The 70,838-nt window shown below is 46.5% G+C and overlaps 6 protein-coding genes across 6 annotated transcripts in view; 3 read left to right on the top strand and 3 right to left on the bottom strand.

Annotated features, from left to right (window-relative positions):
* LOC120711367 (phospholipase A1-Ibeta2, chloroplastic-like) overlaps positions 1–1,152 on the bottom strand; it is a 2,186-nt gene extending 1,034 nt beyond the window's left edge. The window contains exon 1 of the mRNA XM_039996858.1: positions 1–1,152. This exon is cut by the window's left edge and continues 1,034 nt beyond it. Within this exon, the coding sequence (XP_039852792.1) occupies positions 1–1,075 (1,075 nt within the window). The 5' untranslated portion in view covers positions 1,076–1,152.
* A 12,520-nt stretch (positions 1,153–13,672) lies between these two features.
* Positions 13,673–17,844, bottom strand: LOC120711366 (beta-glucuronosyltransferase GlcAT14B-like). Its single transcript, XM_039996857.1, has 4 exons — positions 16,700–17,844; positions 15,834–15,909; positions 15,613–15,728; positions 13,673–14,802 (listed from the first exon to the last, which is right to left on the bottom strand). The coding sequence occupies exons 1-4, from the start codon at positions 17,361–17,363 to the stop codon at positions 14,237–14,239; spliced, it is 1,422 nt and encodes a 473-aa protein (XP_039852791.1). The 5' UTR covers positions 17,364–17,844; the 3' UTR covers positions 13,673–14,236.
* A 304-nt stretch (positions 17,845–18,148) lies between these two features.
* Positions 18,149–22,490, top strand: LOC120711365 (lysine-specific histone demethylase 1 homolog 2-like). Its single transcript, XM_039996856.1, has 2 exons — positions 18,149–19,781; positions 21,392–22,490. Exons 1-2 carry the CDS (start codon positions 18,233–18,235, stop codon positions 22,147–22,149), a joined length of 2,307 nt encoding a protein of 768 aa, XP_039852790.1. The 5' UTR covers positions 18,149–18,232; the 3' UTR covers positions 22,150–22,490.
* Positions 22,491–24,101: 1,611 nt separating this feature from the next.
* Positions 24,102–28,967, top strand: LOC120713154 (cytochrome P450 89A2-like). Its single transcript, XM_039999160.1, has 4 exons — positions 24,102–24,181; positions 24,297–24,545; positions 27,966–28,464; positions 28,536–28,967. The coding sequence occupies exons 1-4, from the start codon at positions 24,102–24,104 to the stop codon at positions 28,965–28,967; spliced, it is 1,260 nt and encodes a 419-aa protein (XP_039855094.1).
* A 1,870-nt stretch (positions 28,968–30,837) lies between these two features.
* LOC120713869 lies at positions 30,838–31,542 on the top strand. The gene has a single exon (XM_039999843.1). The coding sequence runs from the start codon at positions 30,838–30,840 to the stop codon at positions 31,426–31,428; it is 591 nt and encodes a 196-aa protein (XP_039855777.1). The 3' UTR covers positions 31,429–31,542.
* A 25,412-nt stretch (positions 31,543–56,954) lies between these two features.
* LOC120639333 lies at positions 56,955–65,349 on the bottom strand. Its single transcript, XM_039915298.1, has 5 exons — positions 65,006–65,349; positions 64,640–64,773; positions 62,466–63,991; positions 61,866–62,255; positions 56,955–57,386 (listed from the first exon to the last, which is right to left on the bottom strand). Exons 1-5 carry the CDS (start codon positions 65,347–65,349, stop codon positions 56,955–56,957), a joined length of 2,826 nt encoding a protein of 941 aa, XP_039771232.1.
* Between the last annotated feature and the right edge of the window lie 5,489 nt (positions 65,350–70,838).

Below are 70,838 nucleotides of genomic sequence, written 5' to 3'. Positions count from 1 at the left end.
ACGCGCGGTTGCCCACCCGCGGCCCGCCGAAGGAGAACACCGCCACCGGCGCCCCGGCGCGCCGGGCGGCGCCGCCCGCGAGCTCGTCGGCGATGAGCACCGCCAGTGCCGCGCCCAGGCTGTGCCCAGTCACCGTGATGCTCACCTCCTCGCCCCTGTACTGGTCGAGCAGCCGGCGAACCTCGGACACGACCATCTCCGACAAGCTCGGCGAGCGCTCGCCGGCGGTCTTGTAGATGTTCCAGAACCCGCATTCGACCTTCGCCTTGGACGCCTCCGGAGAGGCGTCGGCGTGGCCGTCGGTGGCCGGGACGAGCCCGGCGCGGACATTCTCGGCCCACTCGAGCACGGTGCAGGTGCCGCGGAGCGCGATGACGATATCGCGGCGGCCCATGCGGCGGACCTCGGCGGCGCTGTCGCAGACGGCGACGTACCCGACGAGGCTCGTCCGCTGCGCGGCGCAGGGCGCGGCGGCGGCGAGCCAGGCCGGGAGGCCGACGGAGGAGGTGGCGAAGAGCGGCGCCGTGACGCGGTAGGCGGCGTCCGGGAGCGGCACGCGAACGCGGTGGCCCGGCTCGGCGTCGGGGCGGGAGAGGAAGGCGCCGTACGCGGCGTCGACGAGCTCCCCGTAGCGCACGATCTCGCGGCGGAGGTCCGGGTGCAGCGGGTCGAGCAGGCCGCGCCAGCCGTCCTCGCCGTGCAGCCGCCGCCACGCCGCCGCGATGTTCCCGCGCGGAGAGGGCCCGTCGGGCGCCACGGGCTGGAGCAGCCGCTCCAGCCGCCGCGGCGACATGGCCGGCGCCGCCGGGTCCTCCCTCAGGGCCTCGCCCCTGGCACGCGCGAGGAACGACGGCAGCCGCAGCAGCGGATGCTGCCTCCTCCGTGCCCCGGCGACCGCCGGCTCCACAGCCGCCGGCGCCGCGCAACTCTCTACGGCGGCGCCGCGGTTGCGGAAGAGCTTGTCGAGGTTGGAGAGGTGCGTGGCGTTGCCCGGCGCCGCGGCGGAGACTCTGGCGGTGGCGGGCACCGCCGGGCGGTGCAGCGTCAGCGACGGCGGCGCCGCGGCGGTGGACATGCAAGGCAAAAGTGGTAGTGGTCGCGACGGCAGGGGAGCGGCATACAAGTCGCGGCAACGGCGGCGAGAGGCCGGCAGCGCAGGTGACCGGACAGTTGCGAGCTCGATCAGGAGAGGCCCTTTTATAGGCGAGCGCGGCGGTGGAATGAAGCTTGAGCGGATCAAGTCAACTCAGCACCTTCCTAGGGGCTTCTGTGTATACCGAGAGACTCTCTCTCTCTCTCATCTAGTCAAAAAAATCCTCTTTTTTCTTTTTGGCGCGAAAGCAACTATACTGCAACAATATTCGAATATTCGAACACATTTATAGAGCATTAAATGCAGTTGAAAAAATAACAAATTACACAGTCTAACTGATTAGCACGAGATGAATCTTTTAAACCTAATTAGTCCATGACTGGACATTATTTGTCAAGTAATAACGAAATGTGTTACAGTACCAAAATCAATAACTTTTCACCAACTAAATAGGACTAATTTTTATTGTTAAGTTTGTGACGTGACAACCTATTTATTTTTCTACGATGATGATTTTTATGTGGTTTAAGTATTTTCTGGTTGGAGAGCATGGGGTTTTTAGGTGGTTGGGCATGTACGGATTAGATGCTGACAGTTGCTTGATGAGTCAAGACACGTATCCATGTGTTTTTTTTTTGTGTGTGTTGCGTTTGTCTCGACAGAAGATGTGAATGCTGTCATCGGTTAATGACACTGAATCTGTTGATTCTAATCAATATATTTATTTTAGGTTTCTTAAGTGGAGGGTTATTTTTGAGACGAGCAGCCACCTGACTATTCTAATAATAAGATGTGATGCTGCACCTTTCCTTCATTCTTATGTCATTTTATGACGTGTTACGTCTACGTTACAAATATGCAAAGTTAATTTTATTATGCAAAAAATACTAGTCTATGGGAGAATATATACTTTTTTTCTATACTTGTGAGAATATATACTTGAAAATTCTTATTCCATTAATGACCTCGTCAGCATGCCCTTCTTGTTTTTTATATTGACTTATTTTCTTTAGGCGACCATGCAAGATTCTTTGTGGCTTCTGAACCAGAGCAGCAGCAGCCACACCTTGTTTAAGGCTGCTAAGAATGGCTTCATTTGTTCTAACAATTTGCATAAATGTTCTGCGTATGTATACACTGACCGAGTTTTAGTTCCTCTTCAGAAAAAGGCAGCAGCTACCTGATCCGTTATGGGGAAAAAATACAGTTAGTTGGTTAATTCTTTAAAAATACCACCGGCAGCTAGCAGATCTTTTAAAAAAGGCAGTTAGTCGAAGACAGCTGATTCAAAAATACGTTACTAATTCGTAGCCCTATATATCTGTTACTTTTTTTTCCTACACCAACAACTTTTGCTGTGATCTTGACTAATGACTAGATTGAGTAAGCAGTTGTGGTTGTTGCATGTTGACCAAATGACCACACTTACGTGACCTGCAAAAACTTGGCTTTATAATTTGCCAAAGCTAAGGTTCACTCCTTCTGAAGTCAAAGGATTCATTCTACTACACCAATATAGATGAATTGGTTTGCCGAAGCTCACCAGTATAGTACTACTTTTCAAAAGGGTCTCCGACATCCGGAGGTGACCAGAAGCTGAGATGAATTGGTTTGCCGAAGCTGGCTTGCAAGCATCCTATTCTTGTATCGCCAGCAGCCAGCTCCACTTCCTTTCGGTCCCTGTCGTCAGAATTCTTCGCCTACACGCACGTCCATGCCACCCTTTTCGGTAATTTCCAGCAAACTGCTGCAAGATATGTGATGCTAGCTTCTTCATTTTTCACTTTTCTAGACAGATCAAGGTTGATTGATAAACTTTAGTCAAAATCATCCTTGAAAATGTCAACATCATGAACCTTGTGAATTTGGGTTTCCCTTCTTTGAATTCTAGTAATAACCATTTTCTTTTGCAAAATACATATATATATATATATATATATATATATATATATATATATACACACACACACACACACACACACACACACACGAACTTTTATGATTCTGTTTTCATACATGACCTTGTGAAGAACCAACATTTCTCCTTAAATTGAAACCTTTTATTTGTACAAAAAACCAGATTCTTTTACTATCTGATCATGTTATTATTAACTATACTTACTTTGTAAAAAAATGCATGTCGTATCAGAAAATTTAAGCTTTGTATCTTTTGACCAACGCTCAGTACAATATTAATATAAAAATGGAACTGCAGATTCATTTTTAAAATGCTTTTGGACTATATTGGTTTTGCAGCTATAAATAATACATCTTGTGGTAAAATAGTGGTCAAAATCTAGCTTGAAGACTGAGCCAAAAATGAATATAATACACACCTTGCGTTGTTGAATGGAAGGGTTGATTTGTATTGTAGGACTTCACACTGGTCTTGATAATGACCGTTCATATGGATAGATAGGTCGGTCTACGGAAAGACTAACCTTGTCAACGCAATGAGACATACACATTTCTTGTCAAGTTAATTTCAACACCAGTAGTTACGTGTTCCTCTTCGAGTGCCAAGAAAATGCTATAAAGTTTACTTGTTCCAAGAAAATGGTGTGTATATAAAAGTTTAATGGTGCATCTCTTGTACTTGTTAATTTATTGATATGCAAGCGCTCATCTAATTGTTTTACTAGATAGTTTAGTCGATCAAATTGCCCCTGCAAGAATGGTTCAAGTCCATGGCGATAAATTCAATTCCACGGGTTAGAAACTACTTGGCCTAGCGTAAAAAAAAAAAAGTTCCTGATCTTTTTAAGGAAAGCTATAGCATCATGGAAATATGGAATCATTCATATCATGCATCCAAGAGCAAATTTGTACAGTTGAATTTAAGAATCTGTACTTGACTTTTTAACTTTTGAGCCTTCTTTACATTGCAAAAGTCCACCTTCACAAGACAGGAAGCTAGGCTCGTTCTTCTGTTCACTTATCCTTTTACATGTCACCGGTACAATGCCCGTGCGTTGCTGCATGTAATATAAATTTTACCCATACTTACATGGGACCACTAATTTTTTTTATGGAAACTCCACGTACAACTCATGCCGTGATCGCGCGAGGTATTAATTGTTCAGTTTTCGATTGAGATTCAGATTGATTTGTTCGGGTTCCGATTAGAATTCCGATTGATTTATTTGGATTTCGATTAGAATTTCGATTGACGGACCTTGAAATCATTGCTTGGTTTAAAAATAGTAGAGATAGGACCAAACTTGTAGAACCAAACTACTTCACATTGGTCTTGATGACTGTTCATATGGATCGTTGGGTCCTACAAAAATGATTTTTTTAATTTTAACCCTTTTTAATCTAAAATTTTAATAATAACCTGTCTTGATCTAAATTTCCAAAAACTAGCTCTTTTGGTCACGCCAAAACTCGTGGCGCGACTCACTGAAGGGTCGCGCCACATGCTTTGGCGCGACCAACCTGCCACGCTGGCAGCTCAGCTGACCTGGCAAGGCTGAGTCGCGCCACATGCTTTGGCATGACTCTTCAGCGAGTCGTGCCATGCGGCGTGGCGCGACTCTTGAAGGAGTCGTATCGTCTGGCGTGGCATGACTCTTCAGGGAGTTGCGCCATGCGGCGTGGCGCGACTCAACTAATGGTCAGTGACGATTCGCCCACCCGTACTGAATGCAGATTAGGTTGCAAACAGTAGATACTGTTACAGGCAATACATCACGGGCCATACCAGCTAGAATTGGATATTTTGGTGCATGCATCTTCTACCAGTGTAACATGTTAAAGCTATCATTATCACACAGGAATAAATTGTCATACGAGTGAATTTTTTCTCAACTTGCAATCTCACCTTCTTGAGCAGAAGAATTAAAAGGCTCTCCCATTTCAAATGAGATGAGTATCCATTGTACAAACTTCTTATAGTTGTACCTACTTAATCAATATGAAAACTAGCTATGTCTCCAAAAGTCTTGTTTAATCGAAACTCAACAAATCCAAACTTGAATCGAGGATCTAGTATAACTAGTATGCAATTTGAGTATGAGATTTTCCAATATTTCTCAAACTTCGTCTTCATTTCGGTGTATTGCTTAGTGTGCATTTTAGTTCATGTCTCGTACGCAGGGTAGATTTTCTTGACATCGAGAACTGCTTTGTACATTCAATTTTTGTCCATGGTTTGATCTGCACAGATTACATGTATAGATTTAGTGGTAAGAATGTTAGCAAACTGCTCTACAGAAGCCAGTACGAGTGGGCAAAATATGTGGACTTAAAATTTTTATTATCTTTAAATCCGTCTAACAACAATCGCTTTCTCCATGTCTCAGTTACCAATGGAGGCGAAGGTTCAAATGACCACGATGGCCTGCTAACTCAGTCGGTAATGTAACATTACGACATCTCCAATAAGCGAAAAGCATATTACGCATTCAATATTTTTCAAGATAATGTAACTCAGTCGGTAATGTAACATTCAATCTTCTTTATGTTGAAAAGTTTATGATGCCAATGTTCGTGCCATGGAGGTGGAGGATAGAGTGGATTTAGAGGGGGGAGGGCCGATGCCATGGAGAAGTTGGGTGAGAGGGCCGGGGGAAGAAAAACGGAGGAGGAAGAAGATGTGATCGTTTATTAAGTTGAGTCGCGCCACGCCAGATGGCACGACTCCTTTAAGAGTCGCGCCATGCCACACGACACGACTTGCTGAAGAGTCATGCCAAAGCATGTGGCGCGACTAAGTCTTACCAGATCAGCTGAGTTGCCAGCGTGGTAGGTTGGTCGCGCCAAAGCATGTGGCGCGACCCTTCAGTGAGTCGCGCCACGAGTTTTGGCGTGACCAAAAGGGCTAGTTTTTGGAAATTTAGATCCACATAGATTATTATTAAAATTTTAGATTAAAAAGGATTAAAATTAAAAAAATTCTACAAAACACTATCCTCTATTTTTTTCTTTTCTTTGTAATACACAACCACCTGTAAAACTGTAAGACTTATTCTCCTCCTTCTTATATGACCAGCAGCCAGTGCTCATGCTTTCTTTCAAACAAAAAAAAATCCTCTTGCTTGTCTTGGCGCAGCGAAGGGAATGAAGAGGCATACGCGTGTAGATACGTACGCCAGTTCACTAAAGAAATTAACGGCTTGGTCAAGTAATAAAAAAGGGGGTTCATGGTCTGTTCAAGTTCGTTTCAAAACCTACCAGCACTTTGTTGCATAGCCGCCGTTTTTCAAAATTTGAAGTAGCTAGTATACGTGTTCCGTTGGGAATGTCCAAGGCGACGACTTCTTCCAACTAAATGGCTTAAAAAATCGGTCAATTCTTTTATTTTAAAGAAAAAAAATCTTCTACCAGTATGTCTACTTGACCAGCAGCCTACTACCAACCTACCTAGGTGACCCTACCTCAGCTGGATTCTGATTCCTCCCATTGGACTGGAAATTGTTGCCGTCTTGCTTCATTTGCGTCATGGACTTCGTCATGCATGCACTAGGAGTTTACGCAAGATTAGTTAATTACTTGTGCTAATAATCTTTGCACGAAATGAAGCCTCAGCCTAGGTTTACAATGATTGTAAAGTACCAAAGAGTACTTTCAGGTACTTTAACCTTGATTTTTTTTCTAGCCACTGATCTATAAAAAGTATTTATAAAAATAAATTAAATTTTATCTTGATTTTTTTCTAGTCACTTTTTGGTACTTGGTCCCATATTTTGAAAGTATCAGGTACTTTACCCTAGGTACTTCTGGATACTTTCTACCTTCACCACCGTATAATTTTATCAGATGGACGACTCCTATTTTTTCAATCATTGTAAAAATTCTCTTTAAATAATTGCTACTTGCGCTAGTTGCTGTGTGCATGTGTTAAGTTCGTTGTTGCTTTTGCAGTTAAACCTCCAGATGTAGCTAGTAATACCGGATGCTCTCCCGAATCCCGATCGATTCTCGTGGGAACTGAATTTGTACCAAATATGTTCGTTTATAAAATATTGAGTTGTCACTTGTGGAAGCTTGAGTTGTACTGAAATGGTTGTACAAAAGCAAGTACGTAGTACTGAATTGTGGATCTTTCACAAATAGTTTCATAATTTATTATTGTAATTTTGGTATAAAAATAGATGCCGAACTAGAAAACAAACTATGAGAACATTTTCAAAAATTTTGACTTGGCACCGTCTCTATACTGAATTGTGGCTATGAATTTTTCTCTTGAAATGTCGTATAAATATCTAATCAGAAAATGATGACAATAGTAATGAACATTTAAATACAACTCTAGTGATAACACTTTTGCCACTAAAACTATATACTGTTACCCTAATTCTTGGTCAAAACTCAGAGGCTATAAAAACTGAACAATAGTAGATGCATTCGGTAATTAGGTTTAACAGCATCATAACAAATTTAGCAGGCCGGCTTTATGATCTGGTCAAGTGGTCAGTCAATGAATAGCCTTGTTGTGCTTCTGGAGCAAGTATCAGTTCCCTTACGAAAACTCTCTCTGGGAAGATCATTGGTGGATTATTCGAGTCTCTGCTTCGATGCGCGATGCGATTTGCTTGCCATTCTCCGTGGAAAAAAAACAGTGCCTAGCTGCGCACGAATGGAAGACTACTGGACTAATGCTAGTAATTAGCACTCGGCATCATCGAATAATTGATTTTCTTTAACTAGTTCGAAGACTGACTACTACAAACTGCCACCACGCGCTTGTAGCGCAGTGGTGGGCACTCCCGTCGTGGAGGCCACCCGCCCGGGTTCGATCCCAGTCTGGGACGAATAACCGGGTGTGGCACAGTCGCTCCCCACGGGTTCTGCTCGTGGGTAAAAAAATTCTCTCGCTGTGCTCGCCACAAGGTATGGCCCTCTCGGACATGGGCCAGGGTTCGGGGATTTTTCCGCGGCCGGGAGAAGCCGAGTTGCTTCCTCTTAATGAAAAACGGTGGGTCTATTCACCCCTCCGGCCGCGTTTTTTTTAAAAAAATAAAGTGGCAAGCCGTCAGCCAGTAGTCCTCTGCGTGCATGCGTGACAAGTGGAGCTTAACGACGTGCCGACCTCGAAAAGCTTAACTTCTTTCCCCGGTTGGAAATTTAGTGTAGCTGGTAGGCTGTTAGAACAAGACTAATAATTTAGCTAGCTGCTCGTTAAATTCCATTGACATATCATCTTAAACTAATCTAATAACCGGCCATGTAATAGTTGGCTATACACATGTGAATTACATCATTAATATTTGATTCATCTTTCCTTTCTTATTCTCTCGCCAAATTCACTGGAGCCCATGGTGTAGTCGGCTGAAAGCAAGCCGTAAACTTGTAGCGCGTTTTTCTTTACTTCCGGTCCACTTCTCTCTCACCCGACTCACGAGAAGTACGATGTGACACTTTATTTAGCCCGCCTGCATTATCTAGTTCTATTTGCTCGATCTTGCTCTTATGGTGCTATATAGGAGTACATGTATGGTGTCGGTACATCTATGTGTTTTCTTGATGAAAAGATCGATATGATGGACAATATAATGGCAACTATCTAGTGCAAACCACATTCTTTGTGAAAGCCCGTGCAAATCACGGTAAAAAAGTCGTCTAAATTCACCAGAAAAATCACACATGTAGGTGATATGATAATACACAATCTTGTAAAATATCTTGTCCAAACTTGACTTCATTTGTGAGATATAAAAATAACAAATTTCTAACAAATCTTCTGGACAACTTTCTGGCTTGAAATTTATTTTTTATATCTCACAAACGAAGTCCAGTTTGGACAAGATATTTTATAAGATTGTATATCATCTACATATATGATTTTTTAATGAACTTAGAAAACTTTTTACCGTAGTTTGCACGGTTTTTCACGAAATTGTGGTTTGCACCAGATATGTTCCCCAATATAATAGGCTTATACCACTCGCATCTCCTTCAAATTAACCCCATATGTGACAAGCGAATATATAGGAATATGCATGCATCATGCATGTGTTTTGGAAACCGGGCTATATATAAGAGGAAGTCAGTGTACTTGCTCTAAGATTATTCCTGATCTCATCTTTCAAAAAAAAGATTATTAATTCCTGATCTCTCTGTAAGATCAATTACATACGGGCAGACACATGCCTAACTGTAGACTGGAAGCTGTAGCATGCATGATGCCCGTCCAACAAGCTAACCACAAGATGAAGACGCCGTCCTACTTTTCGGAGGAAGGAAGGCGCATGGCAACTGCTCCTACGGCGTCAGCTGCTACTACTGCCGGAATAATCCTTCGGTCCAGCTCAGCTCTGTCGACTGCTTGCAGGTCTAGGTCTAGATTGGGTCACCGGCACCGACCTTTGTATGTCTACCGTTCGTAGCTGGCGTGACACCGGCGAGATGATGCAAATTTTTGAGGTTGATAAAATCACCACATACACCTCACTGTCGATGGGAATGTCAACGACATTAAATTTTAGAATATTCGCTCTGATAAGGAGTCGAACTCAGGATCTGAGAGGTAGTACCGAGACTCCTATAACCACTAGACCTAATTATTTCAGCTGCTAGTAAAAGACTCTCAACTCTGCATCAGGCCGGATCGATGCATGCATAGAATGTCCTTTGTTTGTTGGATTATTTCCAACACAAGCAAGAGCACTCGCAATTTTTATTGTCAATTGTGCTAGATGATCAATCATCGTTGCGTTTGCATGCATGCATGATGCCAAAGTGGGACACGGACTCCAAGAAGAAGAAATTAGGCCGGGCGAGAAACCCAAAGCCTCTAAAAATTCTTATAAAAATAAAAGTCAGCGTGAAGAGAGTCCACGTAGTTTACTCGCATTGTAAGGTATAAAGCGGCATGGTGACATGGACAAGCAGGTTGGCAACCAACGAGTCAAGTTGGCAGTTCCGACTGCAGGTTGCACGAACGTTCCGGACAAGATCTTCTCCGCCTCAGTTTCTTCCAAAACGATCCTCTGATCGATCTCACCTGCTCTCAATGCAAGAAACATCCACACCACACAGTGTGTTTCATGGCACTAGCAAACAAAATAGTGTTCGGATTTGAACTCCTCTTCTGCTGAAAATTCAGCACTTTTAAATAATTACCTGATTATTCGTTGCAGAAAACAAAATGTCGAATTGAGCACCTCCAGCCGTCTCCATTTCCCCATTAAGCTGTCACCAGTGGAAAAAAAAAGTGTTCTATCTAGCAGTCTCCCAAATTTGAAACACAGGAATGAGATGAACAATTTGATGTAAAGTTTATACAAATAAAATTCATGCATTGCATCGTTCAAAGGCTTTTGTCTGGTCTGGTCTCATGCATGGAACAAGTTAATTGGGGCCCTGAAGACCAATTGAATGACGGAATGAAACATTGCTTTCCACGGGGAACAAATTAAAGGCACAGAGCATGTCGGTGAAATGTGAAATCATCTTTAGTTTGCAGCCGTAATATACCTAGATATCATGCAAGCAGTGAAGATCCAAAAAAAATTTAGCCCAAATCAAAGGGTCGAAATCCATGGTCGGATGCCAAACTTGACACGTACGTGTGCTGTTTCATAGCAGCAGCAGCAGCAGCAGCACAGCATCTGTCTTTCCGCAAAGGAACAAATCTCGTTAAGATCGTTTTGACTCGAGCATGATTAATTTGGACGATGATCTACAATATCTACGATCACCGTGTTCAAAAGTTTTAAGTTGTTCATGGAGAACTGATCCCAAATCTAGTGGCCCCGTGCACATAATCTGCCAACCAATTGGTAGGATACGAGGCGAGCTCGATCACTTTTTTACCAGAACAACAAAAAAAGAGTAAAAAAGGGTGAAAAAGAACCCATTTTAAGTCCAAAAGCACGTCAATTCGGCAGCTTTATTTGATGCCTGTGATGGTTGTGAAGTGGAGCTTGCGAGATGTCGCCATCTTCAAATATTAACACATTTCTCGTTGGGAAAATGTGTGGCTAAGAGAGACTTCAAAATTTTTTAAACATAAAAATTAAACATTAGGATCATGATATTAAAAAAAATTCAACATAAATATTTACCTCATTTATGCAGGCTGTCTTCAGGGGAGCGTACTGGCTGCGATTTTGGTCCCTGCTACAGCGTGAGGATACAAGGAAAACTATCTGTTTGGCGAGCAAGGCACTGGAGGTCATCGCCTTGGATATCTTTGCCAAGAATGGATGGAGAAGCAATAATAGAATTTGCTTTTAATTCCTTAAGTCGTTTGTGTACTCTTCAGTCTATTTTATCAGCTTGTGTGCTGAGAATTTTGCAAAAACTTGACGGTGTGCGGCTGCAGAGGCCGGAGATGTTTCCTTTATCTAAAAAAAAGGATGGAGGTAAATATTTGCAAGGCCACATAACCATTTTGGGTAATTTGTAAAATATGGAGTTTGGGCACAAGCACTTTTACTAATAACTACTCTCTCTCTCTCTCTGTTCTTTAGTATATGACGCTTAGGGTAAGCTAGCTAACAACTTCGAAAAAATGACCCTAAATATTTTTAAGAATAGAGAGAGTGTGTATTTCAAAGTTATATATATGGATTTGAGATGACCATATTCAGGATATTGATGTGTAACAATAGTAGTGGAGCTTGCGAGATGTTATATTCTCATTTTGTCAAATTTCTCTTTTGAGAATATGTGGCTCAAGGATTTTTTTTAATATTATATTCTGTTCCAAAATACATAAACCCTGTGTTTTCATAGGTAATGTGTACATTTGTGAGAATGTCTGTGCATCGATCTATACTGTATTTCTTTAAAAAATATTAAAAATACGAGGATGGAAAGAAATATAGAGAACTGCAAGACTATATTTGACATTTTAGCTGATTTGTAAAATTGGGAGTTTGGGCACAACTGATTCATGGCTCATTCCTTTCGCAGAAAATATCTACGCATTTATTTTCACTACCGTTTCGAAGTTTATTATTTGGCATGGGAATATGGGATAACAGTAAAATTAGACCCGTCATCTTGTGTTATACTCCACCTCCCTAGCGGTGCCAAGGATGACATGTCACTTGTCGGTACCTAAATGAAACGCACACGAGCTACTTATTTAACTTGACACTCAGATTTTGCGTGGAAAAAGCGGGCTTACTTTTGAATTAAGACGAGGAGACAGAAAGGGAACAAACGAATAAAAGTAGTATTTCTTTTCGTGCTGATTCTTTATTACAGGTACACAAAGTTGCAGACAAAAAAGCGAGCTCAGCTTTGCTCGTGCGGCAGATTTGTCAAACCAAACGAAAAAAAAAAATCTCTTATTCGTGGAACAAGAAGAGAATCCCCTACTCATCTCTTTTGTCTATTATAAAGGTACCATAACCTCTACCAATGTCCATGCGAATATTATTTGTGGATTTACCATCCAATGTGGTCGTTAAATTGTAGGCCCTGGTCACATAGAAGAACCATGCATGACCTTCTTAAAAAAAATCTGTATAGGCTCTTCGAAAAAAAAGAATGCAATTTTAGATTTGAATTGAGTCAAGCTTCTTTTAAGTTTGACTAGGTTTATAGAAAATATTATTGACGTTTATGACTCCAAATAATTATCTTATGATGATATATTTCATGATGAATTCAATTATAATTATTTGGTATCATAAATAATATTAGTTTTTTATATTTATTTGGTCAAATATAAGACAGATTAACTTGATAGAAAGCTAGAATTGCATTCTTTCTGGTATGTGAGAAAATCAATATAAATGAATATGATCCTTGGGTTCATTATTATCTGTGATTTTTTTCTCCTAAAAACATTGGGCCATCAAACACAGCTCAATCTTCTACTCCCCCGTTTCAAATGATAGGACGTTTGACTTTTTTGACCCTAAGTTTGACCGCTCAATTTATTCAAAAAATTGTGCAAAATATTACTTCTTTTATTGCGGGTTGCTTTATTAATACAAGATCTTCAAGAATAACTTAAATTTTGCAATATTTGCATAAATTTTTAAATAAGACGAGCGGTCAAATTGTGGGTTAAAAAGGTACTAGGCATGGTAGCACATGAAAAAAGATGGAAAACCCCAGTAGGTCATGCCAGTAAGCTAGTGAGTCATGAGATCCAGACATCCAGTAGCTAGTCAGCAGGTAGGCCGACGATGGATCAGAATCAGATCAGTGGCCGTCGAGATCCTCTCTTGACGCCTCCACCCACTGCAAACTAAAGCACACTCTACTCGTCATGACAGCGACGGCTGGCCGGCCGGCGAGATCAGATCATCAGACAGCGTGCATGATCCATGTGTCCCGACGACGCGCCGCGTCTGCAGAGCTTTTCACACGTTGTGCTTGTGCCAAGTGTGACCAACAACAAAAAGGCAGCTCTGTTCTGACAGTGCTGAGCGACGAGATGTTAGATGGTTACGGCCTCCGGTCTGAACTTGAAGTCGGTCGCCCAAGCAGCGGCTACGCGCTCATAGTGATGAATGAGTAACACGACGTACAGATTAATAGTATTGCCCATATTGTGGCTATAGCCCTTGGAAATTCCAAAGAGATTTTGGCGTGACACCGTAACGAAGCCACAATTTTGTAAGAATTCTGTGCACAAGTCAGGGTCCAATCAGCCAACCTTGCCAGAGTTTGTGTTTCGGACAGACAATTTATCCTTCATTCAGAACATTTCAGATTTCAGTCAGACAGACATTGGCAAGCGAATCTCTTCATCTATTTATCATTCCTCATTCTCTACACCTATGGAATACCAATGCTTAGAATCATTGCTACCAACCAGAGGCAGAATTATCACCAGTACGAAAAAAACAGATTATTCTGAATGCATCATGTGATTCGGTCTACAGAGAGAAAAATTCTCGGCAGGCTTTCTTTTTTGCATACTTCAGGTCCAGTCCAAATCGGGGTCTTTCAATTTGATTGTGATCCAGCACAAAAACAGGTTCAAAGTGAGACCTTGACCACAGTTGGGCAGAAGAGAAATGTTATTTTCTAGCTCCACACCAGCGATATTGAACATATGGACGGTCTGAAATTTCCATCAGATAACCAATTCCCTCTTACGGTCACATGTACAAGTACTAGTACTATATCATCAATTTTTCTTGGTCAACAAATTGTGTTCCTTGGTGTTGTTCAATTCCATGGAAGGGGTCAAGTGCTGCATTTACAAGAAAGCATAGCAAGACACCAATATTATCCTTTACTTTTAGGAACATACCAATCTCTTTTTGTCTGATCATAAGCAAGGGACGAACAGCTACCGTTGCGGTAATCCCATGAAAGCACCTTCTTCATCAGGCCTCGCAGCCTCTCGGCGCCAGGGCCAGGCTCAAAAACAGAGTCCTCTCCCCTAGACAAGCATGGATCAGCCCCTCCTTCTGAGCTCCCGTCACACCACGCTCCTGGGGTGAATCGACCCTCCAAGCGGTGCAAAAGTTCATGGTCGATCTTGTCCAAGACTTTGTCGTCCTTGGGAAATTTCCGTGCAAATGGCGCACCACTCTTCACCATCTTGTTGAAGTCCTTCATCGAAAGGATCAGTGGGTGCTGCTTTGGAGGGTAGTCCCAAGCGATGTAGTGCAGATCATGGCTAACTGCGGTGCCCCGAAAATCATTAGAGTTGCAGATGACAGTTTGGAAATAGCCTTCTGGCGAGGAGATGAAGTTGACATAGTACATCAGGAGGTTTCGTGGGAGATTATCCCAACCCCATATACAGTACTCGAGGAAGGATTTTGTGAGCATTATCCAAGCAGAACCTGTCAATAAAACATAGGAGCCCATAATCTTAGCATGGACTAAGAGTGATTAAACATAGCAATCCATATACAAGATCTATGTATATGTTTAAATGCTTGATTTTTACATATATCATTTCAGCATGTGATGAAGAAAGGAAAATGATCCTCTTAATGAAATACGTGCCCAGGTCGCGAAAAAAAAGGAAAATGAGAGTCCCTACCAATGCAGGGTCAATCAGAAGAATCGATCATTTCAAAAATCAAATAAGAAAACCAGCACTGTAACCATATTCTAGGGTCTCAGTCAAAATATCTTGACCACAAAACTCTACACCAATACTTTAATGCAGCAGTGACTATTCATCCCTTATTTCCCAGAAACTCCAAACCTCCATAACTACCGTATAAATTTAGGGGGATAGCCTAACTGATGATAGGCCCATAGCAACTGCCTGAAGAACAGAAATGATTCAAAAAGAACAAAAAAACAAACTGATATTGACTAAAAGTTTGAATTCACAATTATTGGTTCCATATGAATTAACAAATTGCAGCCGTACTGCGGCCAGACAGCAATAATCTGCTAGATTAAGAGGTGCTTGGGATCTGCTACAATCAAATGTGCCCAAACATGCTTTTGTGGTTAACTAGCTAGACGTAAACCAGCAGGTTTGAAGGTTAAGCTATTATGCAAAGTAGTATGCAAAATTGTTAGTGGCTTCAAGCCCACACTCATGCCAATCACCACATGAATGTATAACTACCTTATGGATATATTTGCTTCAGAAAGCCTATGTGATAAATATTGAAGTTGAGAACCAGGCCTACCAGTATATAATTTGAAGGATGTTGGCAATTCCCTCCGCTCAGTAGTCATAGTAAGGTCAAACTTTTTTGATAGATAGAGCCCTGGGTCCAAAACGATTGGTTTTGCCCTTATATTACTGTGACAGAACCAAAAAAGAAAATCAGAAATGATAGACGGTAAAAGGAAATAAAGGGTGTGCTGTACAAAGTGACCAAACTGACAAATGAGTAAGGAAACTTACACTTTCCACCCAGATAACTGAAAGTGCTCTATAAAATTAAGATTTCTTGGCAAAGAAGAGAACACGTGAAGTATATCTGCACATAGACGATCATTTAGGTTTTAACTAATTAACTATACAAGTGCAGTAACTTCCAGAGCTATATAACATGCTTCTGCTCTATGTATGAATATTAAAGCTTCTCCTATAGGGACGTATGCTCAAATGAATGATGAATGCTGATGGTAATTCTGCCTTTAGCCCTTTACATGTGAAAACTATTTCATGAATAGATGCGTCTGAAGATTATATAAAATTATTAAATGTGCCTTTTATCTCACCGATCAATGTGCATTATATAGAATTCAAGATCCTGTTACCTGATCCAAGCTATGACAATTAAAAGGCAACCTATCGAAACTGGACAATCCCAAATTATGCTTAAAGTCTGCTAAAATCTTCATTCTGTATGATTTGAGGATTGGGTTAATTGGACTAAATCCCGTGGAGTTTTGCAAGATGACCCATTACAGAACAAGAAGTTGGCGGATTAGGTTGAATTCAGAGAACCAGTGTAATCTGTTTGTCGACACTTAACAGCCTATCAGGTGTTCATATGCAAAGATAAAGCAAAATAAATCTAGTGAAAACTACTTCTCCAGAGGGGGTGTAATCTATGACTGTAGTGCCTATGCTAAACTTGAATCCTCCGAAACATTTAAATTTATTAATGCTTGCCATTGGTGATGTTATGAACCAGACTACAAAACAAAATTGCAACAGGTAAACCATGTAAGAACTTTAGATTTCACATATAGTAAGTAAATGATTGTGGCCCCTGGAAAATTAAAGATAAGAATTTAGTCATAGCTGAAGAACACTTATACCATCTTGTGTCATGAGCGGATAATCCGAGGCGCTGAGGTTGATGAACCAGTCCCAGTCGAGCCCCTCCTTGAGGAGGATGGCCACGGCGTGCAGCGTGCAGGCGACCATGGTGGGCCCCTTGTAGGTGACGAGGTTGCCCTTGGCGATGACCCTGACGTTCCCGACCTGGCTGAACATGGGGTCGCCCTTGACGTACATGGCGAGGTCGATGCGCTCCCGCGGCGGCGCCTCCAGGTCGAGGTGCAGGATGTACTGGTTGCGCGGGTGGTAGATGGCCCGCAGCGTCCGCCGCATCCGCAGGCCGTCCCCCTTGGTGCCCTCGAGGAGGTACGCGATCCGCGGCGGCTCGGCGTCGGAGTCGTCCGAGTTGACGGCGGCGTCGTCGGGGTTCTCGTCATCGGCGGCGGCGGCGCCCAGCAGCCGGTCCCTGACCCCGGCCTCGACGGGGCGGGCGCCGTCGCCGTCGTCCCAGTCGGCGAGGGAGACGACGTCGAACAGGGCCGGCGCGTCGCCGCCGCTGGGGTAGGGCGGCGAGAAGAGCCCGCAGGCGGCGGCGAGCAGGAGCGTGGCCGTGACGAGCAGGCTCGCGAGGAAGGGGAGCAGCCACCGGCGGTCACCGAACGGCCGCGCGGGGCCGGAGCTGAGCCCCCAATTCTTCCTCATTTCCTAGGCAAGTGCGTGAGGGCGCGCCCCTCGTCCTCTAGCTCAATCGAAGCTCACTGGATCCCATTCTTCAGAGCAAGCAAAGCAATGTCTCGATTGCAGGGGAATTGCTCACCGCGAGGAGCAAGATCTGCACCCAGATGCGCTCGGAAGGGAGCGGAATCCTCGATCGAAGTCTAGAAATTCCGGTGGTGGGGACGACAGGGAAGAAGGCTTCCTAGAGATCCCCAGCTCCCGCTCGCCACAAACGAGTGCCCCGGCGATCGAGGCGGTGCTCCGCACGGGCAGCGAGCAGCCGCGCCTGCCACCGCGACGCGTCGGCGTCGCGCGCGCGCGCTAAGACGGCACGACCCTGCCCCGGCGGCGCCCAAGGAGGTCGAGCTCGCGGGCCGTTCAGCGCGGCATGGCTTGGCTCCGCCCTGGTGAACCGGTTGGCGGCGCGGACCCTCTCCTCGGTTGGCGGTGGCAGCTGAGCTGAAGCTCTCACTCTGTGAGCGAGCACCAGCTGGTTGGTTGCTGTGGGCCTGTGGGCTACCGGGCCACCGAATGGGCTGGGACGAAAATTTCATGGGCCTCATCCATCCCCTCGTGCGAGTTCATACCCTTGTCATTGTCGGCTGGGCCACCGCATGTCAGCATATGGGCCCCACACTCCATTCGTAACACTGACTAGTGGGCCCAAAATTAGCAGGCCCCACGTCTTTCAACGGTGCCCGCGTTCCCTCACTGCCAACCCGGCCCCACCTGTCATCTTCATCAACATCCCCAACTCATTCAGTTCCCACCCACCCTCCCCTCTCCCCCCAAATCAAACCCGACGCCGCGCAGCATCCACACCACACCTAAACCCCCCGCCCGGCGGCGCCTCGATGTCGCCGCCGTCGCCGCCGCGCCGGCCGCAGCGCCGCGCGGCGTCGTCGCGCCCGGCGTCGTACGACGAGTCCCTCCTCGACGCCGAGCTGCAGGCCTACCTCGGCGACGCGCCCTCGCGGCGGGTGCGGCGCCTGCGCCGCCTCTCGGCGGAGGAGCGGCAGCGGGAGACGGAGACGGAGGCGCTCATCGCGCTCTCGCTGGGCTTCCCCATCGACGACCTGCACCCCGACGAGCGGCCCCTCCTGCCCGCCCACGTCGCCGCCGCGCCCAACGACTACATCGTCGTCCGCAACCACATCCTCGCCTCCTGGCGCGCCGACCCGGCCGCGCCGCTGCCCCGCGCGCGCGTCCTCGAGACCGTCGCCGCCTCCTACGACCACCTCGTCGCCGCCGCGCACGGCTTCCTCGCCCGCGAGGGCCACATCAACTTCGGCGTCTCCGCCGCCTTCCCCGCCGCGCTCCAGGGCCCGCCCGCCCCCGCCCCCGCCCCCGCCGCCTCCGTCGTCGTCGTCGGCGCGGGCCTTGCGGGCCTCGCCGCCGCGCGCCAGCTGCTCCGCTTCGGCCTCCGGGTGCTCGTCCTCGAGGGCCGCGCGCGCCCCGGCGGCCGCGTCTACACAGCCCGCCTAGGCGGGGACAAGGCCGCCGTCGAGCTCGGCGGCAGCGTTATCACCGGGATCCACGCCAACCCACTCGGCGTGCTCGCGCGGCAGCTTAGCATCCCGCTGCACAAGGTGCGGGACCGCTGCCCGCTCTACTACCCGGACGGCCGCACCGTGGAGACCAGGCTGGACAGGAGCATCGATCTGGTGTTCAACACGCTTCTCGACCATGCCACCAGGCTCCGGGAGTTTCTGAATGAGGCCGCAGAGAGGATCTCGCTGGGGGAAGGCATCGAGAAGATCAGAAGGCTGTACCATGTGGCCACGACGGACGAGGAGCGGATGGTTTTGGATTGGCATTTGGCGAATCTGGAATTCTCCAATGCTGGTTGCCTGTCAGAGCTCTCGCTCGCACATTGGGACCAAGACGATCCTTATGAGATGGGGGGAGATCATTGCTTCCTAGCTGGAGGGAATTCCCGGCTCATACATGCATTGTGTGATGGTGTGCCTGTGCTGTATGAGAAGACGGTGAAGCGAATTGAGCATGGAGCCGATGGGGTTAGTGTCACAGTGGAAGGAGGGCAGGTTTTCCAGGCTGACTTGGTTTTGTGCACTGTCCCCCTTGGGGTGCTCAAGAGTGGGAGCGTTGTGTTCGACCCAGAGTTGCCTGAGCATAAGCTTGGGGCAATACAGAGGTTGGGGTTTGGGTTGCTGAACAAGGTGGCCATGGTGTTTCCCCACATGTTCTGGGATGAGGATATCGATACATTTGGGTGTCTGAATAAGGAGAGTAGCAAGCGTGGGGAGTACTTTCTGTTCTATAGCTACCACACTGTCTCTGGCGGAGCAGTGCTTATTGCACTTGTGGCTGGAGAGGCTGCTTTGGAGTTTGAAAAGGTCGATCCTGTTGTTGCACTTCACCGAGTACTTGCCATTCTTAGAGGTAAACTCTAAAACTAATACATGGTCACGTATATTTTCATTAGATTTTAATTTCAACTGAAATTCTAATTCAGACCCCAAGCATCATTCAAAATTGAAAGAAATTGCTTTCCAACACAATAGCCACATGTTGTTTGCCTGCTTTGCTTGATAAGTATATGCTAGTACAAGTGCATTGGGATTTTTAAGACAAGCAAATACTTTGTGTTTCTGTGGGAATATGATGACCGATACCCAAGTGGAAATATATAAATGATGTGTCTTACATCTTACTGGATGCCTGATCAGATTATACTTGCTTCTCAATTCATAACTAATTGGAGTTCCATGTGCTGGTTTAGGATTATATTTAAATGATGCCACAACAGTTGAATCTGCTGTATTAATATAAGTAGGTGCTTTTAGCATGCAAATTCACATTTGTATCTACTTGATTCATTCACACTTCACACTCCTTAGTAATTAGCGGCACTTGTGTGCTGATTTAACTTGAAAGTCTATTGGATGAATTCGTGTTTGTATATGTTGAACCATTGACCTTTTTAAGCATTGTATCATCACATTTTCCAAATGCTGCCTAACTGTCTTAAATATTGAGTATCATAACATTTTCCAAATGTGGCCTAACTGTCTTAAATATTGAGTGTTGCCGCACTAGATGTCTGATAATGATCAAGGTGACTAATGAGGTAACTTTTGATGTACTTGCATTATGATATGATCTTGTCTACATAATGAGTTATTATTTATTAGTACAACAAAACATAGGCTCACTAGAGTTATGACTCTCGAATTGGGAGAGCAAGATGACTAATCATCTCTGAGCTTGTAATGTTTGGGCCAAACATTCTTTGTAATCAAAGGCAACAAGACTATCGGACCCCTGAAACTTTAGCATGCTTCCACCTCCGCCCCCCCCCCCCCCCCCCCACCAACTACTAAACCAACCTAAATAGCTCATTGAACTTTAGCAACTGGTGTAAGTACTCCCTAGAAGCTTTTGTGGATAGAGCTGGATTATGCAGATTAAGTCCAATCCCCTTGGATGGGCATCCCTGCCAATTGATTGCAAATTGCTGCCTATCCAAACAGAGCATGTGGTGGTTCAGAAGGTGGCTTTGCCATCGTGGAATAATGCATGACAGGGTTCAACAAATCAAAGTTCCCATCAGACTGGCCTGTGTCTCAGGACCGTTCTTTATCCTCTCTACCCTTCCACAGCTGCTTAGGTCCAACCTTAGTATCCCCATCCTCTGCCCTTTACTGTTCCACGGCATTGGCTACAGTGGGGGATGAATGGGGCTTCTGGACGGGCAGATACTGTGCAGTAAGGGTGGGTGATCAAACATAGACAATCCTTTTGGTGTGTGAGTATAAAAATCAGGACAAGAATATGAACAAAAGAAGGAAGATGGTATTTTTTGGAACATAAATACTTTGCCTATAAAAATCACAAGAGGAATGTTATTTTTAGCTTGTCTTCTGTTACATTTTTTGGGTGCATACCTTGTGCAAGTCCATGAGCATAAAAGCCGAGAATAAGCACACATTGTTTATGATATTTTCTTTCATAGGATAAATAATGAATATATTATTTATGATATTTTCCAGGTATCTATGGTCCAAAAGGTGTTACCGTTCCTGACCCCATTCAGTCGGTTTGCACAAGATGGGGTAGTGATCCTTTTTGCTTGGGTTCATACTCCCACATCAAAGTTGGGTCTTCTGGTGCCGACTATGATATTCTTGCTGAGAGTGTGAATGACCGGCTCTTCTTTGCTGGAGAAGCCACGATTCGTGCTTACCCTGCAACAATGCATGGAGCCTTGTTGAGCGGATTAAGAGAAGCTTCCAAAATTCACCGTGCAGCAGAGAGTATGATGAATTCTGACCAGAAGAAGTATTCCCTGCCTAAAAGCCTGAGACCACCCAATGGTGCCCTTGAAGATCTTTTCTCTGAGCCAGATCTTGCATTCGGGAGATTCTCATTTGTGTTCTCCTCAGTGACACTTGATGATCCTGAGGCTCCGGGATTAGCCCGGATTTCGCTCGACAAAATTTTGCTTCTGCAGCCCAAGAATCATGAACCAAAAGAAGATGAAAAGGTTCAAGACCCTGCAGCTGAGAAAATTTCCCTTCAGACCTTCCATTTATATGCCACCGTCTCCCGAGAGCAGGCCGATTGGCTGCAAAATTCAAGCAACGACGACAAAGGTAGGTTAGAATTGTTATGCAAGGATCTCGGTGTAAAGCTGATGGGCTATGATAGCACGTGTGATGTATGTAGCGATATGATCTCGAGCATCTTGAGCGCTCGGAAAGCCAGGAAACGGCTGCAGCGCCCGAAGAACTTCAACATCTCGCATTGATCTGTATTCTGTACCATCTCCTTCGCCCTCTTGTAGAACAGAAGCATTCTTTTGTTAGATCCGAAGAACTGGCTGGTGGAGCTCAGATTTTTTTCTCTCTCTGCACTCATTGAGCTCTCACTTGTAATTTGTATAGTATCAAGTCATGTGCCTTAAGACTAGAGTTGACTAGTTACAGCTTTGTGAATCAACTTCAGGCGCTGCTGTTTTCCTTATACCTTTCTTTCTGGATGTAGTTGGAAATCTGAGTATGACTGGGGAGTGTGGGTAGGCTCGTTCATCCTGCAGTTCCATTTGGGATACGAGTGGTCAGTGCAATACATACTGAACGATTTATGATACTGATCTCCGAGTTTCTGGGGATATGTACGAATATCACCAAGTTTAATGCATTCGGTGTGTATAATGATATCAAACCGTGTTCCATTTCTCCTAATACTACATACCATTAGGGGTGTAAGGAGACCCTTAGGTGCACCACCAACTCTCTTTAGTTCAAAGTTTTATACTATTTTTTTCAAAATAGGATCTCACTTTGAAGTAGTAGAATAAAATTTTAAACTAAAAAGGGTTAAAGGTATACCTAAGTGACACCAATTTGCACCCCTACATACCATCCATCCTGCGAGCGCTCACTATGCTCCCTCCGATCGGAAATACAGGTCCATCTAGATTGGTCTTAAGTTAAATACTTTACATGAACACTAAAATTTTGTGTGGATTGACAACATACTGGCATTACATGATTATTAATTATGGGAAAATACTTTTGTATTACTAACACTTTCAATACAAGCAATATACTTCCTGCTTCAACCAAACGAAGCCCATATCCCCTCTCTCTCTCTCTCTTCCTCCCTCTCTCCCTCTCGCTTTCAATTTCTAATAATTCATTCATATTACTTTTTTTATGAAATAGGTGGGGGTAAAAGCCCCCTACTGGTTATATATAGATACTAGAAGAAAGGTGAAAAAAAAGTTTCTTACAAGCAAAACTAGGAAACAAAAAAGGATATAAAGAAAAAGAACATAATCTATACTAGTCGGTTCAACCTTTCTTCTAGATCCCGTTGATGCTTATAGGTTTCACTCGATGCATAAGCAACACGAGCTCCTTCTGGAACTTTAGACGACAATTTTGAATTGTTGGTGGTAGCCCTTGAAAAACTGAGGTCATTCCTCGTGGTCCAAATTGCCCAGTGTAGGACATATATATCGCCTCATTAAATGGGATGAAATTTTGAGAATCACGGACAACCAAATCAAACATCGGTTGACTTCACTTAAAATTTTAGTGGATTGAAGTAATTGATGCAAATGTGTGATTCTCGTGATATATTTAGTGTTAGTTGTTTGTGAGTTCCATCTAAAATGTAGACTAAATTTGGGACAGCTTGTAATCCTACAGGTTCATAACAAGTGGTCAGTGCAATACATACTCTTTGCCTAAATTACTAAAGTTTGATTATCGTCACATCGGATGTTTTGATGCCAATTAGGAGTATTAAATATAGATTAATTACAAAACTAATTGTATAAATGAAGGCCAATTCACAAGACAAATCCACTAAATCTAATTAGTCTATGTTGTGCTATGGTAAACATATGCTAATGATGGATTAATTAGGATTAATAGATTTGTCTCGGAAATTAACTCAGGTTTATATAATTAGTTTTATAGTTAGCTCATATTTAGTTCACTAAAAAAATAAAAATTAACTCCCACTAAGACTGGCCTAATTGGTATCCAAACATTGACTAAAAATTAGTCCAAACGGGCACTAATTAGTAATTAAACATTGTTGACTTCACCTAAAATTTTAGCGGATGCAAGTGTGTGATTGCCTTGATATATTTAGTGTTAGTTGTGAGTTGCAACGCTAAATATTTGAACTTGAACCACTACAGACCACAGACGAGTGTTACCGTTACTAGAGCTGAAGCCAATAGCCATGCAAGACGCGCTCATCTTCTTGCTCCCCTTGACCCTCCTCCTCGTCCCCATCGTCGGCCGTCTCCGTCTCCGTCTCCGGCATGCACCGACGCGCAAAAGGCAGCCTACGCGCGGCTCGCCGCCGTCCGGTCGGCGCTCGTAAGCAAGCTCCCCGCTCTCGGCCTCGGCCATCAGCCGGATGTCTACGTCACAGACCGTTTCGCCGCGCACCGCCTGCTCGTCCGCGGCGCCGCGCGTGCGGCTCCGGCGGAGTGGTGCTCGCCGCCGAGAGCATGCGCGAGGCCATGTTCGGCCTGCTGGCCGCGATGTGCTTTGGCGGCGGCGTCGACGCCGGCCTCGTGCGCGCCATGGCCGACGCCCAGGACGACCTCGTCCAGTGCTTCCTCGGGCTGCGCGTCTTGGCCACGCTCCCCGCGGTCACCGGGCTCATCTACCGGAGCCGGTGTGTTAGAACTAAGCTTGACGATGAGCGGAGTGTGTGCGTTGTGTATGCGTGTGTGCTGCTTGGAGCGCGCCATGGGCGCGGGCACGTCGCGTCCAGCGAGCACGAGGTGGCTCGGGCTGGGGCGGGCGATGCAGATGGCACGAGCTGCACGTGTAGGTGACGCAGTCGTGGGTCGTTGGTGTGGTGGCGGGCAGCACGGATGGCCGTTGGGCACGAGCGCACGTCGCGCGGGCGGAGCGCGTCGCCCGGGCGCAAGAAGCGCGCAGCGTGTGGCCATGGCGGGATAGCCGGGCGCGGAGCGGAGCCGTGTGGTTATAAGAGCCACCACCCACCCCTGTGTAAGTGTGTCGAGTCGAGATGTGAATGAAAGGCCAGCATACAGGCCGCAGCGGCGGCCAGGGCGTTCGTCGCCGAAACACCGAACACCTTGTGTGCGTACTGTTCTTCTTCTTCCTTGCGTCCGCCGACGATTGTGAGCGCATGAGAGCGTCGCGAGGCGAGTGCGAGCTGGGAACGCGTGTTCGAGCTCGCCGCGGTTCCAACAATTGGCATCAGAGCCGGTTTCGACGGAGGCGCGCTGGTGGTGGCCGGCGGCGTGATGGCGTCGAGTGATGACGGTGCGGCGAGTTCGCTCGGCCGTGTGTCGGCCCGCGCGTGATCACCGGATGGAGGCGCTGGCAGTGGATCGTGTGTCGATCCTGCCGAGCGTGATGCGCTCGACGGCGTGTGTCGCCGGAGCCAGAGAAGACGGCGTTTGTCGCCGGATCGAGGAGCCGCTGGCGGAGAAGCCCAGCATGTGTCGCTGAGGGAGTCGCCAGCGGAGAAGACGAAGTTCGGCATGTGTCGCCGAGAAAGCAGATGGTGGCGCGCGGCGGTGACGTGCGGAGCGGCAGCCGTCGGCGCGGAGGAGAAGCTGTGCGTGTGTGGAGCGCGACTGGCCGTGTGTGCGAGCCAGAACGCGGTGCACGCGTGTGTCGGGTGCGGAGGCGCATGTGTGCGTGCAGCCATCGTAGGTGATCGTGTGGCGATCAAGATAGGCGTGTGTGCGCCGGACTGCGTGTATGCGCGCGCAGCGTTCGCGTGGGTGATCGTCAGAGCGATCAGTGGAGCGGAGATCGTGTGGGCGATCGGAGCTGTGATCGTGCGTGCGATCGGGCGGCAGCAATCTGTGGAGTGATGCGCGTCAGTCGCGTCTTCCACGGTGATGGCGGAGTCGGGCAGGCTGGAGCCTTACAGCGCACAAGGAGCCGGCCCGGGAACGCGTGGACGTCGCGCGGACGTGGTGGCCGCACTATGTGGATCATGGCGAACGGCGGTGATGCGAAACGCGGCGGCAATGGTGGTGCACGCGGTGCAGGAGACGACGCTGGAGACGACGCTGCACGCGGACGTCGGCGAGGATCCAGTGAAGCCATGAAGACGAAGGTGTCGCCACGTCAAGCTTAGGGGGGTGATTGTTAGAACTAAGCTTGACGATGAGCGGAGTGTGTGCGTTGTGTATGCGTGTGTGCTGCTTGGAGCGCACCATGGGCGCGGGCACGTCGCGTCCAGCGAGCACGAGGTGGCTCGGGCTGGGGCGGGCGATGCAGATGGCACGAGCTGCACGTGTAGGTGACGCAGTCGTGGGTCGTTGGTGTGGTGGCGGGCAGCACGGATGGCCGTTGGGCACGAGCGCACGTCGCGCGGGCGGAGCGCGTCGCCCGGGCGCAAGAAGCGCGCAGCGTGCGGCCATGGCGGGATAGCCGGGCGCGGAGCGGAGCCGTGTGGTTATAAGAGCCACCACCCACCCCTGTGTAAGTGTGTCGAGTCGAGATGTGAATGAAAGGCCAGCATACAGGCCGCAGCGGCGGCCAGGGCGTTCGTCGCCGAAACACCGAACACCTTGTGTGCGTACTGTTCTTCTTCTTCCTTGCGTCCGCCGACGATTGTGAGCGCATGAGAGCGTCGCGAGGCGAGTGCGAGCTGGGAACGCGTGTTCGAGCTCGCCGCGGTTCCAACAATTGGCATCAGAGCCGGTTTCGACGGAGGCGCGCTGGTGGTGGCCGGCGGCGTGATGGCGTCGAGTGATGACGGTGCGGCGAGTTCGCTCGGCCGTGTGTCGGCCCGCGCGTGATCACCGGATGGAGGCGCTGGCAGTGGATCGTGTGTCGATCCTGCCGAGCGTGATGCGCTCGACGGCGTGTGTCGCCGGAGCCAGAGAAGACGGCGTTTGTCGCCGGATCGAGGAGCCGCTGGCGGAGAAGCCCAGCATGTGTCGCTGAGGGAGTCGCCAGCGGAGAAGACGAAGTTCGGCATGTGTCGCCGAGAAAGCAGATGGTGGCGCGCGGCGGTGACGTGCGGAGCGGCAGCCGTCGGCGCGGAGGAGAAGCTGTGCGTGTGTGGAGCGCGACTGGCCGTGTGTGCGAGCCAGAACGCGGTGCACGCGTGTGTCGGGTGCGGAGGCGCATGTGTGCGTGCAGCCATCGTAGGTGATCGTGTGGCGATCAAGATAGGCGTGTGTGCGCCGGACTGCGTGTATGCGCGCGCAGCGTTCGCGTGGGTGATCGTCAGAGCGATCAGTGGAGCGGAGATCGTGTGGGCGATCGGAGCTGTGATCGTGCGTGCGATCGGGCGGCAGCAATCTGTGGAGTGATGCGCGTCAGTCGCGTCTTCCACGGTGATGGCGGAGTCGGGCAGGCTGGAGCCTTACAGCGCACAAGGAGCCGGCCCGGGAACGCGTGGACGTCGCGCGGACGTGGTGGCCGCACTATGTGGATCATGGCGAACGGCGGTGATGCGAAACGCGGCGGCAATGGTGGTGCACGCGGTGCAGGAGACGACGCTGGAGACGACGCTGCACGCGGACGTCGGCGAGGATCCAGTGAAGCCATGAAGACGAAGGTGTCGCCACGTCAAGCTTAGGGGGGTGATTGTTAGAACTAAGCTTGACGATGAGCGGAGTGTGTGCGTTGTGTATGCGTGTGTGCTGCTTGGAGCGCACCATGGGCGCGGGCACGTCGCGTCCAGCGAGCACGAGGTGGCTCGGGCTGGGGCGGGCGATGCAGATGGCACGAGCTGCACGTGTAGGTGACGCAGTCGTGGGTCGTTGGTGTGGTGGCGGGCAGCACGGATGGCCGTTGGGCACGAGCGCACGTCGCGCGGGCGGAGCGCGTCGCCCGGGCGCAAGAAGCGCGCAGCGTGCGGCCATGGCGGGATAGCCGGGCGCGGAGCGGAGCCGTGTGGTTATAAAAGCCACCACCCACCCCTGTGTAAGTGTGTCGAGTCGAGATGTGAATGAAAGGCCAGCATACAGGCCGCAGCGGCGGCCAGGGCGTTCGTCGCCGAAACACCGAACACCTTGTGTGCGTACTGTTCTTCTTCTTCCTTGCGTCCGCCGACGATTGTGAGCGCATGAGAGCGTCGCGAGGCGAGTGCGAGCTGGGAACGCGTGTTCGAGCTCGCCGCGGTTCCAACACGGTGGAGGAAGCTGGTCGAGCTCCGGCGGCAGCAGGAGGAGACGTACCTGCCGCTCATCGACGCCCGTCGCGACCGGGCCAGCCGCCGCGGCGAGGCCCCGGCGTACGTGGACACGCTTGTCGACCTCCGCGTCCCGGACGAGCACGCCGCCTCGGGCGGCAACCGCCGCAGGCGCCGGCGACAGCAGCAGCGGAGGCTCACCGACGGCGAGCTCGTGGGGCTTTGCTCCGATTTCCTCGGTACCTGCACGGAGCCCGCCGCGGCGGCGCTGCAGTGGATCATGGCGAACCTGGTAAAACGGCCGGACGTGCAGCGGGCGCTCCGGGAGGAGATCGACGCCGCCGTCGGCGCGGACGCCGATGAGGTCACCGAGGAGGTTCTCGGCAGGCTGGAGTACCTCAACGCCGTCATCATGGAAGGGCTCCAGCTGCACCCCACCGTGCCAATGGTGCTCCGGCAGGTGAGAATTAGTTTAGTGCTTTTAACTCGCCATGGATGCAAGCTTATGAACCTCTCTGATCGATCAACAAGGTGATGGCCGACGACCAAGTCGTGCTGGACGGCCGGCGTCTCCCGGCGGGCACGGCGGTGCACTTCCCGTTGGCGAGGCTGGCGCGGGACGAGGCGGCGTGGGCGGACCCGCGCGAGTTCCGGCCGGAGAGGTTCCTGGCCGGCGGCGAGGGCGAGGGCGAGGGCGTGAGCCTGGTGGCGGCGGCGGGCAGCGCCGGGGAGATCAGGATGATGCCGTTTGGCGCCGGCCGGAGGATCTGCCCGGGCATGGGCGTCGCCGAGCTCCACCTCGGCTACTTCGTCGCCAACCTGGTGAGGGAGTTCGAGTGGGCGGAGGCGGAGGGCGACCACGCCGTCGACCTGCGCCCGGACCTCGTCATGAAGCGGCCGCTGCGGGCGCGTCTCACGCCGCGGCGACGCCGGGAGGCCGACCCGTGCTGCAAAAATAATTAAGAATGTGCCACGCTCCCATATAATTTGCTTGAAGTTGCGTTGACATGATAAAATTATAATCTAAATATTTTTATTCACACGATGTAATAAACAATATTGTCATTGGAACTCAGTTCTTGTGGTGGAACCTTCAATGGTAGGCAACATGCTCATCGATAGCGAAACGCTAGTGGTGATTTTGTCAATCTCTAGTATCTCGCTCAGTCTTTTCAAGATTGTCATAGGGTAGAATTGCGTACGTGTATTCATAGAGGTCTATGTTTTGAAAAAAAAATGTCACTGGCTTGGGGGTGCAACTCGATGATAGCTGTGTGGCGACTGATACACATGCCTAGGGCTAATTTGATTGGGTTCCAGCTACTCTAAAAATAACTTCTGTTGTAGCTCCTCTGGTGTAGGAGTTTTTTCCCCCTAGTTTGTCTAGTTGCAAATCGTTTTGTAAAACAACTTATCTAGGTTGTTTAAAATAGAGAAAAGTCCAATTTACATCCTCGAACTATTGTAGAAGTCCGATTTTCAACCTTCAACTACAAAACCGGATAATAGAGATCATTCAACTATCAAAACCAGACAAATTTGGCCCTCTGGTGGTTTTAAAGCTGGTTTTGTATCTTTTAAATTAAAAAAAATTCTAATTAGATCTAAAAGAATAAAAAATAATTCTTTTTACATCAGAAATATATGAAATTAGTATTGTTTTTTTAAAAATATAAGTTATCTATTATTGCTCTATTTGAATCTTATTTATTCAAAACAATAGGCATAACTACAAGCAACCAAATATTATGAATATAAAAAAAATAGATTTGAATAAGTGACAAATATCGTTCCAATAGATATATTATATTTTTAGAAAAATTTTATGCCCATTTCGTATTTTTTTTAACTTAAAATGAACTACTTATGAATTTTTTATTTTAAATTTAAATAATTTTAATTCTCATAAAATAGAAAATCACATTCGAAACCACCTACACGCGGCAGCGCCGCCGGGAGGACAACCCGTGCTGCTAAAATTAAGAATGTGCCATGCCCTCATATAATTTGCTTGAAATTTGCGTTAGCATAATAAAAATAAAATGTATATGTTTTTATTCACATAATAATCTAATAAAAAATATTGTTATTGGCTTTTGGGTGCAACTAGACGATAGCTGTGTGAGCTAGTTTGATAGAGTTCCAGCTACTCTAAAAATAGTTTCTGTTGTAGCTCCTCTAGTGGAGCTTTTTCCCCCTCTGTTTGTCGAGTTGGGAATTATTTGGTAAAACAGCTTCTCTTGGTTGTTCAAATATATAGAAAATATCAAATGTCCATAATGCTATAAGACACGAAACGCTTCTCCAGCACCCTTAAGAGAACAAGGATGGCAAATGACCGGAATGAAGAAACTTTTGGAGCTACTTTTTAAACTCTTGCTCCACCAAATGACTCCAGTCAGCACATCTTGATGGGCTTCACCACTGGAACCGTTTGCTACAATGGCGTTTGGTAAGATCCAGAGGGAGGCCTCCCAAAAGACCGGACAGGGATCCCACTGGAACTCTATGCATTTGCGTCACTGACACGTGTGAATCTGGGTCCACACATCAGTGACTCAAGGGTAGGAGCAACTACTGCAGAGGAGCCTCGTCCCAAAACACCATTGCCTACGTACACACTGGCACTAGCTACTCGTGGATTTTACTTAGAAAAGTGACTTTAATCACATGATCTGTAATCCCTCGCACGCCAACCAAGCTGGCTTAGCTGCCCATCAGTTGCACCGCACTGCTAGCTTGCTACCAAGAAACGCCTTCAAATACACGCCGGCAACACCGGCCACGGCAGCACAACAACCACGTCCATCCTCACACCACGCTCACCACGACCATGGCCAAAGCAGCAAGAACCATCCACCACCCTCTCCTCTTCGTCTTCGTCCTCATCTCGCTGCTCGCCACCCTCGGCGCGGCTGGCGGCCGCCGGTGCCCTCCTGTCCCGTCCATGACCGCCGAGGGCGCGTGCACCGCGGTCTCCGGGACGCGCCACATGCGCGGGCTCTGCCTCCGCACGCTTCGCGCTGGCGCGGGCGCGGGCGCGGCGGCGCCCGTCACCCAGCACGCCGCGGCGGCCGTGCGCGCCGCGCTCGACGCCTACGCCGCCACGGTTGCCGCGGCGACGTCGCTGCTCGACGGCGGCGCGGTGCCGGCCGACGACGAGAAGGCCGCGTTCGGCGCCTGCATGGTGGGGTACGGGCGCGCCCGCGGGGCCATGGCCCGCGTCGCCGACGAACTGGCGGGCGGCGGCTGCGACGGCCCCGCCGGCGACCTCAGGGCGGGCTACACGGCGGGGCTCCGCGGCATGGACGCCTGCAGGAGGGGCCTGCTCAGTTACCCGGCGTCGCCGTTGTACTCCAGGAACCTCGCCGACCGGAACGTGACCTTGCTCGCCGCCTTGCTCTGCAGCCTGGTGCCGGCTTGAGCCTGCCCTTGAGGACGGACAGCTTGTGAATGGGTAGTCACTGATGGACAGAGAGCATTCGGTTGTATAGCCTTGTTAAAGGGTCTAACCAGGCAAGCAATAAATAAGCCGTGTTTACTGGTTAATAATGAATGGGTAGTCACTGATCTCGGATTGTTGTGAGCGAATAATGTTTACTGGTTAGATTACTTTCTTATATGATTAGCCCGGCAGCGGAGCCTAGCATTTTATTTGTAATCGGGTTAAATGAAAGAAGAGAGAGTTTGATTTGAAATGCAGAATACTGTCACTGAAATTTATAAAGTAGATGTCTTGATGTCCAATGTTTTCGAATGTCTTTGGTTTGTTTTCACCCTTTTTGAGGAATATTGTTTGTTTTCACCTTACATATATTTCCTTTGTGGAATAATATTTAGGATTTGAGCTTCCACTCAATTCTTAGGAAGAAGAGATCGGGTTAGGGGAGTTAATTTCTTCCTCACCTCTGGCCCCAAGCTCTCTCAAGTGTTTAGGCTTATGTTTAGTGCCCTGTATATGAAAGTTTGTTTGATTTGAATAGTCCCTGAAATTTAAAAATAGACGTCCTGACTGATGTGCAATATTTTTGGATGCCTTGATACGTTTTCAGTCTCCCTTTGGGGAATCCTACCTGGTATTGTCGACGGATTAGAGATGACGTCTGGCGAGCCTCCTCCTCCTCTTCTTCCGCTGAGGAACTTTTTTTGAAAGGCCAGAGTAACCCGGCGTTAATTAATAAGATAAGAAGAGGCAACAATACAGGCACAAGTGGCACCAAGGTTTACCTGATCCGATAAGAAATCGTGGCTGGGGCATCGAAATAGCCCAACAATAAAGAAAGAAAATCATACAGAGATTACTCGCTAGGAGGTCTATCGACTAGAAAACCCAGGTCTACGTCTAGCACCCGCCGCGGTCCAAAGCATTGAAATATCCTTGATTTCTTCAACAATCCCGCTTGGTGTTTTCACTTCATCATTGAAAACTCTTCGATTCTGTTGAGGAACTGGGGTTTGAGGTCGGAGACTTGAGGCTCATGGGAAGCTCCTTGAAATCCCTAGGCCACCACTGATCGTGGAAAGCCAGAGGATTTGTGCTCTGGTTATGGTGTATTGACTCATGAGTCAGCAGGTTGGCATACTCAATGTAGCAAGGAGCCGTTGCTGACTTGCTGCATTGGCGAGCCAGTCATCGGCCAACCTGGCATACTCAATGTAGCAGGCCCAGCGTCTAACCGTGCAGCAATTCCAGCCCGTCAGCATCGTCGTAGCCCATCTATGACAACACCTGCATTTTGGCACCTGCTGACTCATTGAGGCCTCCTTATTTGTTGTTAGCAGCGGAGAAGAAGCAGATGTCTCATGGAGGCTGGCCTGCCAAAAATTTTAGGTCTTTTTTTAGTCGAACCTTCTCATACCCACAAAAAAAAAGTCGAACTTTCTCAGAACGTGAAGCCCACTTTGGCCCATGCCCATCGTCTCCATTCATCGATCTCCACCATGATAAATCCATTGTTGCCAGTTCCACACAAGCTCTTTTTTTTTTTTAAAAAAAAGACAGTTCCACACACACGCGCCACCATCGCGTGAGAATCCAGCCGGCTAAGCCAGGGCATAACGGCGCGGGAACACGACTGCTCGCGAGTCGCGAGCAGTGCTCAACAACAGCAGCCAGCCAGCCGAGAACTGCACCGCCATCGTCGAGGAGTCGAAGCTCATGTGCGGCCTGCTCTAGATCGCAAGTTGGCCGATCTCGCGTAGCAATAATCATTTCCGTCACTAGGAAAGAAAATTATAATTTTTACGTCGACATTTGTGGCATGTAGTCCCATCATAGAGATCGAGCATTGCCAGGCCAGCAGTGCTTGTCTGCAACTCGATCTGCCTTCAATTTTGAGGCCAGACAAGCATAGGTGACGATGAAATTACTAGCACCTAGCTGGATTCTTCCTGCTAACATCTGACGAAATTAATTCAAATGAAAATTGTTAGCTAGCAATTGGCACAGAACAGCAGCATCGATCCATGGAGCTGATTCAGCAAGTATTCATGGCCACCACATCCTATATAGAAATGATTCACACATCCAACTCATGATCTGACAATGACAGCTGCGGCGTTCTTCTTCTTCCTCCACCTCGCCTTCTTCTCCGCGCTCCACCTCCCCCTCCCCCCCCCCCCCCCCCCCCGCGTCCGCGTGCCCCGACCTCCCGTCCATGACCGTGGAGGACGCGTGCCGGAAGGCGGCCGGCACGCTGCTCATGTACGAGCTCTGCACGGACGCCATGCGGGACGTCTCCTACCCGTCCAACGGCGTCGACCTGTACGCGCTCGTCGCGGCCAAGCGCGTCCTGGCGTCCTTCGACGACACCGCGCGCGCCGTGGGCGCGCTGCTCGGCGGCGGCGGCGGCGGCTCCCTGACCGGCGCCGAGAGGGACGCGTACGCGCGCTGCGAGGAGTCCTACGCCCAGGCCACGGGCACCATGGACGCCGTCGTCGCCGCGCTGGTCGGGTGCCGGTTCGCGGAGGGTGACCTCGGGCAGGTGTACAGGGACGGGATCGCGCAGGTGGAGAGCTGCAGGGACCGCGTGAGGGACCTGCCGGCGTCGCCGCTCTACGCCAGGAACCTCGTCGACCGGAACATGGCCGTGCTCGCCTACTTCGTCGGCAGGTTGCTCGTCGGCGTTCAGTAATGGCGGCGTCGTCGTCATGTGGAAGGAAAGCTAGCTGCCTAGCTGGGGTGTGGTGGCCATGCATGAATTGTACTTGCTGAATCAGCTCCATGCATGCTGCTGTTCTGTGCCAATTGCAGCTAGCTAGTAATTTTCATTTGAATAAATTTCATCAGATGTCAGCATGAAAAATCCAGCTAGCTAGCTAGTAATTTCATCGTCGCCTATGTTTGTCTGGCCTCAAAATTGAAGGCAGTAGCCAGCAATGCAATTGACTGCAGTGGAAAGACGGCACATTGCCAAGCATTTACCGCCTGGATATTTCTTGCAAGCAGACAAGCACTGCTCGCCTGGCAGTGCTCGATCTGTATGGAACTATATGTGCCACAAATGTTGACGTAAAAATTGTAACTTTTTTATTTCTTTCCTAGTGACGTAAAATAATTACTGTTAGAAAAGTTGTTGCACAGTAATTGTTGGTTGTAATTATATGAGGCCATTGATAATGTGCTGCAGAAAACATACTCCGATCCCTTTGTTTTAAAAATACTGTTCCTAGACCCTCATACACTGATACACACCCATAGAAATAAAAGGGGATGAAATAATATGTTACAGAAGTAGTCTATCACAACTGAAAATATATATTAATTACATTGTGTTAGAAACGATCAAGCAAGAGAGAGTGCAGAAAGATGGACATTTTTGACTAGATGTGGGTACGTCGCAAATATATCCACAAAATTCTATTACTTAAGACTCTTTTAAAATATTTATATGCTTCTCAAATTGGTAGAGCACGTACCGTTTGATGGCGTACTAAATCATAATTATAGCCAATTGTTACTATTTCTGAGAAAAAATAATGCACTTCAATTTATTGTGCATAATCCACTATACCTTTGGATTTCGTGCATAAAATAGTGTAACACCCTAATTTTCAAGTTAGAGACATAAATAAAATTTGTTAGATTTATTGCAGGCATGATGAAGTTTTATTTAATTTATTTGATTTAGAGCATTTATTGTGAATAAAGTAATTACATAGCCATAAAAAGAAATATAAGCTCACTTAGGGTTTGTGCATCCATGCTGATTGCATTGTTTTATTTTTTTGAGATTCAGTTCTAATTTGAATTCTTTGAATTTGCTTGTTTTTCTTCCCCAAAAAGGTTTTTCTCTTTCTTTTCTTTCTCCCCTATCCTTTCCCAGTCGGCCCAGCCCAGCTCTCCCTTCATCTCTTTTCCTTCTTTTAACCTCCGCTCGGCCCGTTACCCGGCCCAGTTCCACTCTCCCCGGCCTGCCCGGCCTCTCCTCCTCTCTCCCGCTCCAGTTGACGGGTGGGACCCTCCGGTCTGGTCCGTCTCCGACCTCCCGCCCGAGCCGGACTCGAGCTCGAGTCCGGCCCGGCCACGCCGCCGCGTTTCCGCCTTGGCCCGCACGCCGAGGCCCTCGTCCGCCCCTATAAAACCAGCCGCACACCCCCCTGACTCCCATCGACCAGCGCCGCCTTCGTCTCGCCTCGCCAACCCTAGCGGCGCCGCTGCTCGAGTTTCGGAGCACAGCCGCGCCGCCGTTCCGCTGCCTCGCCGCCTCCTCATCGCCTTCAACCGCCGCCGAAGGTTCGTCGTGTGGTAAGGATCTCCTTCGGCCGCTTTCCCATCTCTTCCCCGCTCTCCCGTGCCCGGAATCCCTCGCCGCAGTTCCGCCGGGCCACCTCGCTGCCACGCGCCCCCTCTGCCGCACCATCTCGCCGAACCGAGCCCTCCACCGCGTTCTCCGTCGCGCTCTCCCTCCCCTGTACCAAGACACAGCCCGAATCGAGCTCCAGACCGCAAGTTCAGCGAAGCCCGGCGAGTTCCCGAGCGCCCGCCGCCGGACTTCCTCACGCCGTCACCCGAGCCGTCAAGCCAACCGAGCCATCATATCCTCATCCAAAGGCCCAGATCCAATTTGAGCGGAGTCCCATAGATCTGTACCAGTCAACTCTAGCATGTTTGCGGAATTGTCCCTCTATTTGACTAAAATCAAGCCAAAAGTTTACAATAATTGCAAAATACCCATTTTTCTTTTGTTTTAGCCCCTATTATCATTTTATAAAATATAACTCGCTGTCCAGTATCCATAGATTTGCATGTTAGCCTCCAAATTATAGATTTAATCTTGTTAGACCCTCGATTTCTTAGGCCAGACCTCTTTTAGATTCAAATATATTTTACAAATAAGCCCCTCTAACTTTATTTAGCAATAACTTCTTTGGTTTAGCTCCGAATTCATCGATTATTGCGCTCACGCGATCCTTGCAATATGCACAGTTGCTTTATAAGCTTGTTTTGTTCTGTTTATATTGTTTGTTGTACTGTTTCTTATTTATTGTACTTGTTTGTTTGTGTGTACGTGCTTGATGTGATAGAAGGTGAGCCGTTCGAGGATCCGCAAGACCAAAGCTTTGAAGACCCTGGACAGCAACAATGCTTTGAGAAAGGCAAGTGTTCTTGATCCCAATAATCATTAATTACACATTTACTTTATATGCATGCACATGTCTTGAATATGAGGGTCCCAGTTAAGGATATGCCTAGTCTTATAGCTCCTTGATTAAATCTGGGTTATTTAATTAATTCATGTCGAGTAGCTTTGCTAGTTGCCTAAAAATGGGTTATAGTTGGTTTAATTGACATGCTACACCTGATTTACTTTATGTTTTCAATTTATTAATTTTTTAATTAAGATCATATGCTTTAATTGGAACATGAAGAACCACATAGGAGAACAGTGCAACCAAAATATTATATGTTTCTAATTAATTAGAAACACTGGCTTAATAATATTAAGGGCAAGAGGGGTTGCATCATCGGGTATAACTTAGGTCCTGTTGAGGCTTTGGTTGGTGTGGTGGGCTAGGGCACTTCCTCATTAGGGAGAAGTTATGACCACTTTGACTTGAAACTTTAGCGGATTGTCATAAGTTAGTAAATCTTTGCAAATGTCTTGTAGTGAATTCCTGCAACTCACCTTGGAAATGTTTACCCCAAGTTTTACTATATATTAACTAACTTTATGAAAAAAATGATGTAATTGTAGTCATCACTCCACAACTCCATCACAATCATCACAAAAGATCCAAATCACATAGTTCTCACAAAATCAAGCATTCAACCAAACTGATTAAGACTAACAATCTCTAAAGAATGTTTCGAGCTAACAATTACAAGATAACTTTGAAAAGACACTCCTAATAAGACTCTTAACCCTATAATCTGCGGCTGCGCTCACCGTAATGGAAGTGCTAGCGTGATGGAGAATTTGCCTACTAGTCCTCTGCTTCATCGTCACTATCAAAAGTTGGGAACTGCACCCGTCCTCCATTCAGCCGGGCCAATAGAATCTCCTCGAGGCATAGCGTCCGTAGCTCCTCCTCCTTGACCACCATGATCTCCACTCGCGCGTCATCCGATGTGCTGCATAGCCTTTCATAGAAGAGCCGGGATTGGACCTTCATCAGAGTCCAGGTAGTGGACTTCTTTCTCACATGGGGGAGTGGTTGCCCTCCTGCAGCTGCGGCTGGTGCTGGCGGTTCCTCTGGATCATCATCACCTCCATCTGATGCCTCTGGATCATTGTCATACACTTCTGCAGTGTCTCCTCTTTGTCGTTAGTATCACTGTCATCTCCTCCATCTCCAGCATCTCCTCTCGGGGCGCCTAAATCAGTGTCATCTCCACCCTCTGTGATTGTTTAGAAGAGTGAGACACATGAAATAAGTCATGGAAAAGTTGAACAAGGCGTGTCAGTGCCGACAAGATAGAGAAGCATATAGCAGAGGTGAAGGTGGCCAGGTGTTGAGAGTAGACACCCTCTTGCTCTAGGAGTTCTGCCTTTTGCCACCTTGCAGATTTCGCCAGTTGTTCATATTCTGCAGCCTGCACTGAAAATTTATGCGACTCGGAGGCAAATATACTACTAATAATCATGGTAAAATATAGGTGCAAGGATGAGATATAGACAAATAAATAAAATAGATAACCCCAAGCTTTACTAACTAGCTAACTTTATTAAAACTTGATGCAATTATGGTCATCACTCCATAATTCCATCGCAATCAATACAAGGAGGCAACTCACAAATGTTTCACAAGACCAAACATAAAAGCACACTGATTAAACTAACACACTTAAGCAAATGTTTACGAACTAATAATTACAAAACGACTTTTAACAAGACTCATCCTAAAACTCTTAGGCCTAACATCTAGTAGAAGCGGTTCTGGTAGCCACGGTCGCCGAAATGCAGCTTCTTGCGCTGGGGTGACAAGGCGAGAAGTAGAGGCTCATCCTCCTGAACAGGCGGGGGCGCCTCTCCTGCAAACTGGGCCTCAAGCTGACGGATCCTGTGATGAGCTTCCCTCAGTCGATCCTGAGTCTCGTCCAACTAGTTGGTGACGTGCTCCTGATCCATGTTGACTGCGACGAGAGCCCGCACAGTGACATTGACGCGGCCCTCCCCGTCTCCTCCAAGTGTCAACTTTGTGTCCTCAGTCCCACGAGCACGGCGAGGAAGATGCTGGTAATCTGAGTCCTCCAGATCCCGACAGTTGGTGTGGCAGAGAGACCATAGAGCCGTCCTGGCTGCACTACTGATTGCGTCGCGGTAGGTCGCCATGGGTGTGGAGGAGTCGTGCGCTGAAATGGTCCTCTTGCCTCGGCACCCATCATCCACCCTGATGTGGACACGAGTGACGTAGGACTCACCGAGCGTGGGGTCCTCATAGTGCCATGTCTGGAACATAGGAGCCACAGTGTTGTTTAGCTCGTCAAGCACATCCCGCAACATCATGGGGAAGTAACTCTCCTCGTTAAACGAGGTGTGGACGCAACACTTTTCCCTTTGTGCTGGCGGGCCGTCATCCTGGTTGTCTTCCTCCTCTTCATCATCTCCTGGGTGCTCTGGGTCTCCTCCAGCTGGTGCAGGTGCTGGAGCTACAGGAGCAGGAGGTACAAGTGGCGGTGCTGGGTCTTCATCTCCATCATCATCTGATATCTCCAGAGGCTCCTCTTCTGCATCGGAGTCTGCCCACATGCCTCCACGGTAGTAGCCGTCATGCTGGATGTCCTCCTCCTCTTCGTCTTCATCATCTCGGCCTTCTCCAGTGGTAGCAGGCGCTGGAACCTTAGGTGCGGGAGAGGCAGGTGGCGAAGCTTGGTCCTCCTGCGCTGGTGTTGGCGACGGTGGTGGTGTCTGCATGTTCGCATCCGCATCGACTGCCCTGATGCGGCCATCTTGATCCTCTGCGAAGAAGTAGTCCCTCCTAGGTACTTTCTTAACCTCCTCTAGCTGAGCTGGAACAGGTGCAGGCACTGGGGTTGGTACTAGCTCAACAGGTGCAGGAACTATACGACGAGCAAAGGCACAACCTCCGGTGCTCTTGCAGGTAGTCTTCTTGGTTCTGGCCATCTGAAGAATAGGATAGAGAGGTTTTGTTTAGAACATACATACTTGAAAGAAAAACAAGTATGCGATCAAGGATGAGATAAAAGCTATAAATAAGGAGTAAGCAATTTTCAAATAAGCATGGAAAAGCATGATTTCTAAGCAAGATAGACCTTAATTTTTGGCCATTTCTATCTAGGCTAACGTCCTACAGTTTGAGGTACACATATGCTATCATATGCTACTTCACCCTTTCGGGCCATGATCTTGAATGGTCCGATGTAACGAGGTGACAATTTCCCCTTAACCTTGAACCTGCGCAAACCTCTGATAGGCGACACTTTGAGGTACACATAATCTCCTTCTTCAAAGGTCAACTCCCTACGACGAGTATCTACATAACTCTTCTGCCTAGACTGTGCCACTTTCAGATTCTCTCTAACGACTTGCACCTGTCGTTCGGCCTCTTTAATGATCTCAAGGCTGAACAACTAGCTTTCTCCTGTCTCACTCCAATACAATAGAGTCCTGCACTTCCTACCATGCAATGCCTCGAATGGTGCCATCTTCAAACTAGCCTGATAACTGTTGTTGTAGGAGAACTCCACATACGACAAACTCTTATCCCAACTACCTCCATGCTTCAGAGCACAAGCTCTAAGCATATCCTCTAGCACTTGATTGGTCCTTTCTGTCTGTCCATCCGTCTGCGGGTGATAAGCTGAGCTGAAGTTCAACTTCGTATCCAATGACTCATGCAACTTCTGCCAAAACCGAGACGTGAACTGAGTACCTCTGTCAGACACAATCTTCTTAGGTACTCCATGCAAACAGACAATCCTAGATATATACAACTCTGCCAATTTGGCTCCGGTATAGGCAGTCTTCACTGGGATGAAGTGAGCTACCTTTGTCAACTGATCGACGATCACCCATATAGAATCATAACCATCCTTTGTACGTGGTAACCCCACAATAAAATCCATGCCAATTTCTTCCCATTTTCATTCTGGCACCTTCAATGGATGTAGCAATCCAGCTGGCCTCCGATGCTCTGCCTTAACTCTCTGACATACATCACATATCTCCACATGAGCTGCAACATCCCGCTTCATGCCGTACCACCAATATCTTTCTTTCAAATCTTGGTACATCTTAGTACTGTCTGGATGAATCGAGTAAGTTGAATCATGGGCTTCCTTTAGAATCTCCTTTCGCAGATGATCCACATCCGACACACATATTCTTTTCCTGAACCACACGGTTCCCTGTTCATCCTTAGTGAAATCAGGTGTCTTGCCATGGGAAAGTCCAGCTATGAGAGCCTTCGCGACGCCCGTACCGCCCTCTACCCGATCCCGTACTTAATTTCAGTCCACCAAGATGAGGAATTTCCGCGTGACGCCCGCTGATTCTTGGAACCCCGTGCGGCGTGAAGGCCGTATTGGAGATGCTTGGGGTGCGCACCGACAAGGAGGAGCTCAATGCAATGACTGCCCGCGGGCGGCGCCCCTATACCCATAGCAGTACATCATGGGCCCGCCCCGCCGCTCCTCGTGGCTCAGCAAGCAGCCGCAGGCCGTGAAGCACATGGCGCTGCCTCTCACACGATGCTGCGGGCGGGATGACGGTGCCGCGCGACATACCCATCGACCGAGATGCGCGGGCACGGTGATGCGGTCTTTCCGACGATGCTGTTGCAGATCAGATTGCTGACACCCTACACAAAGCAACCCGCCCACCAATCCACCACCCTCGCCCACCAAAAAAAAGAAACAGAACCCACTTCGCTAAGTCTGGTGCACGCCGCCGCTGCCATGGGAAAGTCCAGCTACGAGAGCCTTCGCGACTCCCGCATCGCCCAGAACAAGGTAGGCGCGCTTCTCCCCGATCCCGTACTTAATTTCAGTCCACCGGTATGTGGAATTTCTGCGTGACACCCATTGATTCTCAGAACCCCGTGCGGCGTGCAGGCCGTATTGGAGATGCTCGTAGTGCGCACCGCCAAGGAGGAACTCAACGCAATGACTGCCCGCGCGCCACCCCTATACCCGCAAGCAGTATGCCATGGGCCCGCCCCGCCGCTCCTCGCGGCTCAGCAAGTAGACGCAGGCCGTGAAGCACATGGCGCTGCCTCTCACGCGACGCTGCGGGCGGGACGACAGTGCCGCATGACGTACCCGTCGACCGAGATGCGCGGGCGCGGTGACGCGGTCTTGCCGGCGATGCTGTTGCAGATCAGATCGCTGACACCCTACACAAAGCAACCCACCCACCGATCCCCCACCCTCGCCCACCAAAAAAGAAATAGAACCCTCTTCGCTAAGTTCGATGCACGCCGCCGCCATGGGAAAGTCCAGCTACGAGAGCCTTCGCGACGCCCGCATCGCCCAGAACAAGGTAGGCGCGCTTCTCCCGGATCCTGTACTTAATTTCAGTCCACCGAGATGTGGAGTTTCCGCATGACGCCCACTGATTCTTGGAACCCCATGTGGCGTGAAGGCCGTATTGGAGATGCTTGGGGTGTGCTCCGACAAGGAGGAGCTCAACGCAATGATTGCCCGCGCGCGCCGCCCCTATACTCGCAAGTAGTACGCCATGGGCCCGCCCTGCCGCTCCTTGCGGCTCAGCAAGCAGCCGCAGGCCGTGAAGCAAATGGCGCTGCCTCTCACATGATGCTGCGAGTGGGACGACAGTGCGGCGCGATGTACCCGTCGACCGAGATGCGCGGGCGCGGTGACGAGGTCTTTCCGGCGATGCTGTTGCAGATCAGATTGCTGACACCCTACACAAAGCAACCCGCCCACCAATCCTCCACCCTCGTCCACTAGAAAAAGAAACAGAACCCACTTCGCTAAGTCCGGTGCACGCCACCTCTGCCATGGGAAAGTCCAGCTACGAGAGCCTTCACGACGCCCGCATCGCCTAGAACAAGGTAGGCACGCTTCTCCCCGATCCCATACTTAATTTCAGCCACCGGTATGTGGAATTTCTGCGTGATGCCTGTTGATTCTCGAAACCTCGTGCGATGTGCAGGTCGTATTGGAGATGCTCGGGGTGAGTACTGCCAGGGAGAACGCAATGACTGCCCGCACGCATCGCCCCTATACCCGCAAGCAGTACGCCATGGGGCCACCCTGCCGCTCCTCGCGGCTCAGCAAGCTCAGTGCCCGAGCAGGCACTCACGCTTAAGTCTGTTGTTGACGGTCACTAACGATCCATTTTGACCGTCAACTATCGTGCAAAAGTCGAGCATCAGAAGGAATAAATGTTAGCATAGGATGATTATTTGACGAATTCCACAGATGCTGGTCTGAGAATGTGTGCAGGTGAATTTGGGCCAAAACTACATGTAACAAGCATATTATCCAAGGGATAAATTCCCGGGCCAAGCACAAGGAAGCCCAGGGGCCAAAATGGGCTTGTTTGGCAGCTCACACAAGAAGGAGACTCAGCCCACACGCGTGACACATCATCGATCCGAAGCAATTCCACCTCGACCAATCAGACGTGAGCAACAAGATCCATGGACCTACCGGGGCATGCAACCGACGTAGTTTCGCGCCAAGTCACCAAGAACCGACCTAAGGGCCCACTCATCAGTCACGTGTCCAAATTTGGGGGCAAAAGACGGTGGCCAGAGGTCGGCCGACCTGGCACTGGGCCCTCTCGCCTCCAGCTTCCACATGTCACTTCCCTGTTGGCTCTAGAAGGCGGTTTGAGGAGGATTGGCTGCATTCCTAGGGTGGCGCCCTCCTATAAATACAAGGGGAGGGGGTGAGAATAGATGACACACACACACACACCACACCATTCACTCTTCTCTTGAGTTATCACTTGGGTGAGAGTTGTCTTAGGTAGTTTAGGAGTAGAGGTACTCAGGAGGGGCGCTAGTAACGGCGCTCTTCTCCAATTTGTACCTCTACACGAGAGTGAGGAGGAGTTGGGGGATGTGTCGGGCTTGTCAGCGCTCTTCTCCAATTTGTACCTCTACACGAGAGTGAGGGGGAGTCGGGGATGTGCCGGGTTTGTCGGCGCTCTTCTCCGCTTGTACCTCGACGGATGCTTATTCGGTTGTAAGTGTTCGAGACTTTTTTTATTTATTTAGAATTAGAGTTTAGATCGCAAGTTATCATCTCTGCTTTATATTAGTTGATGTGTATGCTTAGCGAGTAGCATTTGACTCTAGAGTTGGGCTCCGGATAGAAAAGGATAACCCTGATCGCCTCTAGAGTTAGTAGGGAAAGGCATAGACGTGGTGTCTAGGCTGGACTATACCACTCAGTTATCCGATAGTCCCAGGGTGTGTAGAGGTAGTCGGCAGGTGGTGACAGCCCTGTTCGAGCCCTAGTAATCCTCTATGTTTGGATATCGGATATAGCACTATTACTGGAGCTATCGGCTTGTATAAGCTGGTCGAAACCGGTAGCTCGAAGTATAACGGCGATGTGATCTCTTCTTCTAAATATAGATTCTAGATCTTAGAAAGTCCTCTCTTTCCTATCCTCCTACACCAGTGTGTGTGTCCTTGGACTGTCTGAATCCGTAGATAGTGCACTCACGTTCCCCAGTGGATACGATACCCTAGAATACTTTTGGGTGAAAGCTACAGTGGTATCCGTGCGCTTGCGAATTTTATTCATGACGTTACAAAGTACCAACATCTGTGCGTGCATGACCAGAGAAACACAAGTGTACGCGCATGGCTAGCAAGCAAGCTTGTTACAGTGCCATGCACGGGGAGTATGTGCACCACGAAGAAGCAAGCAAAGGAGAAAGTTGCATGTACGTGTTGATGCCTTGCCTCTACGGATCGTCCACTTCGCCCTACGATCAGCTGCTGTGATGCCTCATCGACTCAGCTCACCTCTCTGCATCGACTACCCACCTCGACTATGACTGCAATGTGTGTTAGGTTGATCTGCTCACTAATGGGCCCAATAGCCCAATAGGCCCTTGATTCACTCCCTTATCGGGGGCGCCCGGCCTTTCACTGGCTGGTGGACCCCGTTGCCCAGTTCAACAATAAATAGAGAGGTTGGGGCCGGGGCAGACGGTACGAGGTTCATCGTGCCGACAGGCACCCCACCAATAAAACCCTAGGCTGATCTGAGGGTGCGCTGGAGCGACGGGAAGCATCACCGCCGCCGCCATCGACCCTGCTCCACTGCCGCCAGTGCCATCGACCCTAACTGCGCCACCACCACCGCGACGCCACTTCACCAACCATCGCTGCCCGTGCGCAGAGCTACACCAACGAACCAGTGATGGCCAGATCGAGCTCTGCCTCTGCAGAGGGAGGGATGTTACTTGATGAGCTGCATCAAAGATATCCTGATCCTCAAAGGTACAGTGGATGGAGGAAAAAGATTAATCTTGTCTTCATTTGTGGTGAGGTAGATTGGGTAATCACCAAACCAAAGCCCGCTGAGCCAGAGGCTCTAGTGAGAGAGACAACTAATATTGATACTGAATGGCAGAAAAAGTAGAGGGACTATGCCCCCTTAAAGATGGCATATGAGCTTGAGAACAAAAGGTGGTCAAATGCCAACAAAAAGTGTATGGCTGTGATAAAGAACATGAAGAGCTGGTCACACATAGGTACACTGGAGGAGACAATATAAGAGATCACATCCTCAAGATGAGCAACATGGCATCTAAGCTGAAGCCAATGGACCTAGAGCTCCGGCCTGTGTTCCTTGTTCATCTAATCTTCGCTTCCCTGTCAAAAGATATTTTTTTGAAGTAATTGTCAAAAGAATTTGAAACATTTGTTGTCAACTACGACATGCAGCCAGAACATTGGGACATGGAAAAGAGTATTGCCATGTGCGTGCAAGAGGAGGAAAGAATAAAGATGGTGGCTTTATCAACTATGTGCAGAACAAAAAGAAAAAGCCCTTCCATGCTGACTCTTCCTCACAGGCAAAGCACAAGGCTCTCATGCCTCATCAGCATCAGCATCAGCAAAAGAACCTTCCAGTGGACAAAGATGAGTGCTTCCACTGCCATCAGAAGGGGCATTGCAAGGAAGATTGTCCCGCTTTCCTAAAGTCACTCATGGCAAAGAAAGGCGAGAACATTATTTGATTTCTAAATGAATCCTTGTATATACAGTTTTCCAAGTCTACTTGGTGGATTTACTCAGGTACAACTATTCATGTTGCAAATCCTTTACAAGGATTTCGTTCGACAAGGACTACGCAAAGAAAAGAAAGACTCGTTGAAGTGGCAAATGGAGTCCAAGTAGATGTTGAAGCTGTTGGCGATGTCTCTCTAGAGCTCGTTGATGCTTCATGCTTGTACTTAGAGATGTTCTTTAGGTTCCGTCATTGCATATAAGCAGATCTTTGTCCATTCGTGAAACACTAATCCAAGTTTCTATGCAATGACAAAATGTAAAGAACATCTCTAAGTACAAGCATGAAGCCATCAACAAGCTCTAGAGAGACATCGCCAACAGCTTCAACATATGCTTGGACTCCATTTGCCACTTCAACGTGTCTTGCTTTGCGTAGTCCTTGTCGAACAGAATCTCTGTAAAGAATTTGCAACATGAACAGTTACACTTGAGTCAATCCACCAAGTAGACTTGGAAAACTGTATATACAAGGATTTGATTACAAATGAAATAATGTTCTCACATTTCCTTGCCATGATAGACTTTAGAAAAGTGGGACAATCTTCCTTGTAATGCCCCTTGTGATGGCAATGGAAACACTCATCTTTATCCGCTGGATGGTTCTTTTGCTGATGCTGATGCTGAGAGACATGGGAGCCTTGTCCTTTGTCTGTGAGGAAGAGCCAGAATGGAAGGACTTTTTCTTTTTATTCTGCACATGGTTGATAAAGCCAACATTCTGGTTCTTTATTCTTTCCTCCTCTTGCACGCACATGGCAATGCACTTTTCCATGTCCCACTATTCTCGTTGCATATTGTAGTTAACAACAAATGTTTCAAATTCTTTTGGCAGGAAAGCGAAGATCAGGTGAAAAAAGGAACGCAGACTTGGGCTCCAGGTCCAGTGGCTTCAGCTTAGACGCCATGTTGCTCATCTTGAGGATGCGATCTCTTATATTGCCTCCTCTAGTGTACCTTGTGTGACCAGCTGTTGTATCAGCTGGGTAGCATATGTCTTTGAAGAGCCAGTAAACTGACTCTTTATTCTGTCAAGGTACTCTGTGGTGAAGTCACACTCTTCGATTGATCCCAAAAATGGCAGGCTCAATCGTGTTCTTTATCACAGCCATACACTTTTTGTTGGCATTTGTCCACTTTTTGTTCTCAAGGTCATATGCCATCTTTAAGGGACCGTAGTCCCTCTACTTTTTCTGCCATTTAGTATCAATATCAGCTGGCTCTCTCACTGGAGCGGTGGCTCAGTGGGCTATGGTGTGCTGAGTATCCAGTCCAGCTCACTGCAAATGAAGGCAAGATCAATCTTCTTCCTCCATTCACCGTAGTTGTCACCTTTGAGGACTGGGATATCTTTGATTCATCTCATCAAGTACAACCCTCATAAAATGACAAAGATAGTGAGAACACAATAACAATAGTTGCATGCATTAGTTCCAACGTTTGTCAAAATTAAAACATACAACTGTTTATGCCATTAAATCTACATCACGGTTGGCCAGAAATAGAAGTAAATGCAAAGAACTATAAAAAAATATAGTACTGCTATTAACAAGGCAGCGTATCAAGTGGAAACTAGGTAAACTGTGCAAACTTGGAAACTCTCAATCTAGACCATAGAATGCTCATCCGATGGCTAGGAGTAAAGGTGCGCTAATTTTGCACTTAACCGCCTGTTTTAGCCCAGCACCCTCTTCTAATTTTTGCAAATCCACCCCTCCCCCTAATCCCCGAGCGCACGCCGCCTCTTCATTTGTTCGCTGCTGTCGTTTCGTTTCACCAGGCCATCGTCTCGTTCGCCACCGCCCGCGTGTCGCCTCCGGCACCCGTCATTCGCCGGAGCTCCGGCGCCCGCCCTTCGCCGCCACTTCGTGCAGTACGCCAACATCGTCGGCATCGCCATCGGCTACACCATTGCCGCCGCCGCCGCCATGGAGTTCGGAACCTGGTCGCCGCCGCCCCTTCGTTCGCGGCTATGCTACTGTCCGCTGCTGTTTGTTCTCTGCAGTGATCATCACTGCATGTGGATAGAACAAAAAAAAAGAGCAGGTTATTCTAGTGGCCATGATCTGGGGTCTTGTAGCTATTCAACTCACTTTGCTGCTGTAAGTAGGGAAAAAGAGGAGATTTTGTAGTGCGGAACATCACAATCGTTGAGTGTATTGCTTTGCTCAATTCTTTTTCTTGGGCAATGCATGATGATTTAGTCCTGAGGGCAATGTATGCAGTAGTACATACTTGTGCCTCACAACAAATACAAGCATATGTGAACTCAATTAAATCTGTGGACCGGTGCGTGTGGACCCGTGGCGCCGCGACAGCCCCGGCGGACCGGCGCGCTGGTGGCCCGACGCGCGCGACCGTACCCGCCCTCGCGGCACCCCCGGGGGCTCCTATGCTCCTTCCAGAAGATGGTTAAGAGATACTCCCTCCTTCCCCATTTATAAGGCATGGTGGAACATGACACGGTCTTCTAAACAACACTTTGACCATTTATTTATCATATATTATATCACTTTTGATTATAAACTTATAATTATTGTAAACTATATTTGATTATGAATCCAATCATATGAAATTTGCATTATAAAAATAAAAATTTAATAGTCAAATTATTGGTCAAAGATGAGAAGGTTTGAATCTTGATATACGTGTATGCCTTATAAACGGGGAAGGCGGGAGTATATCTTCAAAGCCCCTTAAGCCCACAACCATATATTTACATCCCTGCATGCCACCATAGCCTGTCAGAGTCAAGCACTGCGTAGTTGACATCACACATCACGCAGGAGCAGAATTCATAAGATGGCATGAGGATAGGCTGCCGGCGGGTAAGCTTTATTTGCTTTTTTCCCCTTAATGCGACCATGATTCATAATTTTTGTTATAAATATTTATGACCTAGCATGTTTAAAATATTTAACTGGTATGGTCAACATTTTAAGCCACCAGAGTCAACGTAAAACAAAATCTAGTTCAACAATTCTAATGAACTATTTCAACATTTCACATGGAAATATTGATGCAGTATATCTACAATGTTGAACATACATATTTAAAATGTCGAAGCGTTTTAATTGGAATGTTGAATTTTCAAAAAAAGTTCGACAAGTCAAAATATATTCATATTGGATCTTGTTCTGTTGCAAAAATTCCAAATAACACCGTGGTTCAAACGGAATCTAAAACAAACTTACTGTTTGAAAGAAAATTAAAACCAAAGTTTCAAACTCAAAAGGGACATCTGACTTCTCATTGCACGCATGCGTCAGGACTCAGGAGGGCATGTGTTCTCTTCCTGCGCCCGCGCTCACATGACTAATCAGCAGCCCAGCTTATTTTATGGCCACTGGATTTATACATACGTGAATCTCAAAGCGGAGGTTATATAAGATATTATCTTCCGGAAGATATATAGGTTTTCCGGGCACAGAGGCTTCCTATCCCCTTCCGGAAGATGGATAACAAATATATCTATAAAGCCCAATTACAAAAGTGTCATGCGGCCGGCCCATCAGAGACTCACACCCGGCTGCCTGTCTCCCAGAAGCAGTGGGCCGCGCGCCGGTGCTTCTCTCTGTTGTCGAATTGTGCAAGCGATGTGCAGCTTGCATGTCGTCACTCGACGGTGCAGGTGGTGCTAGCGCGTCCTTTTATTTTTTTTCTCTCTTCAAGCTGCATCAATAATTAACACTTTCACCAAACTATCGCAGTCAATATTTTAAAATACAATATTCAACATTCACTCAAACTTAATACAACATTTCTTATAAACTAGTTAAACATTTTATATGAAAATGTTGAAAGTGTATGTCCAAAATGTTGAATATGTATACTCAGATGTTGCAATAGTATACTTTGAATGTTGACTTTTTTAGAAAAAAAATTAATTAAAATATATGCATATGTGATCTTGTTTTGTTGCATAAATTCCAAATAACATCATGGTTCAAACGGAATCCAAAACATATTTACGGTTTGAAAGAAAAATAGAATCAAAGTTTTGAATTTAAATGGAATCTCCACGTCCACCCACCAACATGCAGCCAATCTTATCCGCTCGATTGTACCGCACGGATCTCAAACACTGAAAGTTCAATGATTTTCCCATCTTCTGGAAGATGTATAGGATTTCTGCTGGCACTATGACTACCGTATCGGGCCGTGTTCGTGTCGTGTTTTTAGTGTCGTGCCCCATGCGGTCCATCAGGAATGACCCATTGGGCCATTTATACTCCAAACATTAGAGATAGTTGATAGCTTACATCTAAAAGTTAGAGATATGTCCTCCAACAATAATTTAAATAGGTCCACATATCATTCAAAATTAAATATTAAACAAAATTTAAAATGAAGTATAGATATCCATATCACATAAATCTTTTGATTTCAAAACTGATCAGGAGCAACGACGACCACAATACCACTCAGAATTAATAACAAATATCATAATCCCTTGATCATTTGCTCTCGATCCACTACCTGCCAACAATCAAGGCCCCCAGCAAATACGAGACCATGGTCAGATCAAAATCTGCCGTGACCATGTCCACCACCGGCGAGCCGCGGTACGCCCACAGCCCGTCCTGGCAGGACCCGACGGCGACCTGCGCGTCGATGTACTCCTGGCTGACGCGCGAGAAGTCACAGGCGAACAGCTGGTCCGCGACGCCGCCCATCAGGGGGCCAGCCTCACCGTACTTCGCCTTGCAGTGGTCGACCGCCGCTTTCTCGCCGGCGGGGAGCTTCCCGGCCCCCAGCATCTGGTCCATCTCCGCCACGGAGTTCCTGTACCTCTGCCTGGCCAGCCTCGCCGCGACGAGCGCGTAGACGGTGAGCTCGGCGGTGGCCGGCGCGTTCGACAGCGTCTCCCGGCAGAGCGCGTGCCACCGCTCCGTCTTGTTGGACAGCGTGAGGCACGCGTCGTACGAGGTCATGGACGGCACATTGTTGCAGGCTTCGCCGGCGGCGAGCAACGCGGCGAGAGAGACGACTACCACTGCAGCAGCGCCCATGTTCATGGCTGCTCTCAATCGAAATGGTGGGTGTTTTTTCTTTTTCTTTTTCCTTTTTTTTGGGACTTGTGTGATGTACTGTTGAAACTAGCCTTGAGGGGCCTATAAATAGGATATTTGTGTTTCTCCGATTGGTAGATGAATTGTAAAAATATGTGGGGAGATATAGCAAGTATTTATTAGAATGCAACAAATAAGCCAAGTTTTTTATTTCACGTTGATATGATTCCGAAAATAAAATCTCTTTTCTAGCTACCCATAAATGTAGGCCATCTGCTATAGTATATACGAAGTTAATGCTCGCTACCAATTTAATAAGATTACTAAACAATATCTTTTGTCAAACAGCATAGTTTTAAGTATTTCTCTGGCATTATCTACATTTAAACAAAGACTTAATACACGACAACCAATACAAAATCACTAATCCTTGCGAGCTCATCCGTGTCGTTAATACTGAAAGCAGTCAGGCACCGTGACAGTAGAATGTTCGACGTACATTTGAGTATTTCGGTAATTGCCATGCTCTCTTAGTGCATACTAGTTTGTACCCCCAGTCTTTTATTAGGGTAGTCACAGTATCCATTTATCATTATTTTTAAAACTTTTTTTTGATTAAGAAATATCCAGCTTTGACCTCTCACAGCTGAGAGAGGCTACAGCTGACAAAGTATAGATTGAGACCGCATAGCAAACACTTACATCACCATATTAAAAGCTCAGACCGGACAAAATGAAAAGTTCACAAACTAATTAATTGTGGATGTGGAACAATTGTTCTAGTTAGAATAATTCAATTGTGGTTCTAGAACAATTGTTGCAGTTGTATAAAATAAAATTATTCTATATCTCAAAAAAGGTTCTAAAATATTTCATTCAAATATGGTTAAGTCCGGTCTTGTTTGAAAGCTCTTGATATAATTAAGAATACCAGTGGTAAAATCGGAATTTGATTTAGGTATGGTTTGGAAGATACAGATGTCTTTACTTCAAATCTTTATTTGCACAAAACCTAATGTACGTGTCAGATCTGCACCATGCCGGTAGCACGTTGTAATGTGGGCTAGAAGAATAAGTTTAGGCTAAATAACATACTAAAATCACTAATAGGCTGCCAAAAAGAAGAAAAATGAACGGGCCGCGCTGAACCCATGCTTGTGTGATAGTGATATAATGAATCGTACCCTGTGATACAATGAATCGTACCCACACACGTTATTGTTAACATTTACCGCCCTGTTCGGCTGGTGGGAGAAGCTGATTTGGGACGGACTGGGGTTGGGTGGAGTCACATTCCAATTTATCGGCGACCATATAAAGGGTTACATACCGTCGATTTCCGACCAAATTTTTTTCTTTTTTAGTATTATTTTGTCATTTTGTGACAAAAAGTTTTCAAAGAATTTTTTTAAAAATATTTTAAAGAGAGAAAAGAGAAAAAATTGATGAAAAAAAGTTTAAAATAGAAAATTTCAGAATAATTAAAAAAACTTATAGAAAAACTTTTGCATCCAAATCTAAACTAATGAAGTTAGGGAAAAATTATCAAGAAAAATATTTTGAAGAGGAAAAAGAAAAACTTTGATAAGAAAAAGTTTGGGAATAGTTAAAAAAAATTTGAAGAAAAACTTGTGCATCCAAATCTAAACTAAAGATGTTTGAAAAGAATTTACATCCAATATTAAAAATAAAAACAAAAAAAAAAAACAAAAAAAAACTGCTAACCCGGCGGAGCTCACCGCCGCCGCCACCGCGCCCCCCCCCCCCCCGGGAAACCGCCACTGGGCCGCGCCTCCCTCACCGCGCCGCTCCCCACCCCATGAATACAAGGCAAGACTAAATTGCAGTTGCTCCAGTACTGATCGAACTAAGAGTGAATTTCTCATTTTCTCAAGTAAATCGAAATATTTATCAACCATAGCCATGTTTGGATCCATGGATTATTTTTTAGCCTATTCCCAAATAACTCCAAATAGTCCAAAGGGAGTCAAACAGGAGGGTTATTTTTGAGCTATTTTTAAATAACCTACCCAAAAAAATATCCCCCCAAGAGGTGCTATTTGGGGCTATTTTGTGTGGGGCCTATTGATTTTCTCACTCTCTCTTAAAAAAGTAGCATTCCAGTAATTGGAAATGTGTTTTATGAGTCAAATAACTTTTGGATCCAAACACCTAAGGGCTATTTAATTGAAGGATTATTTTCTTGAGTTAAACTTTAACACTCAAAATAACTCTCAGCTATTTCTTCAAACAGGACCCATGTTCATACCACTAAACCCTCTAGATCATCATGGGTTAATTGGATCCATGCCATTACAATTTTCCAAGTTCACTGATCTGCCATTACAATTCACCTATTTCGAACCGTGCCATTACAATTTCACATTTCTTCCAAACATACCACTATGAACCATTTCGACGTGTTTCTGAGAATTTGTGGACCAAAATACTCTCGTCTTCTTCCTCCTCTCACTCCTCTCTCTTCTCCTTCCTGCCTTCTTCTCCATGGCCCAGGCAGATCCGGCCCCCCCCGCCAGGCAATGTGGGGGCCGCCACCAGCATCCGCTGCTCGCGCGCCCCTGGGCCTATGCTCCTCGCCGACCGACTGCTGCTGCTGCTACTGCTATGCGGCGGCGACGGCGACGGCTGCTAGGGGCCTGGGGCGGGGCCCGAGGAGGCAGTCCGGCCGGCCACCAGCTTCTTCTTCCCTTTCTTCCCCAATCCACTTCTTCCGATGGCCACCGCCGCCGCCCTGACCGTGCTCATGCATCGCTGCCGCCGCCCTTCCATCCTACGCTGGATGATGCCGCGGGCGTGGAGGTAGGCAAGGTTCGCGCCGTCGCCGGCGACGCCGATCTGCTCTGCGCGCCCGCTGCCCGGTCCAGCAGCAGCCGCCGCACAGCAGCAGCAGCATCAGCCGGTCGGCGCAGGGGGTTCGCGTGCGAGGTGGGGTTCCTTGCCTACGCCTACGGGCCCAGGTGCTCGTGAAGCCCTGCACCATAGCAACCTCAAATCGATAAAGCTGTCAGGCATTATTGTCGATTTTGACATCAAATCGAGCTTGGCGCGGTCACCAATCCATTTATCAGATGCTCTGGTAATTTCGTCGATTCCGCCGGACAGGAAGCCGATCCGTCTGATTCCGCTGCCGTAGCAGCATCGCGGCCTCGCTCCACACGATGCCCGGCCGTGCTCGTCCTCGACGCCAGCCAAGAATAATAGTGCGCCGCTGTTGCGCGGCCTTCCCACGTCATCTGTCCCACGCCGAGCTACTCTGCGCGCCCGCCGCCCGGTCCAGTAGCAGCCGCCGCACAACAGCAGCAGCATCAGCCGGTCGGCGAGGGGCATGAGCCCGGGGGCAGGGGCGGTGCCGGCACATCCTACCATGGAGAGAGAGGAAAGAGAGAAGGGATGAGAGGAAGAAGAAGGTCAAGGGTATTTTGGTCCACAAATTTTAAAAAACAGGTCGAAGGGGTATGTAGTGTTATGTTTGAAAGAGATAGGAAATTGTAATGGCACGGTTCGAAATAGGTGAATTGTAATGGTATATCAGTGAACTCGGAAAATTATAATGGCATGAATCCAATTAACCCTTATTATTACAATTAACCAGGTCAAGCGTACCTCGGCAATGCTACTGCTTGCCATCAACCAGCAGGGCTCCCAGCTCGAACGCGACCATGGTCAGATCGAGGTCGGCCGAGACCGCGGCGTGCAGCGGCGAGCCCCGGTAGCCCGACCAGAGCCCGCTCAGGCAGGCCTGCACGGCAAGGTGCGCGTCGTAGTACTCCTGCTTGGCCGCCGCGAAGTCGCAGCGGGCGAGCTGCTCCGTGATCCTGGCCACCAGGCCGCGCGCCTCGCCGTACCTCCCCTTGCAGCGCTCGAGCGCCGGCGGCGGCTTCGCCACCGACGACCGCCGCAGCATCCGGTCGATCTCGGCCATGGTGGCGTCGTACCTCAGCAGGGCCTTCCTCGTCGCCGTGAGCGCGAAGACGGTGACCTGCTGGGCGGCGCTGGGCCCGCTCCGCAGCGTGTCCCGGCAGAGCTGGTACCACCTGGGCTCCTGCCTGTCGCGGGACTTGAGGCACGCGTCCTCCCAGGTCATGGAGGGCACGCCGGGGCAGGCGTCGCCGGAGGAGATGACCAGGGTGGTGGCAAGGAAGACGAAGGCGACCGCCGATGCTCTCTTCATGACTACTGGCTAATTTTCACTTGGGGAATGAAAGATGGTTCTCCATTTTTGGCTCTTATCAAAGACAAATACTGTATTTGGATATACAGGTATTTGTTAGAATGCAATAAATAAGCGTAGTTTGTGATTTCACATGATGCGGTTTTGATGGCCCGATGTGGTGCATTTTTGCTTCACAATCAATTATATACAGTGGAAAGGTTTGTAACAATTATAAGATGACTCTACTAAATGACACATATATTCGATATTCTGAGATGCAAGTATTTATTACAAGGAAACGAAGATTATTGAGATTTCAGCTATCTGTCAAGAAATGCATTTTTTTCCTGCAAAGAAAAATATCTCTTTCGTGCCAAGACATTAAATGCTGCCATATACTACAAACTATTTTTTTCTTAAACAAAAAGAGAGTTCTCCGGCCTTTTTGACAGCACATAGCCAAGAAATTACGAATTGGTGGTTACGCTTTGTACAATCGAATTTCAGAGATCTGCAACAGTTGTAAATGCTCTTGTATGGCGTCTCTCTCTCTCTCTCTCCCATGATCAACAATAATCGTTCTACATCAACAAAGATTTGCAAGTGTTGTAAATGCTTCATGCTTGGTTAGTTGGCTGCTTGGAGTATCTTGGTGCTTCACGTTAACCCATCACTCTAATAGACTAATACACTACTACAAAAAGCATTTTTAGTACGGATAAAAACATATTTTTAGGGGCGGGTGGGATACCCGCCCCCAAGTTCTCGCAGCTAAAAATCGATTTGTAGGAATCGATAATGTATCCGCCCCTACAAATACATTTATAGAGGTGGGTTATGGACTCACCCGCCCCTTCATATCAATTTGTAGCAACGGGTCATGGGTTCACCCATCCCTACAAATCTATCAGTAAGGACGGAAGAGCCTATGATCCGCTCCTACAAATCATTTTTCAGAACATAAAAAAATTAGAACAAAATACTCAAAAACAGCAAAAATAAAAAAATATCCCGGTCACCACCACAAGCCCCTCTTCTATCGAGGTACAATATTTTTGTCGAGATATGCACACTTGCGTCAATCGGAATTCGAACCGCCTACCTCAATCGTACCTTACTACCATACTATTCAGTCATTTATGACTCAATAGGGTATGCTACTCTTTTATATTAATTCTAAAATTAATTTGTAGGGGCGGGTGATGCCCCTACAAATCTATTTCTAGGGGCTGGTGATGCTACCACCCTCTAAAAATATTTTTCTATTTTACCGGAAAAATCATTTAAATCTCGACATATAGCAAAACAAATAAAAAAAGTGAAACTTCTACATTATGGTTATTGTGAAATACAGAAACGAAAAAAATATGTCAAGTATATTTCAATGTATATAAAGGTTAAGATCGTAGAAATCTTAAAGTATGACTTGAGTTATAAGAGATACTATATAGTTATAGTTATTAGAGAACTTATAATAATTTTTTGAACTATAAAATGACCTCAAATGAAAAAGTTATCAACTACAAAATTTTAGATCTCGTCATTCTCTATAATTTTTTATAAAATTTTTACTTCATCTGAGATCATATGGAAAGAATCATTAATTTTTTTTGGCGTAAGACCATTTGTAGGGGCGGGCTATACCATCATCCGCACCTAAAAATGCATTTTAGGGGCGGCTGACCCCATCACTCGCCCCTAAAAATAGTGACATTTTTAGGGGCGGGCGATGGGGTCACCCGCCCCTAGAAATGCATTTTCAGCGACGGGTCAAAAGCTACAGTAATTCTGCTCTATTTGTAGCAGCGGATTATATTTTGAGCCGCCCCTGAAAAACAATCGGGACATTGCTATAAATTGTTTTGTAGTAGTATTATTTCCAATATATATCCTGACTAAGAGAATCGATAACGACATAACATAGAACACTAGCCATTATAATGGCCATAATAACACAGGACACCGATCAGGTAGCCTGAGTCAGCAGATGAGCTAAGTTTTCCACGACCACGGTCAGATCAAAACCGGGCTTGACGATATCGGTCATCCACGAGCTCACTGACGCAGTCTCCTGAACCGTGTTCAGGCAGCCACCAATGGTGCTAAGAGCCCAGCTGAACTTGCCCTCGGCGAGCAGTCGCAGCCGTCCAGGTGCGCGGCGCCGCTCGCCATCAGGTCGTACGCCTTCTCGTACATGTCCCTGCAGTAAACCATGGCTTCCTCCTCCTCCTGCCCGCGATCTTTCCAGGCTCCGAGGTCCAGGTTGATCGTGTTCATGGTCGACGCGTACTTGAGGTGGGCCTTCCTTGCCACCATGAGCACGTAGGTGGTGACCTCGCCGGGGTCCGGCGCCGACTGCAGGGTCTCCTTGCAGGCGCCGTACGCCGACTTCCCGGGACACACCTTGCACGCGTCTTCGATTTTCAATTTTTCATGGAGGGCACGTTGCGGCAGGCGCCGCCGGCGTCGGTGGTGGTGAAGAACATGGTAGCCAAGGAGACCAGGAGCAGGATCCTTGCCAGGACGAAGAAGATCTTCATAGTTGATGATGATGTACGTTTCTGTTGGGAGACTTACCAGTGCGGGTGGTAGCGAAAATAAGAAGGTTTTGCATTGGGGCCTAGAAATGAATAGGATGATATTCCCAACAAGAAGCCAGATAGATGCAACTACATTTATAAACAGATATGCTGATGCAAGTTTTATATTTGACGAACAAGAAGTATCTTTTCTTTCAAGAAATTAAATGCTACCCATATGGATCGGATACGTAGATCACTGTGTATATATCTTGCTTCACTCCATCGCATCCTCAGGGAATCCAAACAATGAGTGCAAAAATGATGAAAGAACCACAAATGACAATTTTAATATGAAAAGTCTAGTTTACACCCTTGGACCATCATAAAAATTCGATTTTCAACTTTCAACTACAAAATCGGGTAACAGAGACCATCCAACTGTCAAAACCGGATAAATTTGGCCCTTTGGGTAGTTTCAAAGGTGATTTTTTATTTTGTGAAAATTAAATATTCAAGTTTAACCTAAAAATTCATAAGTAATTAGTTTTAAATTTAAAATATACGAAACAGGTGCCATTATTTTTCGAAAAAATATAATCTATCTATTGGCGCTCTACTTACCAGTTACTAGTATATTTGCTTGTAGTTATATATATTATTTTTAAACAGACAATAAGATTTAAATAGAACAACAATGTAGATTTCTTAGAGGTATATAGATGGATATTATTTTCTGAATTAGTAAGCTTCAATGATATTTAACCTTGATAACCTTGTGCTTTACGGTATACAAAATAAAATATAATATATGGAGATATATAGATATTAGATACATATGGATCATTCACCAATCGGCCTCAAATGTGAAGAACAAAATAAGTTGGCTATAATTATACTAGCATATTGCCGGTACGTTGCTACAGGTAACAAAAATTTTACCCAAATCTATGTGAGACCATCAATATTTTGCTCTTTTACTCCATATACAAGCCATGTCATGACCCACGGATATTGATTGTCCCGGTTCCGATTGGCATTTGGATTGAATTTATTCGGGCTTCGATTAGAATTCCGATTGATTTGTCTGGGTTCCAATTATTAGGGCCCTGATTATCAAATTGCACTTGCAAGGAATCGAACTTAAGACCTCTAGCCCTGATATCATATTAAGGGCCTGTTTGGATGGGCTAAAATTGCAATGGGTGCTAAACTTTTGCCAAGAATTGAAACTTTAGAAAAAATATAAGTGCTAATATGTGTCCCGTAAAATTCTAAAGTTTGTTACCCTTTCTTTCTACCATTTTCCATTCTTGATTTGTTTTATCACAATTCGCTCTTTTTACTCTATCATATCCGACACCCTAAAATATCCATTCTGCCCGATCGAATCACGCTCGAAACGGAGTCGAATCTCGGTTTCAGCATTCTCTTGTAAGGCTTTGCTATTGTCACCATCAACTTGGTTGATCATCATCGTCGCTCTAAAACCTAGGCCCAATCGATCTACCTTAACATCCAATTTTTTTTGCCTATCTCTTTACACTTCTATCCGCCACATGAATTCTATCCATCAGCCCAATTTAATCTCTACTTTTCTGTAATGTGCATGACATGACTCACTGACCAAGTCCGGTACGACCATGCATGCCTGACCTTGCTCGTACACCACCTGCAGGCCAAGCTAGTTGATCGTCCCGTCCCGTACTGTTCTGATTTCATATGAGATTGGATGGCTCACGTTGTTGGCGTGTTGATCCCATCAATCGTCCCGTACACTTTTGTAATTGGGCTTTATAGATATATTTGTTATCCATCTTCCGGAAGGGGATAGGAAGCCTCGGTGCCCAGAAAACCTATATATCTTCCGGAAGATAATATCTTATATAACCTCCGCTTTGAGATTCACGTATGTATAAATCCAGTGGCCATAAAATAAGCTGGGCTGCTGATTAGTCATGTGAGCGCGGGCGCAGGAAGAGAACACATGCCCTCCTGAGTCCTGACGCATGCGTGCAATGAGAAGTCAGATGTCCCTTTTGAGTTTGAAACTTTGGTTTTAATTTTCTTTCAAACAGTAAGTTTGTTTTAGATTCCGTTTGAACCACGGTGTTATTTGGAATTTTTGCAACAGAACAAGATCCAATATGAATATATTTTGACTTGTCGAACTTTTTTTGAAAATTCAACATTCCAATTAAAACGCTTCGACATTTTAAATATGTATGTTCAACATTGTAGATATACTGCATCAATATTTCCATGTGAAATGTTGAAATAGTTCATTAGAATTGTTGAACTAGATTTTGTTTTACGTTGACTCTGGTGGCTTAAAATGTTGACCATACCAGTTAAATATTTTAAACATGCTAGGTCATAAATATTTATAACAAAAATTATAAATCATGGTCGCATTAAGGGGAAAAAAGCAAATAAAGCTTACCCGCCGGCAGCCTATCCTCATGCCATCTTATGAATTCTGCTCCTGCGTGATGTGTGATGTCAACTATGCAGTGCTTGACTCTGACAGGCTATGGTGGCACGCAGGGATGTAAATATATGGTTGTGGGCTTAATGGGCTTTGAAGATATATCTCTTAACCATCTTCTGGAAGGAGCATAGGAGCCCCTGCCAGCAGAAATCCTGTACATCTTCCAGAAGATGGGAAAATCATTGAACTTTTAGTGTTTGAGATCCGTGCGGTACAATCGAGCGGATAAGATTCAAGCAATGGAGTGTAGCGCTGTGCGCATGTCCGGCTGTGCATGGCTGCATGTTGGTGGGTGGACGTGGAGATTCCATTTAGATTCAAAACTTTGATTCTATTTTTCTTTCAAACCGTAAATACGTTTTGGATTCCGTTTGAACCATGATGTTATTTGGAATTTATGCAACAAAACAAGATCACATATGCATATATTTTAATTAATTTTTTTTTTCTAAAAAAGTCAACATTCAAAGTATACTATTGCAACATCTGAGTATACATATTCAACATTTTGGACATACACTTTCAACATTTTCATATAAAATGTTTAACTAGTTTATAAGAAATGTTGTATTAAGTTTGAGTGAATGTTGAATATTGTATTTTAAAATATTGACTGCGGTAGTTTGGTGAAAGTGTTAATTATTGATGCAGCTTGAAGAGAGAAAAAAAAGGACACGCTAGCACCACCTGCACCGTCGAGTGACGACATGCAAGCTGCACATCGCTTGCACAATTCGACAACAGAGAGAAGCACCGGCGCGCGGCCCACTGCTGCTGGGGAGACATATCCATCTTCCGGAAGGGGGATAGGAAGCCTCTAGTGCCAGTGCTAGTACAACACGGCCGTAGCGTAGTGTGCGGGTTGCGTGCCGACACGGGCGCGACACGACTAACGAGTCGGCATGGGTGCTGCCACGGGCCCAGCCCTCATCTATACTCTTCACATTTCTCGAACCCTAGATTTTCTCCCTTCATTCCTAGCCGCCAGCCCCTAGGTCCCGTCACCATCTCAGCCTCTCCTCCTCTCTCGCGTTGTCACGCATAGGCCCCCCCACCCCCCCCCCCCCCCCCCCCCGCACCTCCCCGTCCACTTCCTGGCCGGTTTCCTACTCTCCTCACGTGTTGCCGGCTCCCGCCTCCGGCCGCCATGGCCTTCTCCGCGCATCATTGTCTTGGCTGCCGCCGCCGCCGTGACTTTCGCCATCCCGTCGCCCCATCGTAGTCTTCCCCGCCCCTTCCCTTGGCTACCGAGGCTACGGCCTCCTCTACGCTTGCGACTGTGATGGCGATGGCGGCAGCACGACGCGGCGGCTGCTGCTGGGCGGCAGGCCGACACGACATGCCGGGCTACTCGTGCCGGCGGGCCAGAACGGCACGACTAAACTCTAGTCGTGTCGTGCCTGGCTACAATTTAGTGCCAAGTCGTGTCCTGTCCGAGCATGTTAGTATTGTACCATGTCATGCAGTCCGTTTGGCCATCTATAGTTTGGAGTAGGCCTAATGGTGCATCGGATGATTTTCAAGTGCCAACTCCGCGTGTTCCTAATAAAAAATTAAAATTTGAGGAACCTTGTATAAGTCCCATATGCATTATAAAAATTTGTCAGGAGTACTAAATAAATATATCCTCATAAGACTCTGAATTTTCTCTCGAAAACTATGTGTATGCACTTTGCACATGTTTTAGGGAAAAATCAAATGATAAGAAGACTAATAAAAGATTTCACTCATGTTCCCACAGGCTATTACTGAGGAGTAAGCACTATAAATTGGCTGTAGACATTCACAAGACTGGAATTTTCTAATCTAAAAAAAACAGTTGCCTATGAATGTTGACACTCACCCATTTTTTTAGGGAACATATCATGTGCAACCAATATCTTCGTGCAAATTATAAAACTTCAATCTGAGTCATGCATGATCAACTGGTTGAGCACCCCGAGTTGGAGATGCCTGATAAATTAGCCTTTTGGCCTTGTCAACCAGGTCGCGCATAGGTAAGCTCTCCGCGACCACTCCTTCACCATCGAGGAAGACCATGTACTTTTCCAACCTGGATGGGGTTCCTTTAACCATGTCTAGGGCGCCCTTCGCTCCCTTCTCCCTAAATATTTCTATGTACCCAGGACTCAGATCCACAATTGATATTACCACCTCAACAAGGACCCTTCTTATCCTTGGGCACTCAAGGCTCGGTTCCCTGTTACTGAGAGTATCCACAAGCTTTTCAACAAGTTCTGTTGCTGCTGCGTCGGTACATGATTCAAGAACCTGGGCAAAGTATTCAGGGATTACATGACCAATTTGTGAAGCGACACCTAATGCGGCCTCTAATTGTTTGCCCTCTTCACTGGTCCTTATAATTTGCATCACCTGCACGGTGTGACAACAATGACAGTGTTAAGTAATCCCTCATTTCATAATCTTCTATGGAAATGAAACTAAAATAACGAGCCCTCTATAATGTACGTTTATACTAAAAAAGCACATGTGCGAGCCAATAAGTTTAATGATAGATAAAGGAGGTAGAAGGAAAAATAAATGACAACTCTCGTTTCTCTAAGTAGTGATTGAGAGTCTCACCTTTGTGAGGGCAGATTCAAGGTGCACATTTGCACCAAGGTCGATCAGCATGTCTCTTGAGTTTGCACAAAGATTATGCAGTAGAGTTGCTGCAACGCATATGTAGCGCTCATTTCCAAGCATGCTGGTGATCATCTCGATAAGGCTATGTCGTCGCCCTGGTTCCGCCCACAAGATAGCCCAGCAGTTGTCCACGCTCATTATTGTAAGATTTGCCAGTGCTTCCCCTGCGGTCATTTGCAGCGAAGAAGGATCATTGTTCCTGCTGAGATAAGTAACATCATCTGGCGTAAGAAACCCATGCATCAGCTTGCGAAGAATGGATCGGGTGCTCCCAATCTCCTGTCTCGCGGCCTCATCTAAGGCCAGCTTTGCTATAATATCAATCGCCGGCTCCCATAGCTCTGGTTGGCGGTCCTCCAAGTCCAAGATACGTTCGAGGCTGTTCAGGAACAAGGGGTTCTCTGACAACTCATGGCGAAACCTCATGCCAATTTTGCCAGCTTTGACAGCAAGTCTCCTCACAAACTTCAAAGCAGAATCATACACCATCATTTTCTGCTGTATTTCGCTTTCACCACTGATTTTCTCGTCGGTGAGGTAGATGATAAGCCCTATGATCTTGGTGATGATGTTTGTACCATCTTTGGCAATTTCTGAGCAGTTATCAGGATCACAGGTAAGCTTCTCAAGCATGGACAAGCCCAGCAAGGAAAAGTGTATTCGCCTTCTGAAAATTAGTTTTTCGATCAACTGACGTTCAATGTTGCTCCCTCCATTGTTTTCAGATACATGGTTCAGCAAGGAGTCTTGTCGGTTCTCGGCATCAAGGAGCGAAGATACCATCTTCAGCATGCCAGGAAACTCAGAAATTTTGAGGCTGCCACTGATCTCGTTGGTGATTGTAGCAGCTAGCAGCCTGATTGCAACTGTTGTGGAGCCGAGCATGTCAATCAAGCTGGGCACTGCTTTCTTGGAGCCGTAAATGATTTCTGTGATGAGCTCGTTTTTGGACTCGGAGTCCCATCGTTCCAGGAAGTTGTGAAGAACGTGAAGCCCAACAAGTTGTTGCATTTCACTTGAGGTGTTGCCAAGGGACTCAATGGCGAAGATGGTGAGGCTGGGCGTGTGTTTCTCCGAAGGAAAAAGACCCCTTTCCGTGCGTGCCTGGTAAGCTTGATGGTGGTACAGGTTGACAGCTTTTGGTCCCCACTCTTGTTTGAATTCTAAGTCACGGACAAGCGATCTGCGAAGGAGAAGGGAGATGAGCCCGCAGATGGTTGCCAGGATATAGGATGACCCTTGGCATAGCTCCATGATGAAGAAGATTACGATGGATGGAACCAAGTTTGGGCTAGCGTCCGGCGGCAAGGGGCGATAGTCATGGTGGCGGTGACCTAGCAGGCTGCGAAGGCGCAGAACCGTTAGCAGAACCTGCAGGAACGCCACCGGGATCTGCAGGTTGGCGATAAGCACCGCTGCTATCACCGAGAACAACATGTAGAATGATATTTTGAGGGGGATGCCTGGCAATGGGAACATGACGCTCCAAAAGAAGAGTATGGGCAGGACTGTTTCAAGGATCTGCAAGAGGAGGGCACAGGAGCTGCTATTGTTTTGTTCCGAAGTAGTCTCTGCAGAGCTACTGTTTTCTTCCGACGAAGCCTCTGAAAAGATATCGTCCCGTCCCCAAATCTCATGGTTGCTTAGTGTTAGTAGCACTGCAGCAACTGATATGCTGAAATATCTGTAGTAAGAAGCTAATTCTGCTTGGAGGAAGGGCAAACATGCCAACCCTGAGGCTATAGTGACTTTGAAACAAAGTAGTGGTACGGGTTTCCTCATAAATGGTATACGGGACATGATTGAAGCGGCCACCACTGCCAGGAGGATCGTCCCGTATATCCAAGCCAAACCCAAACCCATAACTTTTAGGTTGGAAACCACATCGTTAACGTTGGAACTCTTGGCTATTTTGTGTGGTGATATTTTGTAAAGTCCATAAAAGCTTCCGCAAACAGCAGCAGCCAGAAAAAGGAAGAGGGTAATGTAACCAAACCAGCCTTGACGTAGTCGCGCCAGCAACTGGCTGATAATAACTAGTAAGGCCACCTTCAGGATGCTTGCAGCTATTTGCGGCCGAAACTCTAGCGGGGTGAGGGAAATTCCCACACCTATGATCACCGCAATTATATTTCCATACTTTGGTGGCACAAACATGCGAGGGAAAGAGAGATTTTCCCATCTGAATGCCCTCGTGGAGCCGAATAACCACTGGTTGACCGAGGCGTCGTTGCGGATGAAAACCCTGTTGTTGTATGCATATGTAGCCAGAGTCAGTCACTCGAAACACAAACAAAGTTATATATATATATATATATATATATATATATATATATATATATATATCTATCTATATATATATATATAGAAATATATATCTATATGTTATTCTACATCTTAGGTGTAGCAGTCCCTCTCCCTTTATTCTATACCAATAGCTAAAACAACTTTTCAGTAGTTCAGTAACCGGTACGCACCTGGAGGCTTCCATGAAAATCATGATGGTAGAAAACCAGAAATCTGTGCGGCTCAGCAAAGAGCTGAACCCGCCAAGCAAGACAACGGTAGCCCAAATGAAGGCCAGAGTGCCGACAGCGTTGCCCGCCCACTCCAGGAAGGCAACGCAAAACACGATCTGATGCAGCCTTCTCAGCTTCCTCCTCACCATGTCGGCGCTGCTCTCCCTTCTTCTTCTCTGCCGGACCTCACTGCGGCTCTCCCTCAGCGGCACCTCGTCACCGGCAGCAGCGTCAGCCTGCGTGGTGGTCTCCACTACTGTGATGGAGAACTCTTCGCCATTGATGGCAGGTGTCGTCGCCATTGCTTGTCTTCTCGGCCTGCAGCGCGAGTATTTATCAGCACCAGCTAGCTAGCCTCTTCCGGGCCGGCTAGCGACAACTGGAGAAGGTTCTTAATTCCAATCATAGTAAACATCACGAAAGCATATATAACCGCGTACTACAAAAAAAAAACAAGTGTAGCCATACCTATGCCTTTGTAACTGTACCAAACCATCGAAAAAGCGTTTAAAATGCATGCTTGCGTTAGATATTCGGTGAACGACGGGGGAAATCAAAATCAAAGCAAAGCAAAATTAGCTCCAAATCAACTAAAAACAATTTACAGGGGGCAAGTTAGAATGACTTTTAGTTTGGGTTTCGGTTTATATAATCTTTTCCCGCACTATGGAAAAATATCTTTAGAGTAGTATCTTACTATTACTAATTGGAGACTTCTTTTGAAGCCTCCAGGTGAAACCACCTAGGATCCTAGGTGGACAGTCCAGGTGAAGCCACCTAGGATCCTAAGTGGACAGTCTAAAAAATAGAGAAATCTTACAAATTCTTACAAAAATCAGAAACATCCTACCATCAATTCAGCAACTCTAATCATAATAACCATTGGATCTGTTATTTTTTTCTAATAAATTACCCACCTTTATAATTATAAAAATAGACTAAAGTAACTCCCTAAATATGTATCTATAAAATTAATCTAAAGTAACCCCTAATCTTCATGTAAATTATCCACTTATGCCATTATAAAATAATATCAAATAAACCTAAAATTTTCATATATATTATCTAATGATAACATAATAAAAATTTAAAATAAACCTCAAATCTGAATCAAAATTATATTATTATAATAAAATCTTAAAGCACATCAATATAAAATTTTAAGTTACCATTTCTATCATTATTGATATATTATTTATGTTATTATTTATATAAAAATACTAACTATAATATGTTTGTCACCATATATTCATGTATAAGAGAAGAGATAAAAATATCAATTTTTATGTTGTTTACATAACTCAAATAAAGGGTTCAATTAAACACAAATATATATGGAGGTATGATGCAAAGTGAAAAAAATATTAGTAACTAAACCTATTGCATTTATTATAATTACATAGTGATAAATATGTATCTTTGCAGTACTATATTAGAATATTTAATTAGTTGAAGAGAGCATGTGATAGATAATTATTAGATATCTCTAACTAGCCCGTGCGGGAGCACGGGTTGATAGACTAGTTCTATGAATTTCTATCAAAATTAAATGTGTAGCATTTCAAGGATTGATTACGTACTACTCTTAGTCTAAGCGGTTTCCATTAATTTTATACTATTGCTCATTGGCATCAGACTGTTAGGAGGGTACAACTTGAACGTATATGTATATACGCAGTATGCCTTGTAAAAACCCCATATATAAATCTTTGTCCAGGCTAGACGAAGCTAACCAACGAAGCTACCTCGAAGAACGGCTCTTTGTTTGGACTTGCTTGGATGTGTGTGAATACTTGTATGTATTGAGGACATATATGCATATATGCATGTGAAATGGTTAGTAGACAATTTGAAACAATTTTCAAGGGGCAATTAAAATGAGAGTGACTTTTTTTTGGGAGGGGGGTTATCTTCGGAGTATTTATAAATTCCCGCACTTAGTGGTGGCAGTGTCATGAAGTCTATATTATTGCTCATTAATTGGTCTAAGACTAGGCAGTGAGCATATGCTTATTAGAGGATACAGAAGATGTTAAAGAGAATGAAGAAAATATTGTTTCTCCATGTCCAGCCACAACTTGAACACCTCATAAAACAAAAACCACAGTTTGATACTTTGATTGAACTATAGGGTTGTCCAAGCTGGGCTAGGATTCTCAGCCAACCAAGCTACCTCGTCATTGTCAAAGCTGACTCTTTGTCTGAACTTACTTGGATTGGATGTGAATACTTGCAGTTAGACGTTTATGCCTATGTTTATGTGTCTGAACTGGCTAGCAGACGTGTGCAAACGCCAGGACATTCAATGATGAACCCTCGCTACCTAGAAGGAAGGTAAGATAGAGACCTACTGAGTTCCCAAATCTTACTATTACTAATTGTTGACTCCTTTTAAAAACACACACTTAGATCCAAGGTGGACAATCTAAAAAATTAAAGAAATCATAGAAATTCTCACAAAAATCAGAAACATCTCGCCATCAATTTGATAACTCAAATCACAATAGTCGTTGGATTTGTTATCTTTTCTAATAAATTACCCACTTGTACCATTATAAAAATAGACTACAGTAACCCGCTAAACATGTATATAAAATTACCTACCTCTACTATTATAAAAAAAATATAAAGTAACCTCCTAATCTTCATATAAATTACCCACATATGCCATTACTAAAATAATGGAAATAACCACTAAATTTATATATAAATTATCCAATTGTATCATTATCAAGAGTTATAGTAACCCTGAAATTTAAATCTAAATTATATAATGATAATAAAATATAAAGTTCACCAAAATAAAATTCTAAATTACTATTTCTTTCATTTTAATATATTATTTATGTTAATTATATAAAAATACTACCTACGATATGTGTCACCGTGTATTCATATACGATGAAAAAGATAAGAATATCAATTCACAAATAAATGATTCAATTTATATATATATATACATGGAGGTGCGATGCAAAATAAAGTCTATTGTAACTAGATAATTATAAATATGTATTTTAGAGTATGTGTTAGAATATTTAAAAGATAATTATAATTAGTAGCTAGAAAATAGTCTTTTATTTTCTTTTTTGAAAAGAAAAAAAAAGTTAGTCGAACCACGTAGGAATGCCGACCACTACAAAAGCCATGTCTGGCTGAGGCGAGCAACAAGCACGGGAGAATTAATAGATAATTATAATTGTTAGTTACAAGATCTATTTTTATATTAATTCTAATTAACTTTTGCGGGTGCACGGGTTGATAGGCCAGTAAATATATACATTGTAACCAGGGGACTTGCCTTTCTGTAAATCTGCTTTTAGTATATAAGGAGAGATGGGGATACTCCCAGAAGGACAACATACTCAAACTATAACGCAATACAATTCCCAACACTATGTAGAATATTACGCTAATATGGCTACCCAGCTTATCTAAATCTTGATGTCTTCTACGTGCCTATGTACTCCAATCAAATTTCAGATCCAAAGAATCCCTTCAGCCCCGTTTGGAACCATGGAATTGAATTCCATTCTAGTAATCATAATTTAGACACAAATCTATTAAGCTAATATGATGATATACGGAATATATTTGTATGCTATTGTTGGCCATATAAGGAAGATACTTATGTGCTATACTTCTACTATATAGGTTTGAGCTAAAGAGTGTGCTATAAGTTATGAAATAGAAACATAGCTTGGTGTGTATAGAACAATTTTCATCTCTCATCCTATGAATTTAGGATAAACTTATATCTAAACTTTGAAAAGTGGTGGGATATAAAATTCTAAGCCAAATAGCCTAGTTAGTAAGTAGATTTCAATTCCTCCAAAATGAGAGGATCCAAACGGTCTCTCAAAATAATCTATCACCTACTCCCTCCGTCCCAAAAAAAAAGTCAATCTAGGATTCAAAATATGTCTCAAAAAACATGTCATCTTACTCTATTTAGAAAATACATATACATACAAAAATCAATTAGTGCCAAATATAAATAATAAATAGGAATAAATATGGTCATTGTTAATTTGTCCTAGAATCTGTAGAATGGTTTGTTTGTTTTTTTATCGGAGGGAGTACGTTATACCGAAGTTGTAGTAAAACGCTGACATCTTAGACCGCACGGGTTCTCCGTGCTTCGCTTCCTTTCGTAACCTCCTCCACTCCCTAGAAAGTACTAATAAGATGCGGGCTTCTGGCTCTGGGAGTGGTACAATCTCTATAAACTTTCGGCCCGACGCCCTCCTCTGCTGGTGTGCACCCCGCCATCGTCTGTTCTCCGGAATTTTCATCCAGTCAACCCATAACAGCCAGGCCCGGTCCTGAGTTTTTGGTGGCCCGGGGCGTAACTAAAAAGAGAGGCCCCCCTAACAATACTATGAACTAATAATAACAATAACAGTAGTAGTCAAAAACACTTTAAAGTGTCCAAAGCAACATTTATATCATACAATTTATACATATTAGCTTAAAATTTCTTTTAGCATTTCTCAATGCGAAATCATCGATGATGGCATTAGTGTTGATCTACCAATAATTTATTCTCAATGCATAAAGTGGCCAAACCATTTAACCTTTTTTGAGATATTACAGACCTGAAATAATTCTTCAATAGTTTTAACTTTGATGGGTGTCTTCTAGATGACATGAGGGCTCTGAAATTTTCAAAAAGATAATTATCAAACGTAGATATAGAGGGTAGATGGTAACAGATGAATTCTGACTTCAAAGACGAAGGATCAATGAAGGGGCTAGTATCAGTCTATCAGATGAATTATGAGTTACGGGCAGTGAGATTGGAATCCAATCAGAGTGAGTGAATGAACAATGACAATGAGAATTCAAGGAATCGATGAGTCGGCTAGCGTGGTACGCAATTGCCAATTAGACAAGCATGACTACGTGATTAGCTTGTAGGCCTTCTAGCGTTGCTTCTTGCTTGTCGTGTGAACCTAGCCCATTTACAAGTATACTATATATGTATGCGTGTTACCTTGGGAGGCCCCTACGTTTTGGGGGCCCGGGGCGGCTACACAGCTCGACCCCCCTCAGGGCCGGGCCTGATAACAGCACCTACCGTCTCGTGATGGTTCCCCTAGCTACCCGCGCGCGACCCTTGGGCCGCGTCGTCCGGAACGCTCAAGGTCAGGTCCCCGTCGTACCTCCGACCAGCCGCGCCGCCCCCATGTATAACGCCGTTGCCGTCTAAAGAAGAATGAATATAAAGAAAATCGAATATTGGTATCTGCCAACCCGGGCAGGCAATTTCTTTGCCGTTTGATCCTTGTCCATCAAGATTCGTGCGACTGTCGGCCGGCTGCGTGGTCGAGCACACCAGACTGGGTACGCCCAGGCGGCGTTCGCCGTGCAGCGCTGCGCCGGCGCGCTGACGGAGTTCCAGGACTCGCCGCTTGCTGCCCTAGCCTGAACCCGGCCGACTCTGATGATCTATCTGACCGTGCTCGCATATGATCTGGGTGCCTTGCATTGATCAATGATGGAGGCCTCTGACGAGGTGCTCATTTTGTCGCCTGCTTCTTCGAGAGCTAGATGAGGTGATCGAGGTACCTATCAACTTGGTACAAGAATCATCTGATGAGATACTGTATAGTTCTGTTGTGGTCGTATGAAATATTGTGAGTCGGAGAGGTCAGGAAGAAGGAAGTAAGGGCAACTGCAAGGGCCGGCGGCGGGCGGCAGCAGCATTGCAAATGAATGAGCGGGACGAGGGTGTGAACGGGAAAAGCGGAGGCTGGCCGAGCAATACTGTTGCATTGTTGGTTTGGCT

The sequence above is a fragment of the Panicum virgatum genome, chromosome 6K (genome assembly GCF_016808335.1).
Source record: "Panicum virgatum strain AP13 chromosome 6K, P.virgatum_v5, whole genome shotgun sequence".
Taxonomy (NCBI): domain Eukaryota; kingdom Viridiplantae; phylum Streptophyta; class Magnoliopsida; order Poales; family Poaceae; genus Panicum; species Panicum virgatum.
Note: the sequence above shows the minus strand (reverse complement) of the source record. Positions and strands in the feature narration are given on the sequence as shown.

Coding starts and splice junctions, on each gene's coding strand:
- LOC120711366 (XM_039996857.1), bottom strand. CDS start 17,363: ATGAGGAAGAATTGGGGGCTCAGCTCCGGCCCCGCGCGGCCGTTCGGT. Junction 15,910..16,699: donor TCCGCTCATGACACAAGATG/GTATAAGTGTTC, acceptor GTCTATGTGCAG/ATATACTTCACGTGTTCTCT. Junction 15,729..15,833: donor CAGTTATCTGGGTGGAAAGT/GTAAGTTTCCTT, acceptor GTTCTGTCACAG/TAATATAAGGGCAAAACCAA.
- LOC120711365 (XM_039996856.1), top strand. CDS start 18,233: ATGTCGCCGCCGTCGCCGCCGCGCCGGCCGCAGCGCCGCGCGGCGTCG. Junction 19,782..21,391: donor AGTACTTGCCATTCTTAGAG/GTAAACTCTAAA, acceptor GATATTTTCCAG/GTATCTATGGTCCAAAAGGT.
- LOC120713154 (XM_039999160.1), top strand. CDS start 24,102: ATGCAAGACGCGCTCATCTTCTTGCTCCCCTTGACCCTCCTCCTCGTC. Junction 24,182..24,296: donor CGTCTCCGTCTCCGTCTCCG/GCATGCACCGAC, acceptor TCTACGTCACAG/ACCGTTTCGCCGCGCACCGC. Junction 24,546..27,965: donor GGGCTCATCTACCGGAGCCG/GTGTGTTAGAAC, acceptor GGCGAGTGCGAG/CTGGGAACGCGTGTTCGAGC.
- LOC120713869 (XM_039999843.1), top strand. CDS start 30,838: ATGGCCAAAGCAGCAAGAACCATCCACCACCCTCTCCTCTTCGTCTTC.
- LOC120639333 (XM_039915298.1), bottom strand. CDS start 65,349: ATGGCGACGACACCTGCCATCAATGGCGAAGAGTTCTCCATCACAGTA. Junction 63,992..64,639: donor TATAATTGCGGTGATCATAG/GTGTGGGAATTT, acceptor TCCCATTGCCAG/GCATCCCCCTCAAAATATCA. Junction 62,256..62,465: donor TTGAATCTGCCCTCACAAAG/GTGAGACTCTCA, acceptor CACACCGTGCAG/GTGATGCAAATTATAAGGAC.